Genomic DNA, 72089 nt, shown 5'->3' on the forward strand with positions numbered 1-72089 from the left:
ATAAAACTATAGTCCATCCTCTTTCTGTAACTTCTGACGAAATTTCAATCTGATGCTCAAAACAAAAGTTAGTACACAAGAAAAATGGGAAGTGGAGGATCTATGTTGACTATAGGGAACTCAAAAAGGATACAGATAAAGATAATTGTTTCTTATCTTTCATCAATCATGTTTTGGATGGTCTTATAGGGAATAAGTTCTTTTCATTCTTGGATGATTTCAGTGGGTATAATAGAATCTAGATAAGCCTTGAGGATCAGGATAGGACCACCTTCACATGTCCATGGATGATCTTTTCCCACACAGTCCTTCCATTTGGCTTGTGAATGGCCTTGCTACCTTCGAAAGAGTGGTAACTGTTTTGATTATTTTTCCTAATCTTGTCCATGACATATTTAAAATATATATGGATGACTTGAATCCTTATGGGAAGTATTTCTGGGAACCTCTTTCTAATCTTTCTAAAGTCTTAAAAAAATCATTGAAATGAATCTCCCATTGAGTCCTGAAAAGTGTGATATTTTTATGAATGTAGTGATTGTCCCAGGTAACTTCCTCTCTAAGGAAGGGATCCAAGATGACCCTAACAAGATTGACATTATCAAAAGGGTCCTTGTCCCTTCAAAACAAAGGGATGTTAGAAGTTTCCTTGGACTAGCTGGATATTATAGGAGATTCATTAAGAATTTTAGTAAGTTTGCTTCATGATTGTTTGGATTGATAACTAAGAATTCATATTTTTGTTGGATAGATAAATGTTTAGAGTTGTTTGAAGACGTGAAGGAGAAATTAACCACTCCACCAATTCTAAGGGGTCCCAATTGCACATTTCCTTTCCACATCCACACAGATGCATCTGAAAAAGTTTTAGGAGCAAATTTGGGGCAAGTGGAAGACAAATTGTCCTATGCCATATATTTTATCAGTAAGAACTTATCCAACGTTTAACCTAATTAAACAATTACTGAAAAATAACTCTTATGTGTTGTGCACTCTTCAAAAAAGTTTAGGCATTATATCACTGGGTACCAAGTCTCTGTACATAAGGAGAATACAACCATGAAATATTTGACGAATAAACTTGATGTCAATGCTAGGATCATTATATGGTTATTATTGTTGTAGCAATTTAATCTAACCATCAATGACAAGCCAGGGAAGGAAAATGTGGTTACAATTTGTTTTCTAGACTAAATTTAATTACATATAATGAGCAGATGATAAATTATCATCTTTTGGATGAATACCTATATGATATTGCATTATTGTCTCATTGGTTTTCTAACATAAAAAACTTCTCGGCATAAGGAGATTCCCTCCCAATCTATCCTCCGAGGAGAAGTGAAAGATTTTTTGAGAGAGTTCGTCTCTCACCTAGATTGGGGGAAATCTCTTTAAACTGGGAGTAAATAAGATCTTGAGGAGATGTGTAAGGGAGGATGATATTTTTCACATCCTCTTAACACGCCATGATGGACCCTGTGTGGACCATTTCACTGACAAGAGGAAAACGTTCAAAATTCTTCTAGTTCACTATTATTGGCCTAATCTACACCAAGATGCCAGTAGATACACTAGGAGATGTGATGAGTGCCAAAGAATGGGAAAACATATACCAAAGGACAAAATTACCTTTCACCCGCAAGTGACTCTTGAGCTATTTAATAATACGGGCATAGATTTCATTGGACCAATTGATCCCACATCCATTGAAAAGATATATATCACTATGTGAAATGGTTATTTCAAAAAGTGGGCAGAATTAATGGATATAAGATAAACAATAGTGAAGAAGGTGGCAGAGGTTTTAAGGAAAAACAAATTTTATAATTTTGGATTCCCAACGAATTTAGTCAATAATTAAGGGGCATGATTCACTTCCAATCATATTGACAGAATCATGGAGTAACGTCATATAAGGCATAAAAAATCCACTCCCTATTATGATCAAGCAAATGAACAAGTGGAGGTCACAAATAGAGCTTTGGAGGGCATCTTGATATTTTTCATTAATAGCAAAATGGATTGGGCAACCTAGCTTATGGATGCCACTTGAGCCTAAAACACCACCTAGAAAACCGCCACTATGTTCACTACATTTGAGCTAGTTTGTGGAAAGAAGGCACTGTTTTCTACTGAGTTTGAATACAACACCCTAAGGATGGTAGCACAACTCCACCTTGACATCACTAATGCCTAACAAGACAGACTGAAACAACTCAATTTTTTGGATGAAATTAGAATGTAGGCCCTCGTGGATACTAAGCTGGTGCAATTAGAAAGGAATATTTGGAATTACAAGAACATAAAATAAATGACCTTCAAAGATGGTGATTTCACCCTACCATATGACTCCAAATTCAAGGAATTCAACGGAAATTTGATAACAGCATGGATAGGTGCTTATCTGGTTGAAAATTTTCAGGAGAATAGGATAGTCCAAAACAAAACAATTGAGGAAGAATGAATCCCACACTTAGTCAGTGGTTACCGATTAAAGGTCTCCAAGAGCGCCCTGTCAAAGGATGATTTTACTAATTTAATAAGTAAGGAGATGAATGTGATTTGGAGTCTCCAAACTTCTGGTCCATCTATCCTCTAATCAACAAAAAAGTAAAAAAAATGAAAGAAAAAAGGAAAAAAATGAAGAAAGAAAAAAGAAATAATGAAAGGCCTGGTGAAAACCTCCATGATGAACTTGAGACAAACACTAGGATTGAAAACATCTATGAGGCAATCCAAGATTCAAAAAAATGAAAAATAAGAAAATTAAAGTCCCCTAGGTGAAAACCTCCTTTGAAGTGACTCAGAAATTATTGTAGGTTTAAAAGCTCCCTTGGGGCAGCCCATATGTCTAAAAAAAGGAAGAAGAAGAAGAACGGAAAAGAAAGAATAGAAAAAAAAGGAAAAGCAAGGGGTCCCATACATCAATGTTGCTAACACATTTTTTTTAGGTTTCCAATCACATCCTAAAAAGGATGACAAGAAAGTAGACAACTTCAAAACTCCACTTTTCCATCCACCAAGCTAGCTCTTTGCATGTACTCCATCATTTCATTAATTTTCCCAAATTCCTCCGTCACTAGGTCACCCATCTCATTTAATTCTACTTTACTCGTGAAATGTTGTAGGATTATCCTATCTTGCTGCAGGATTGTGCAGATTTTCCACAGGTTTGTGATCGATAAATAAAAGGGTTTGAATATTTTATTTTTCATAAAGGAATATGAGGAGGAGTCAACCACACCCTCATTATTCATTCTCCACGCTACTTGAATTATCCTCCTCCAAAAATTTTACTTTTTTCCATACGAAATACTCATATTAAGCCCTTCATCCATAATTTCCACCACATGAAAGACCTCTCACCCTTGTCAACATATTGATGATGAATTATCAATTGTTTTGGAGCCATTATTTATAGGATATTGTGATCATAAGGGCTTTGTGTGACTGCTACAGGAAGACACATAGTCATCTAGCAGTCTGCATAAACCCTACAAGACCACCACTAAGAGCACCAGAATGAAGGTCGAACCATCATGAAGGAATAACATAGTCATTCTCTTGTTTTTGGGAAGATATAGGACCCTCTGAAAGATACTACTTGATCATTGTTCACCATAAAAATCAACATGTGATCCACCTCCTAAAAAGCCTATATTGTCAAGCTTCAAAATCTCAAGAAAAAATAGAAGAGAAAAAAAATGAAGCAAAGTAGAGATAATGCATGGATCAACGAACATGAGAAGGTGACACCTCTAGAAGCAAGTAGATCAGCGATTACTCCTATTCTGAAACAACATGTAGACAACAAGTGTTCAACACACAAGGAAATACTACCAAGTAGGCACAACATCGAGAGACTCCCCACTTCTTCCTTTAAGCACATAATAGCGTGAAAAGGTTTCACATCCATGAGGGACAAGGTTTTTGTATGCTGAAGGTGGCTAATAGTCTTGAGCACCCTCAAAAAGTTAATTGAGGTTAACTTTCTCTCTCATCCAACATGAAGAAAAAGACAAAAGTTGAAGGGTGATAGTTCAAGGAGTGGGTCTACGAGTCTATGAAGAAGTGTGAAGGTGGTAGGTAGGGGTAGGTAACATAGTGTGCTGAGCCCACAACCAAACCACAAAATGAGTAAAGAGAGGAATCGAGCCTCATTTCTACCAAGAGTCTCATTCCAAAAATAGTAAGAAAGTCCCACTCCATTGTTGAGAGTCAAGCTAGATATCATTAAGGGTCTCATAGGCTGCCACAAAGGGGATATGATGCCAAAAACTATCTACTATATCATTCATGTTGAGTGGTACATGATACATAATAGGTTATAGAAGATCATGACTCATTGTTATAGGATTAGCCAGGGAGGTGGAAAATGAGTTAATTTTCTGTGATTTTTCCTCCACCACCCCAGAGCCATGAAAGATTATAAAAGGAAGGGGCAATTAGTAAAATTTTCTCACCTATCATGTAGAAAAATCCTATGAAATTGGTCTTATTTTTCTATAGATATATCATGTAGCAAACTTGTGAAAGATAAAAAAAAATAAAACTAAACTCGAACTTGCTTATGTGATAAGCATGCTAGCGAGAGGATGAATTTGATTCTAATTGGTAATACTAATTTTCTCCTAATAATCAACAAAATAATAACCATTCCTCTCATCTCTGCTTTGAAACCTCATCCTATTCAAAAAAAATAGAATTGAGAGTAAAATTTCTTGTAAAAACATTGAAGGATTTATAATAGTGATCATGCGATGAGGCTTCAATAGAAGATATCCCATAAACTTAAAAAGAATAGACCAACATTGTCCTATCAAGGACATATTCCCAAAACACTAGTGGATGGCGTTATTTGACAAAATCAAGAGGTATAATGATGAAATAACCCACGAATTTGTAGTGGCCCTCCAACATAAAGGCAAGATAGTGCCACCATCATTGTCAGGGGAATTGTCATCCATTTAAATAAAAAAATAATTAGCATGGTGACCACATATGTTGTAGGATTTAGGTGGGGAGAGAGGATATGATAGAAGCCATCACAACCGAAAATAACTTCTTCCCTCCAGGAAGAGAAACCAATTCAAGATATGAATGTGGTTAAAAGGGAGAGCCTACTCTACCCATGGGATGAAGTAGCCTATCATGTCTCAAAATACATATACTATGAGGGGAGGCTCAATTTTGTTTATGCCTATCATTTTAGCCACATTAATAGATAATATTTCAAACATGATTACCACCCCCAAGCATACCAAGTATTCCGCACTTCCTTCTTCAGTTCATAGTGGAAATTAGCCAAATGGTGAGAGAAGGGTAACATGAATACATTTCTCATGATCAAATCATAACGCTGATTTCATGGATCCTCTAGAGCACATAAAGAATGATGTGTCATGATAAAATTTTATACATATGGATAGGGAAAAAAAATTAGAAACACAAGGCAAGATCCTATTGGAACTTGAAGGGATATTCAAAGATGGTGTTGCAGAAAAATAACTGAAATGAAAGAAGTAGTAGGGGATAAAGAGGAAAAATCATAGATATAAGTAGAAGACATTAGGGAACCTTCTAGGCCTCAACAAAGGATGAGAGAAGAAATGAAAGAAATCGTTTCAGAGGGAAACACTAAAGAAGAAATTCCTTTCACATTGGCAGCCCCAAGTACATCTGTCAAGGTTAAAATGAGGTAGGTAAAGCAATTTCCTTTTTATTTCGAAAGGAGTAGGAGTAGTAGACTCAAGCAAGGGAACTATTTTCCTTCCACAACTACCATGATCGCCATTAAGGGATCATCTAGTCACAAAGAAAGGGAATTAAAGAAGGGTAAGAAGCAAAGTGAAAAAATGAGATCCCTCAAAACTAAAGGAAGGCAACCCCAACTGTCACAAAGGCAGCCAAATTATATTGTATCTAAGATGAGATAGCTGGAAGAAGAAATGCTCACATTATATGAAGGCAGGTAAATACTACAAGAAGAGGGAAGGTTGTTACATGAAAGTAAGGCGATCCTAGAGGAAAGTGTTGCAACACCTCAAGAGGGAGGGTAATGACCACAAGAGGTATAGGAGCCTGACCCTTAGCAAGATATTGGGTCCTACTACAAGTTTTTTGAAAGTGGATAAATAATACCCACAAAAATCGTACTACCAAGCCTCCTTCAGCTAGAAAGAGAAAGAGTTTGAACCCACAGATTGTTGTAAACTACAAAATATAACGGAGTAGATGTTGTGGGCCTACGAAAGACAAAATGAAGAAGATGGGCAAAGAAATGTTTGATTTGAGGCTGATAGAGACAACCATGAGGGAAAAACTACAAATGGAAGGCAAGATATTTAAAGAGAAGTTGCATGAGAAAGAAGGGAAGCTTGCCACCTTTCCAAGCTTAGATATGGAGGTTACCCGATGCAAAAATTCCTCAAAAGCATATGAATTTTTCCTTAAAGAGTAGTGGATTTGGTTTCAAATAAATGCTCTAGCACAATATGGTTCACTTCCGTTCCAAAACTAAAAAATGATTATTGAATTTTGTCATAAATCTAATGTGGAGGATAGAGCTAAGATAAAAAACTTCTACATGCACAACCTCATTTTGACATATATGACCTCATGGGATCCAAATTTAAGGACCACAGATGTACAAATGATGGAATTGGACTCTTGGATGACTCACGAGGAGGAAAAAGATGAAGAGGGAAAAAAGGTTCATATTGAGAGAAGTTAATGGGAATCTATGGGCCAGAGTAGAGTTGAGGGCCGCACACCTTGTCATAGATAGCCATACGCTCATCTTTCAGGATCCAAAATTTGCACCGCAAGACATAGAGAAATAGGAGCAACCCATCTTGCACTTTGATCAATTTTTCATATTGTTAGGGATCCAGTGCTTCTACGGTTGTCGGAAGAGAAGGCACTCCTTACTTAAGCAACTTAAAAATCAGAGACTATCATTCTCTAGAGAGATTGAGGAATTATTTGGGGAAGACACCAATGTATAAGAGAATAGGTCAAATACTAAAGATAAGATAGATTCAGCTTATGCTAAACCCTCATTTATTTCTAGTGCTCCAACAAAGAAGAGAGTGGATGTAAGAGTATAGAGAGTTGGACGAGATAGAGAAAAATGTAGGTTTTGACTCTCAACATGGCGCTACTTTTGAGATACCTTGGGATGTTAGGGTAGCCACTAGGGCTAGGAATGAGATGGAATTAACTGGTTGAGTTACTCCAAGGGTGAGGCACACCATCAATAGATGTTGATGACGGACCTCATTAATAGGTAGATAACAAGGCCCATCTGGCCATCCTTCAATATATATTTGCTTCTTTCCTCACATTTGACAACATTTTTTTATTACAATATATTTATTAGGAATTCTAAAGGATGTTCATTATATATTGTGGCCTAACATGATTAATGTGTAGGAAAGGAGTACATTCACTATGAAAAAATACATTGGAGGATGTCACAGAGGATGGAGGAGGCTTGTCCCCTACTTTTACTCACCTACAGCTAGACTTTCTCCCTATATTTAATCACCCATCATTCAAGGATCTACTAATAGTTGATGCACTGAATGATTGTGAGGATTTTAGGGAGATATATCCACCTTTTAAGGGATTTTGGAGGGAAGCAATCCTCTTTCCAAGGATTCCACTCCTCAGTAATTTTTGTATAAATGAGGACACCCAAGGGCTCATTAGGATTCGACATTTTGGAGAAAACAGAGAGTACTAAGGGAAAGGATATTGTAAGTGTCATTTTCATTCTTTTCTTCATGTATTTGAGCATTGTTTTCTATTAGTGAGAATCCTTTTTTTGTCTCAAATCTAAGTTTTACTAGAGGGCTGGGTTCCCTTGGGTTAGGTCCCAACCCAAAGGCTCTAGTCTCTCTCCTTGTGTATTTTGTTCATGCACTTACATTCCTAAAATTATTTCCTTTCCTTTCTTGGATTATTCATTTATGAGAAAAAATTCTTATGTAGGTCTGTCAATCACCTCTCTTCTAGGAGGTATAGTTGGAAATGTTGTGTCAGCAAGCCAAAAATAATTTTTTATTCTCCTTCTTCAATAGTCAGATCTTTCATTAGCCTTCTTTTGACATCTCTATTTTGTACAAATTGATAGTTTGTGTAGAAATTTTTTCATTAATAGGAAGCATAATATACTGCAGTGGTAGGTTTGGTGTGACTATAAGATAAATTTACTTTTAATGCAGTAGTCAAATCTCAAATAAATTTCAACTCATTCTTTCCTTGTTATTTGAATTTTAATCGATTTGCAATATTAGCATGCTCTAGATGTTGGACAACATTGAGTAACTATTGTGGTGTGTAGGTCCTATTGTTGGATTCTAGGGTGTAGAACAATCATTTATTCTTCTCATCATACTACCAACTCCTTCCATTCTCCATAATCAACTACTTCAAAACATTGTTCACCAATAGTTCATTTCGCCTTTGTTGAAGGCCATCGTGAGCATTTCCCTTTTTACATGATGACCCCATGAGGGGTAATATAATTGTAAAAGACTTAGCACAACCTTCCTCAGCCCACCATTACCCATTCCTACATCCATACCAGTCTTGTAGACCTCATAATTCTCACAAATTCACTCTTGTAGCAAAATAGGGAAATCTTGTAGCAATAATGTAGCCTTGTTGTAGCGCCATGTAGAAGCTCTCCAAACATGACTATAATTATCCTTAAATCTTCATTTTTTACTACTAACCCTTAATTATGCTCATTAATATTTGAAACCAAGATTAAGGAAGACTATAGACCACTTAGGAATTTCCTTTCCACCACTACAATTCATTAATTTTATGCAAAATTGGTTAGTAAACAAGTTCATGAATTTCATAAGACAGTGATCATTTACATAATTACTTTATGAAGAACTTAACGAAAACTATTGATGTGATATAATCTCTCTTGAATAGAATGATAGAAGTTTATTTTAATTATATTTAGTTCATTCAATTTATATTAGGTTTGATTTCTTTTTTTTGTACATCTTAAGCTAGGGTTTCCATTTCAACCATTGTTATTTCTTATGCATACATCAAGTTTCTAGTTGATGAAATATTTACATTTTATAATTATATTAAGGTTTACATTTTGTAGGTAGAATAGCATTTAAATTTATGAAAGTAGTTTGTCACTTAAATTTATGTAGAATAGATAAAATTTTCATTCCTATAACTAGATTAACATTTTCATTCATGTAACTAGATTAGAACTTATTTTTATGCAACCTTCTTTTTCCTATAAATCTAGATTCTATTGGTAGGGTGCTATTTGCATACCTTAGCATGGCCTATTGTGTCATAGTAACTTAAGTAGAGCTTATCCCACTGTGCATACAATACTTCCACCTCTTATGTTTGTAGAAACTGCAGGTTGATAATTAATGTTGCTAGCCTTGGGAGTTGCAACATTCTTGTTGCAATGATGGCGTATATAACTTGTGATGCAAGGCAAAGGTGGGACTCCATGATAGGAAAGGAAAGAATCCATGACAAAAAAGGAAAGACTCAAGGTTTTTGAGGTTTTGAGATCAAGAAGTAGTGATGCTATAAAATAGATATATGACTTTGGAGAGTGATGCACTACGTTCATATGTTACATGAATATTTCTTGCATTGGAGAGTAAATGTTTTATTTGTGATATGATGTTATAATGTGTTGGTTTCTTGCATATGTTGGAATTATCTGGGTGTATTTAGTCATCATAGGAGGATGAAAATAATATTTGAGCACTTATTTTTGTTCTATTATTCAAAATATGAAGTGTTTCGAAACAAGTGAGTGGAAGGAAAAGAGTCAACCATGTTCATTTCATATTGTTATATGGAATACAAAAAACCAACAAACTATCTTCATAAAAGATGTGATTTTGGATGGAAAAAAATATGTTATAGGTTAGAGAGTTAGGGAGCATGTGAGAATTGATTTTTCATAAGTTACTTGGCACATATGAAGATGATGTGAGGCATATTTGAAGGGAACAAGAGGCAACATTAAAATGGGTGTTTGTAGAGCTGATGATTAGGTAAACCAACATGTTTTTTCTTGTTTGTATTAGGGAATTGTAGTCTCCCTTAAAGTTGGAGCTTGATAAAGAACATGTTGTAGCCTATCAAGGTAGGAGCCTCCTATGGGTTATAGCTTGTAGAAATGTTAGGGGAGTTGGAGCATCCTTTCATGTTGTAGCTTGTCAAAAAATTGAGGTAGTAACATCCTATAGGTTGGAGCCTATAAAAAATTATATGTAATAAGGGAGTAGGGAATTTCCTTTGCATAACAACAATATAATAGTTTTCGTTTTCTCCCTTTATGGGTTTCCACTTATATATGGTGTCCACATAGATGATTTTGCTTATTAATTATATGCTTGCATGAAAGTTTTTATGTTATAGTTCACATATTACATATTCTTCATATATTAAATTTGCATTTTATATGGCGTTAAACTTCTCAATGAATAGTTCAGATAAGAATTAAGAGGAAAATAAAAAGCTTTCTATGACTATACTAAACTAATTGATCCCCTTCTAAGTTTAATCATGTTACTATGAATTGGTGTCACATTCCATTCCTTCAATGTAAGCCTAACAACTTGAAGGTAGACTCTGTTAATTCATGGAATATTAAAGTGTTTATGTGGTAAGTGCTAAAAACCTTAGTGAATAAATATATAAGGTAAAATTTGAACTAATAACTTATGGACCTTGTGTATGGAATCTATTATGCAACGGTTATTATAACGACTCGCCCTCTATATAAGAACAACAGTGGAATGGTCAAGAAAAGCATGCAATCTATAATAGCCTTCACAACAAAGATATTGGTACTTTTATAGATTGGATATCATGAAAGGAAATATCGAATAGATTACAACTCATGCATGAACAATATACTAGTGGTAGTAGTATAAAAAAAGTGAATAGAAGATGAAGAAGAAAAACCCCTTTGAAAATAAATGTTCTCAGTGAAATGAGACCACTACATGTGTTAATGAAGATAAAGAAAATTTAGTTGAAAAACTAGTCAAGCGTGACTTGGGCCTAAATGAAATAGAAAGATTCATGAATGAAAAAAAAAGGATCTCAAGAACCTAGGGAAAATATGTGATGAGAGAGTGAGTACAAGGAATAAATTATTAGTCTAAGGACACAATTAAAAGAGTGAGGGAAAAATTAAGAAATTATCAGTAGTTGGCTAAAGCAGAGAGAAGAACAGTGTGAAATATTAGAAGATGATATCGGAAATGAACTAGATGAAAATAATAGACTATGTGAAAAGCTACAAGATGAGATTGTTTCCATGAAGAAATCAGGTAAGGAAACCATTAAGGAGAAGGGACAAACACCATGAATAACAAGGAAACAAAAAAAATACAAACAAAAAAATGAAAAATGAAAAGAACGATTCAAAGATAATGTTCTTTGAAAAAAGCCTAATGTCTACTAGATATGAAGTGAGCAAATTTAGAAGATTCCAAAGGAGAATATTTTCTCCTTCAAAAGATACCATTTTTTTCTTTTCGTGAACCTAGACAAGTTGTGTCACAATATAAGATAAAGGAAACCATGTTTAATTAGAAATATATGAAACAAATAAGAAGGTTCCATCAATCAAATAATTAGAGAAGAGAATAATCTACCAGATAAAAAAAATCATTTTTATGTTTAGTTTCATTTGTGCAATTAATTTGGACATATAGTTGTTGAATGAAAAATGTATATAAATAAGACCTTCAATACAATAAGATACACATCATTTCCTCTATTTTTCGGCCACACAAGATGTTTTATATGTCATAGCCTTGGAAATAACAAGGATTGCAAGTTACAATATAATGTAAAGAGCTCTAGACAAAAAACGAAAACAACTCTAAGTAGACCAAAGAATGAAGAAAATGCAAACAAAAGAAGGGATCCATCTAAGATATGGAAGACAAAGAAAAATGAGCATTGTGATATTTGAATACCAAAATGAAGTCATCCTAGCTTCAAGGGGAGCTACTTCAGAAATAAAATCAAGAATTCAATCATTTTTAGAGGACCAACAACATCTCAAGGGGAGAGAAACCCAAAAATATCTTGAAAAATATCTAATTTAAACTTAATGTGTGGAGGGGACTTGGTATATTACTTATTGTAGTTTGATAAAACCATAATAAAAGTACTAAAATAATATGTAGGATTACCAATGTAGAGTGAAAGATCTTATGTGATTGATGTAGGTACATATTTCATGTACATGAAAAAAAAATATTATTTGATTTAATGAGAACAATGTTTTGCAATAATAATAATAATATGATATTTTTAGGACCAGCTACCATATTATTGCAATTCCTCCAATTTTCAGAGCTTGTGCAAATCTTATCCATGATGTGCTACTAATTGATCTAACAAAGAATTTACCTTCAAATATGGAGTACATGTCAAGAGATGAATAAAGAAACTATTGATTATGAAATATGGATTGAATGAGCGAATATATACAATATAACGTGTTTAACATATTACCATGTTATTGAGAAATTAAAAATCATTGTGAGAAGAAAGACTAGTTGGGGAGTTCTTTTCAAGTTTTAGTCTTTGACTACAAATTTATCGTGTGAGATAATTAGTGCCGAGAATAATAGAAATAACACCCAAAATAAAATCAGTGAAATAAATTGAGGGAAATATTAGAGAACTCCATCAAATCCAAAAGATTCAACTCATCCTTGAATAATTATAATAAAATGAAATAAATAAGTAATATTACTCAAATATCTTCTATAGATATAGGGTTTAACATGAAGAAGAGGAAGGCAATTATTTTAGATTATCATGTCAAAAGACATAGGATAAGTATGCATACATGTCAACAAAGAAATCATGGTAGAAAAGGAAAATAATTTACTAAGAATAATTAATTCTAATGATGTGATTGATTCAAAGGATGAGAGAAGCTCCTCAGACTGAAATTAAACCATATTTCTACATCCAATTGGTTTCTATCCATAGTTGTAGATCCAATGATATTGAATTTAGATACTATGACATCTAAAGATTTGTGGGAAGTTTCATCATCAATTAGTTATTAACATTGTAGTAGAATTATCAAATGACACTTCAATTAAAAATGATGCACAAATAACAACTAGAAGAGGAGGAGATCATAACCTATGGAAATGAAAATAATGCAAACCCTAGAATTCAAGAATTGATTGAGATCCACCTTCTGTGAATCAATCATAAGAGAAAAATATGAGAGTAAGTAAACGTTTTGACAAAGAAAAATGGTAGCCCATAGATAATTGAGCACTCAAAACAATACCTATCTGTAATGCGAATGAATAAATGGTGACATGGAAGGTAACAGGTAGAAGAGTAACATCTATGTGAACATCAATAGAAATATGGCTATTCAGAATTGACAGGAACATAAACGGGAGAAGAGATTGCAAGAGGTAGAAAGTCAAATAATGAATATTGAAAATCCCATACATAGTATGTACAAACTAAATATATTATTTCAGATGGTCAATTATAATATAGTGAATTGTCCCATATTATGTGTTTACATCATGATTTATATTTGAATATATAATGTGTTATATTATAATTATGGTTTTGTGGCCTAATTCTATGGGTCGTTTTTCCATACCACGTTGTATGCCGAAGAGGTTTCTCTCCATGTGAGGGAAAGTGAAACATAAAGGAAGGAATCATGTTCATTATCCCTAACATAATGATGTTCAATAATATTCCACATTCCTTCGAGCTTCGAAAATAGGATTTGGGGCAACATTCAATACATTCAAGTAACATTTGTTATTATGCACTATCTAAAATTTCTAATAGCATTCAAAACATAACAATCATTCAACAATATATGGGAATTGTAATATATTTCGTTTGTGGATTAACATTAAAATGGAGAGAATTAATATTATGATGTCAAGAATGGGAGAGAAAGTGTTCAATGCAATGTGTTAATTTCAAATTTCATGGGTAGGGTATTGTAAATTTCTTTGGAGCATGGTTAAATACATGTGTTAATTGACTTTGGTTTAATACATGTGTTAATCGTCTTTAGAGCAGTGTTCAACATTTTATTTCTAGATATACCAATCCTGAGTAACACTTCCCATCTATTAAATATCTCTTTACTATGAGATAGAACTTGTGTGGTATATTTTACACAAATGGAATCCAATGAGAAAGGAATTTGGGAAAAAGACCGCGATGTCTCTCTGCTACTTGGTCAATTTTCCAAAACCATATAATTATAGTTTGAATCATGCACATGGTCTGTAGTGTGTCTGGTGGGCTCCAGTATTGCATCAATAATGCTACAACTCCTGGGACTCCCTTCTTTACTTTTATCAACCTGGTAGTTCGTAACAAACTTGGAAGCGATGGTGCTATATGCACAAGTACTAGCACTTGGCGTAGGCTGTCACTTGATCAGCTGGCACAAGTATGCTAGGAGCTTAAGCCAACTTCTATGAGCTATTAGAAGAAGCTTTTAACTGTGATGGATGAAAACTAACTCAACCAGAGGCTAATCTACTTGTAGAAAGAAGTTGAAAGCTAGAAAGGAATGTAAACCCTAACAAACCCTAGTTTTGCCGATTAACCCTACTAGTGCAAGTAAAAGGATGAAAGCTACAGAAATGGATACCATTGACTTCTAGAAAAGTAAAATGCATGTGACTAAGATACTTCTAAAGAGAAATATGAAGAAAACATCTTTTTGTATTTTTGAATAATATTTGTGGAATCACTTTGCAGCTGTTTTGACTATTTAATTGTGTAGAGGTTGATTGGCGAAAGGAAATGGAGAGGACGCTTGAAGGAGGTTAGAAAGGTGAGAAGAGGGCCTAAGGGGGTCCCTAGCACCCTTTCAGAGAGGTCCACATTGATCGGATCTAAAGAAACCGCTTTCGTGAGCTTCTACAAGAAGTTTGCAGGGGTTCTACAAGATGTTGTGTGGCTTCTATAGGATGTTTCGAAAGGGGATTTTGGAGGGTTGATTGTGGAAGAAACGTGAAGAAGTGGGTACAGAGGTTGGATGATGATGTGGAGGGGTCCAGGACCTGGCGAATGAAGCGGGTGAGTGATAAGGATGGTTGGATTTGTTTAAAGAGGGGTAGAGCAATGTTGCACAAAAATATGGAAATTAGGTCAAAGGGAGGGAACGTAGCAAATGTGAGGCAAGAATCAGAGTTAGAGGATGGAGCAGGTGGTATTGATAGAGTAGGGTTAGGCGAAGAAGTATCACGGGTTCTCTACAAGTTATTTTCCAAACTATTCGAACAAAGACTCGGAAAACCAAAGACCTAGCTACTTTAACCTAATCTGACCTAAATATCAGCAAAGAAAATGAATAGAAGTTTATTGGAAACAAAATCATGTGAAATACCTATGCAAACTAAGCAATCATGGACCTAAGCATGTAACTGCAACTGGTATGAACCTCCACAAATGAGAATCTAACACTAACAAATGCATGATGAAGCAAAGACAATGTTTTCGGTGGTGGCAAGGACGCCTTGGTTCCAGCTCATGGTCCCACGGAGGGAGAGGTGAGAACAGGGGTGGCTGATAGCCTTTTTCTGAAGATCTTCTCTATTATCAACCTATCAAACCAATCTAAACATGAAAAGCCTTTTTAACCATGAACAATGATCTAGGTCACCAAGCAAGACTTTAATCTACTTAACAGAAACTATTTGATAAAGACATCAACAACACATAATAGTACACAAAAGAAGCCTTGGCACTCAGGTTGGGCCCAACCCCCAAGAGCTGCAGGCTACTAAGAATAAGCTCAGAACTAGTGCCAAATGAAACTGCTTTCCATTAGTAAAAAATAACCATGTCACAAAAGAAGCTGTACAATAGAAGCTACAAAATGAGCTGAGAAACTAGCAACACTATAGTGCAGAATACAATTGTTCAAAAAGTAACCTATGAAGGCTGGAAGCATTCCTATTTGTGCATCATGAGGACCTCCAAAAGTCCTCCTTGATTCGAGGGGCTTGGCTGCCCAAACTGCTAGTACTCAATCACTTCATAAAAGCTGCTCGGCTGCCCTTAGGAGTCAACGTTCGTGGGCTGCTGAACTCCAAGCTGATGGTGGAGAACTCGAGGAAGAGGCCATTTAGTGCGGGAGGTACCCTTCCTACGAATCCTCAGCCTTGTCCCCTTGCATTTGGCTGTCAAATGGCTCATAAATGCTTTACCTTTGTCCAAAAGTTGTCCAAAAATCTGCAATAAACACATATTAATCTTCATGGTCAAGTGACTATCCTCATTCTTTCAATCAACATAAATATACTCAAAAGCATGCATAAACTATGAAGAATGGTGGATTAATGGAGAACAATAGGAAAAATTAGCCCAATAAGTTACCCATTTTTGGTGCTTATCATCACCCCCCTACTAAATGGGTTGCTCATCCTCTGAGCAACTAATCTAGCTCATCATCCTTGATAGCTTTGACTACCTCTCTCACATCCCAAGCCTTCGAGGTGATGTCTTCTTCCCGGTCATGAAATCCTGCTTTTCTTTCCACTTCCTCCCACTTCCTGTTTTCCTCTTCTTCCTTAACTCCTTCCAGCAATCCCAAAAGCAAGGGAGGACTAAACTTTAGGCCGATCCAATTGGCCTGCAGATTTTGCATTGACTGTTTATAGAGGGGTACCCTTGCCAAGGCCTTCCTCATCCTGGTTGGAGAGTGGTATTCTCTTATCTTCAAACTGTGGGGCAGTGTGTTCCACCTCCTTGTGCAAGCATGAAGGCAGTTATCCCCCAATAGTCTCTCCATGTCCTCAAAGTGGGCAATAGCTTGAGCTTGTCGTTCAATGTAATCTGGTAAATCCTAAGGGTTGTTGGCCAAGTGCTAGTGTGTGCTTACCAATGCTGAGGGATCCTCCGGGTCTACTCTGATCATTAGTGGTTTACTGAGTTCCATGTTCATAATATCTTGGACCTCTGCTGCCCTTTTTTCCTCATGATTCAACCAAGAGGCCATGGCCATAAGTTGCACATCTCCTACCTCAGCATTGGGATCCCACGTATTCATGTTTGTAAGGGCCAAGTCGTGTAAATAAAAATCTGATAATTTAGCCTTGTCCTCTGATGAGCTAGTGTCACATAAAACCATGAATTGATGGTAGTTTTGAAATGGAGTAGTGCCCCTTTGGGCCAAGGTGTTAATCTGGAACTACAACCATTGATCTTTAAGGTACAAAGCATATGACTTGGGAGGCTGCCTACACTGTATGGCCCCTATTGCCCAGCTGGCCATGCAGGCCAGTTGGGCTTCCTTCTCATGTACATGTTGCCTTAGAGACTATATCTCCTCTGCTGCGTACAACTCCTTCTCCTGTAGTTGTTTTGTTAGTGCCTCTATCTCAGCCTGCAGCACATCCTTTATTTATTGTTCATCCAAGGTTTCTTTATCTATTGGAGGCTTTTCCCGTTGCTGTTGTTCTCCTAGAATGGAGGGCCTATCTTCCTTATGGATTCCCTGTAGCTGTAGCTGCCATTTTAGCAGCTCTTTCTCTTCCTGTAGTTTGGCCCTCTGACTGCTTTCCAGATGCTTCATCATGGCCAATTATTTCCTTGATTCCTTGAGTTATTCTTCTAGGGGGGCTATGTCTGCCACATCCTTGGACTTCGTAATCCTCATCCAAGTATGAGTCCTAGTTCTTTCTTCCTCCAGTGCAAAGAATAGTGGCACCGCAAATTTTTGGGGAATTGTTTTCCCAGCTTCTAGCAAGTAATAGTATGAGCCCAATCTAGGCTGAGGGCTTGGTTCCAATATTTCCTTTGTCCTTTCTTCTTCATGTGGTTGTTTGGTTGCCTTTTCCTCCAATTTCTCGGTCTCTTTTAGCTTAGCCCGAGTTTCCTGTAGAGATTTCTCAGCTTCCTGTAGAACTGTCTTTGAGTCCATTGTCTTCAGTCTTTCTCTCCAGGTGGAAGTTTTTGGGCTTCCTCGTTCATAGGTGATGGATATCTTTAAAGGAGACCCTTCCTTTGGTTTAGGGGTTGTGTCCTCAATGATAATTGACTCCTTTAACTGCGCCTGGGGTCTGCCTACTTTGATTCGTGTGCTCCTTCTTGCTTTAAAGTACATGGAGGTTTGCCTCTTTCGCTTCCCTTTTTGTTTTGGAGGTGTTTTTAAGGCGGAAAGCACAGCTGCTGCCTCCCTCGCCAATATTTATGGTGATTTCCCCCTTTGTTGTTCTGTTTCCATGCTTCCTATAGAAGTCTCTGTGTCAATTGTTTCTGCCTGTATTGTGGCCATTTCAGGATCTATCTTTACCTTTTGTTTTGGTGAGACTGTTGTGGCTGTGCTAGCCTTTACTTCGGATGTTTCTACCTTCTCTGCTCTCCTCTGCAGTCTCTTTTCCCTTGGTGTTTGTGATGTTGTTCCTTGCTCTGTTTTAGGCTCAACCATTTGGCCCTTTCCCTCTTTCTCTTTTTTTCCTGCTTGTGCTTGTTTTTCTTGTGTTTCTTTACCACTGGTTTTCTCTCCTGCTTCAGTGTGTCCCCTTCTTCACTACTGGATGAGGTGAGCTCCTCGGCTAAAATTCTAATATCGTCATCTTTGGACATGTTTCAAAAAATTTCCCAAGAGAGGGGGACAGCGTAGGTGTGGAGGGAATCTTCCACTAAAAATTTGATGAGCCCATGATGGGCTAACTCATCCGGTGTCCTTCATTCAATTTTGTGCCACATTCACTTAATGACTGTAGAGGAAAATAGGGGATGCTCAACTTCATTTCCGGAGGTAAATCCATTCCATGTCTTAGTTCACTCAACAACTTGATATGATAGCCATAGACAATGCTGAACGTCCCTTCACAGGTAATGTATTTCATGATTTGGAAACTGACTTCACTACAGAGAGGAGGTAATCTAGTTCTTCGGACCCCATTCTTGTCTTCTACAGGATGTTCCTCAAACAGGAAGAATGTTTTCTTCACTTCCTGGCCCAATGGCCTTTCTTCTTTACTCCAAGGGAGACCTAATGGGAGACCAGTAACACGACTGATGAGCTCAGGGGTAACTTCTGGGGTCAAACCCCTAAAATTCACTGTGGCCTGTGTCTTTGATTCAGGTTTTAGGGACATTAAGAATTCCTCCATTATCTCATTGTCATGACCCTAAACTTTGTCACAAAATGACATCCAATTGGTGCAGGTGAAGAGGTCCACCACCTCCAGATGCTCACGCAGCTTGCTAGGATTCGAAGGTTATTTCCTGATAAACCCCCCTTGAATGGTGAGAGTGCCCTGTTTTATGCTCTGACCAGAAAAGGGAATGTTGATTATGGATTTCTCCCCTGAACTTTGAGAAGGGATTTCAACTATCAATTACCACCAATTCCCTAGCTTTAAGGCTGTTGCTGCCCAGAACTCGGTTGTCCGTTTATGAAGGAAGAAATTGGGTTTCCACAGACAGAGTACAAAGCTCAATGTTTATTCTCAGCATACACACAAACATGCAAATTCAAATTCTTCATACACAAGCTAGCCCTCAAGTTGCTATCTTTCCTACAGGAGAGTTTTATTTTTTAATAGGAACTATGGAGTAGAATTTTGACGCAAAAACAACTGAGAAATATTGTGCAACACACAGGCAAGCTGCTATTTCCAACTCACCCGCAGATTTTTCTCAGACCCCCCAATTTTAGAAAATTCAATTCATCACCTTTTCGAAACATACCATGCATGGAAGAGTGTTTTCGAGCCTACCTCTCTCGGAACTCCAACTTCGACAAAGAAAAGTCTAGGCTTCCCTGCTCCAGAAATCTGTTACGTACTTCCTGTAGAGCTTCTTCTAGTTGAACTCTTGCCGTCTTCTGTAGGATGTTACTGCGCGTCTGAACGAGCCCGGTACGCGGGAGGTTTTTTGAAATAGGCTGAAAAACTCGGTGGAGGATGATGGGTTAACAGATTTTGGAAGCAGGGGATGCATACTTCGATCGAGGACGTTGCAAGTGCGAATGAACAGAGGGTCGTGAGAGTCTTCAGCTGAGTATATTTTAACTGTGGCACAATTCGTGGTGAGGGGATGAGGTGGCCGGACCGAACCGTTGATCCGATGTGACGGCCATCATTTCTCTGTGTGTCTCTAACCACAATCACCTTCCCTTCTGCCATTAACTGCCACCACCACTGCCAGTCCCGACGATTTTCCCGAATGGACACTCCACACGTGTCGGCTGCATGTCTCGTCAGTAAATTTGAATGTAACTAAGCTTGTTCAGATCCCACGAAGCTATGTAACTGGCTGACGACCCATTAAATCCGAACCATTTTCATAGGCATGCAACTTTCGAAATATAGTTTATGAAATTGACGAATGGGTTTAGACACTTACTTGCGTGGCCATGGATGCATTATGTAGACTTCGAGTCTTGGGACCATTCCTTTGCTTGCTGCTACCTCGTACATGGGTGTTAGAACCCATTACTTCATTCTTTGATGTTGTATGCACAGCTTTTGGAACCTGATCCTTCGGTTGTTAACGTTGCATGTACAGGCTCTGTTTGGTTTCAGCTACCGAGGATGTTTTCACATCCAAGAGGAGCCTTTTGCATATTCCCTTTGTTGGTTTCGACTGTTTCTGCTTCCATAATATGTCTCCCAGAGGGATCAGCAGCTACAAGATTCCTGTAGGATGTCCCGTAGCTGCTTATCCTCCTGGAATGCAAGCTAAATGAGCATGGTTATATTGCCGATGGGAGATTTGGTTGATGAAGAGTCAAGATGGAGATCGACAGGTAGGGTGAGCTAGACATCATTGCTTTATTTGTCCCTGAAAAATTCTTGCTGGCAATCTGAGGAAAACAGGGTTTCTTGTGTGACTGTGCAGGAACACATAACTAGGTGGGTGATGGAGGTGTAAAGAGATGGGACAGGGTGCCATGTGGTGATGGGTGGACACAGGGGTGGCTACAGGTCTAAAAAACAGATTCCAACCTTCAGATTCCCCTCCAATATCGATTTTGGCTTTCCCGAAGGTTCTACATGATGTTTCCTGTAGAAGACATAAACTGCTTGTAGAATAGGCAGAACTTCCTGTAGAAGGTGAAATCTACCCCTGAATATGATCAAATCCTAGGAGAGGTGAGTGGTCATGGAGAAAGTGTCTATGAGGGTGTCCTGTAGCCTCGTGTGGACCCCTGTCCTTGTTTTGCGTGACTTTCCTAACCTGCAATATATTCCCTGCAACCTGCAATTATTCCATAGATATTATGCCTATTTTTCTTTTTCTTTTTCTTTTTTTCAGAGACAGCCAGGGCGCCTCCATGAGGTTTCCACCCTCACTGTATGCCCCGGGCGCCTCTAAGAAGTTTTCACCCAGGGATCTTTTTATTTCATTTCTCTATTTTTCCTTTCTTCTCTCTGTTTTTTTTTTTTTGATGCTCAAGGTGTGGGTGGAGTAGAGATAGGGCCCTGCTCCACTACCAGCACTGATTTGTCCAAAGTTTCAATGAACTCCTGCCTCGAAAGGGGTTTCCTATAGATTTTCAATCGATGCCCATTGACGAGCATGGGGATGGCTTCTTCATCAATGGTCCTGATAAGAACTAAACCATTGTCGTTGCATTTCTCCATCGTATATGGTCCTAACCACCTTGTCCTCAGTTTCCCTTCGAAATCCTTGTATCTTGAGTCATACAGAAGCGCCCAATCTCTTGGCTGGAATTTATTTTTATTAAGGTGTCAATCATGCCATAGCTTCCTCTGGAGTTGAACTACTTCTGAGTGGAGGAGGGCCTACATTCTCTGTTCATCTAATTCATTCAGCTACAGTAATCTTTCCTGTTGTGCATGGTTGAGCTCTAGGTCTAGCTGAGCTGCCACCCTCAATGTGTTGTACTCGAATTGTATGGACAACAGAGCCTTCTTCTCGTAGACCAGCTCATAAGGTGTGAAACCTGTTGTAGTTTTCCAAGTGGTGTTGTAGGCCCAGGTGGCCTCAACCAAGCGATCTACCCAATCCTTCCTACTGCTGCTCTCCACTTTAGTCAAAATCTCTTCCAACGATCTATTAGTAACTTCCACCTGCCCATTAGCTTGCTGATGATAAGGGGTGGAAGTTATGTGCTTGATCATGTGATGAGCGAGCAGGTCTTCAATCAGGTTAGAGGTGAACTGACTTCCTTGATCAGTGACTAGCTCTCTTGGGTAGCCAAATTTGTAGAAGATATTTTCCCTTAAAAACTCAGCCACTTTTGCTTTTGTCGCTGCCTTGATTGCCTTGGTTTCTGCCCACTTTGTAACATAGTCTATGCACACAATGATGTAAGACATTTTCTTTGAAGGAGGGTTGATAGGACCCACAAAATCCATGCCCCACTTCTCAAATGGCTCGAAGGTCACTTGAGGTTGGGGGGGAATTTCATCCCTTGGAGTCGGTTTCCCCATCCTTTGACATCGGTCACATTGGATGATGTATCTTCTAACATCTTGATGAAGAATGGGCCAATAGTAGCCTACATGTAGAATTTTGAACGCAGTCCTTTTCGCTGCAAAGTGACCTCCACAGGGCCCATCGTGACAGGTCAGGAGGATGTTGAAAACTTCCTCATCCCTAACACAATGCCTCAAGATCTGATCTGGGCCAAGTTTAAATAGGTTGCCCCCAATCCAAGTTAATGGGGCACTTTTCCTCACAATTTTCCTCTTCTCTCTTGAGGATAGGTGTGGAGGCAACTGTGCTGAGACCAAGTAATTTGCTATATCAACAAACCATGGAGAGAGTACTAAAATAGAAAACAGGTGTTTGTCTGGCATCTGGTCATCCACTATCCCTTCTTCACCTGCAGGCAAATGAAATCTAGACAGAAAGTCAACAACAAAATTTTCCTTACCTGGCTTGTCCACAATGGTCAAATCAAATTGTTGCAACAAGAGTAACCATCTAATGATACGAGCATTTACATCAGGCTTATTCATTAAATATCTAATTGCAACATGGTTAGTGTGTACGAATGTTTTTTAACCAATGAGGTAGTGTCTGAACTTGTTTAGGGAATGGACTATAGCTAGGAACCCTTTTTCGGTTACGATATAGTTCATCTCTGCCTTGGACAGGTTTTTTCTTACAAAGTATATGGCATATGGTAGTTTCTCCTCAACTTGTCCTAAAGCTAGCCCTATGGCTTTGTTCGAGGCATCGGTGTGGATGTGGAAAGGTAGGGCCCAGTTTGGACCTCTCAAGATCGGGGCAGACACCAGCTTATCTTTCAACTCATCCAGAGCCCCTTGAAAGTCGTTAGTCCATTTAAACTCAACATCTTTCCCTAAGAGGCCAAACAATGGTGAGGCTAGCTTACTGAAATCTTTAATGAATCTTCTATAATATCCTGCTAAGCCTAGAAGACTCTGAACATCTCCTACCTTTTGAGGAGGTGGAACCTTTTGGATGATAGCAATTTTGTTAGGATATACCTGTAATCCTTGCTGAGAAATGGTATGACCTAACATAGTCCCTTCAGTCATCAGGAATTCACATTTTATAGGACTGAGGGACAAGTTCATCTCAATGCACTTGGTTAAAACTTTTCCCAAGTTAGACAATGCTTCTTGGAAGTTAGACCCATAAGGAGTAAAGTCATCCATATAGATTTCCACCGAATCGTGAACCAACTTAGCAAATATGCTCAATACTGCTCTCTAGAAAGTGGCAGGAGTGTTGCAAAGCACAAAGGGAAGGACCCGGTAGGCGAAGGTACCCCAAGAGCAAGTGAAGGTGGTCTTATCTTGGTCTTTCGGGCTAATTTGGAACTAATTATACCCGCTGAACCCATCTAGGAAAGAGAAGAACTTCTTCCCTGCCAGCCCATCCAACACTTGATCTATGAAAGGCAAATGGAAATGGTCCTTCTTGGTGGCTTTGCTAAGTTCTCGGTAATCTACACAGATTCTCCACTTCACGTTTTTCTTGGGCACAAGCATCAGAGGTGAGACCCACTCGCTGTTAGATATGGGGTAGATGAACCTTGCATCCAACAACTTTTGAAATTATTCTTTGACAACGTCTTTAAGTGTTGTGTTCATTCTCCTCTGAGGCTACCTGACTGGTTTGCAATCCTCTTTGGTGTAGATGTGATGGGTACGGACCGAAGGGTGGACTCCTTTCATTTCCTTATAGCTCCAGGCAAAAGCATCGAAATGGTGGCTCAATAAGCTACACAGCTCCTTCTCCTAGGAGGGAGATAGGGATGAGCTGATCTTTAAGGTTCTTTCAGGGCCAAATTCCACATTATTAACTCTGGGTGAGGTCGGATCAGCCACACAAAGGTCCACTAAAGCGCTGGCTTGGGTACCTTCCACTAACTCCTCTAACGATAGTGCACTAGGAGCTGGATTTTGAATCAAATTCTCGATAAAGTAATCATCGGTCAGAGGACCTCCCCTGGAGGCTTCTACTGTGCACAATGGTGTAGAGTAGACTTCACCCTCATCTCCCTCCTCCAACCAGAGTGGTAAGTCATGTCCTAATAGAGGTTGTGCAGGAGGGTATAGGGCTAGTTGTTTGGACATAGGCCAATTCTTGATGGTCATGCTTCCAGCTCGACAACTGATGCAAGCATCCAGTAGCTAACCAAGGCCTTCCCAAAATGGGGGGGTATCCAGTGAGTTTTGCCTTTGGTTGAAGGACCAAGAAGTCCGCAGGGTACTCCCAGGAATCAAAAGAGACCAGGACATCCTCCATAATCCCTTCAGGAGTCACGGTGGAGCGGTCTGCCAACAACAGTACTGTCGAGGTCTTTCTTAAGGAACTCTGAAGGTTGAGTTTGAGCATAGTGTCCTTGGTCATCACATTGATGGAAGCCCCTAGATTGATCAGGGTTTGGGGGATTATGGTGCCATTGATGTGGACATCTACTACAGGACTCCCAGGATCCAAATATTTTGGATAGATTATTTGTCCCAACATTAGATCGCACAGTTGTCCTATGACATTGATAGTTGGGGCATCTCTCTTGCGCCTGCCTGGGTGCCTGAAACACTTCTCCTTGATCAATTTGTTGTAGATTGGTACATCTTTTATGGCCTGGAGAAATGGGATTTTCACACACTACTGTTTAAGTTCTCCCAGAAGTTCAGTCTCCTCTAGCTTTGGTTGTGGAGCTACTGTTAGTCTCTCAGGAAAGGGTGGAATGGCTTTGGGTTCACTTTCCTGTTTCTCTTCCTCTTCCTCCGGGGGAGGAGGTTGGCGATCTGGAAGGACCTTTCCAGATCGAAGGTTGATCTCTTGAATCTCCATATCATAGGTAGGGCACGTTGTCTCTCCAGTGTATACCTATTGGGCCTGTCTATTGTTGGGGTTCGGGTTCAGTTGAGCGGCATCTGGGGTTGTCTTGGAGGAGCAGCAGATAATTGTTGTGGTTGAGTAGGAGGTGGAGGCAAAATAGTGGGAGGAGAGTTGTATTAGGGCCTCCACCCCAGTTGAGGTGCATTCCACTGAGGTTGTGGCTGGACATGAGAGTGAAACAAATGAGCAACGGGTTGAGTATGGTATTGAGATGGATAAGACCAAGGAGGAGGTGTGGACCAGGAAGGATGAGCAAGGGGCCCCCAAGAAGGCATGTGAGTACATTGGTTGGGGTTGTAATAAGTTTGGGATGTTACTTGCATCTTGTGGCGGTAAGGTCTAGACCCATGCGGCCCCATTTGGTTAAGGAAGTAGAGTGGCTCAGTGGCCCCTTCAGCCCCTTGGTACATGGCTTTAAGTCTAGGTAAGGTTGGGCACTGGTTTGTGGGGTGGTATTCCTCACAAACGAAACATACCTCCACTGAGTGCAATGGACACTCGTTCTTAGGATGCTTCCTTGTACATCTGCAACAAAAAATGGCCAAAGCCCTCTCAGCTTCCTCTTTCTTCTGTTGGATTCAAAAAGTATCCAGTTGCATGGCAATGGTCTGTCTCATCTCACTTTTGAGGTCTTCCATCTGATTAGCAAACTCATGCTTGGAGAAGGTGGTACTAGCTGAGAGTGGATTCCCCCTACCTCATTTCCGGGCTGCCCTAGAGTGGTTTCTAAACACGGTCTTTATGTCCTCATAAGGTAGTTGGTAGATGTCTCCTCCAGCTAGCAGATGGAGGGTATCTAGAAGGTCTTCGGGGACTCCTTGGAGCAGAACCAGCTTCATAGATTCAGGGTCAAGCGTGCACCTAGCCCGTTTATAGATAATTTGGAACCTTTCCTTGTAGTCTTCTAAAGACTCATCACTTCCCATGGTCATCCGAAAGATCTCTCCCTTTGTTTCATTTGACCTACAGTAGTCCCGATATTCGTTGTTAAAGGCTTGTTGCATCTGAGCCCAAGTTGTGATATTGTTTCCAGGTAACCCCATGAACCAGCATAGTACCGCATCCTTGAGGGTAGAGGGAAAGAGTTTCAACTTTTTCTCATCTTCTGCATAGTCATAAGTTCAACAAAGGACAACAAACTGAAACAGGAAGGTATCAGGGTCTTCAGTGGTCAATCCATGGAAATGAGGTAAGGCTAAGGGACTTATGTTTTTCATCTTCATGTCCCTGTTGGTCTCTCGGATGGGAAAGGCACCTTCTATTCTATCCTCATCTTCTCTACCATTTCTGTTTTCAGCCATGGTGTCAAAAGGAATGTTTTCTTGCTCTTCTTCTGTTATAGGATCTTCGCATATCTATGGAGGTTCACCTATAGGTTCCTCTGGATCACTGCCACCAAAGAAGAGAGAAGGGTGACTCAGTGATGTGGTGGGGGTGTTGGGTAGGAATTTTCTGGTATTGTCTCTATTCCTAAGAGGCATGAAATGAAATATTTATGTTTTCTTTTGTTTTCTTTTTTCTTCTTGTACCTGCAAAACTGAAATAAATTGAATTGCAACTAACCAAAATCTATCTTACTGAAATGAAAATGCGGAACTGAAATGAAAGCAGGAATGAAATGCTAGGCTACGCTTGCAAAATTGAAATTGTGGAATTGAAATGCTAATCTATGCTTGCAGAATTGAAATGCTAATCCATGAAAGCAGGAAAGGTCTAATCTATTTTTGCAGAAATGAAATTATAGAATGGAAATGAAATAAACTACTTAGCAGAAGGTTGTAGTAGAAAATAGAAGAAAAGAAGCAATCACAAATACTCTGACGCTTCCCCGAGAATGGTGGGATCTAGTATTACAGCAATAATGCTGCAACTCCTGGAACTCCCTACTTTACTTTTATCAACCCGGTAGTTCGTAACAAACTTGGAAGCGACGATGCTATATGCACAAGTACTAGCTATTGCTGCAGGCTGTCACTTGATCAACTGGCACAAGTCCGCTAGGAGCTTAAGCCAACTTCTATGAGATCTTAGAAGAATATTTTAACTGTTATGAATGAAAACTAACTCAACTATAGGGTAATCTACTTGCAGAAAGAAGTTGAAAGCTAGAAAGTAATGTAAACCCTAACAAACCCTAGTTTTGCCGATTAACCCTACTGGTGCAAGTAAAAGGATGAAAGCTACAGAAATGGATGCCATTGACTTCTAGAAAAGTAAAATGCATGTGACTAAGCTACTTCTAAAGAGAAATATGAAGAAAACATCTTTTTTTATTTTCAAATAATATTTGTGGAATCACTTTGCAAGTGTTTTGACCTTTTGACTGTGCAAAGGTTGATTGGCGAAAGGAAATGGGGTGGAGCCTTGTAGGAGGTTAGGAAGGTGAGAAGAGGGCCTAAGGGGGTCCCTAGCATCCTTCTAAAGAGGTTCATAGTGATCAAATCTCAAGAAACCACTTTCGTGAGCTTCTACAGGAAGTCTGCAGGGGTTCTACAGGATGTTCTGTGGCTTCTACAGGATGTCTCTATAGGATGTTCCGAAAGGGGATTTTGGAGGGTTGATGGTGGAAGAAAGGTGAAGAAGTGGGTACGGAGATTGGATGATGATGTGGAGGTGTCCAAGACCTGGTGAACGAAGCGGGTGAGTGATAAGGATGGTTGGATTTGTTCAAGGAGGGGTAGAGTAATGTTGCACAAAAATATGGACATTAGGTCAAAGGGAGGGAACGTAGCAAATGTGAGGCAAGAATCAGAGTGAGAGGATGGAGTAGGTGGTATTGATGGAGTAGGGGTAGGCAAAGAAGTATCACAGGTGCTCTGCAAGTTATTTTCCAAACTATTCAAACAAAGACTCGGAAAACCAAAGACCTAGCAACTTTAACCAAATCTGACCTAAATATCAGCAAAGAAAATGAACAGAAGTTTATTGGCAACAAAATAACGTCAAATAGCTATGAAAACTAAGCAATAATGGACCTAAGCATGTAACCGCAACTGGAATCAACCTCCACAAATGAGAATGTAACACTAACAATTACATGATGAAGCAAAGACAGTCACAGAACATTTTAGGGGCGAATGTTCGCCCTTTGGCGAAATTAAGGGGTTTTAAATTTTTAGTGGGCGAATAATTTGTATCATAGTACATTTTTACAGATCACTTCAAATAGCCCACGTTATTTTAAGGGAGAGGGTAAAAAATGTAAATTTAGCCCTTGAAATTAGGAGTTACAACCTTCCATTCGCCCATTTTCAAGAATAGGTTTTATTTAAGTGAATCCTATGGGCCAAAGGCCCAAATACGATATTTATAAAAGAGGTATGGTAAATTAATAAAAATATAAATAAATGAGAGTTATGGTAAATAAATAAAACCTCTTTTTACATTTAGTCCATAACCCTCGTTCTATTTATGAAGGCTCAAGAAAGAGGTTTTATTTAAGTGAATCCTATGGACCAAATACCATATTTGTAAAAGAGGTATGGTAAATTAATAAAAATATAAATAAACGAGAGGTATGGTAAAAAAATATTTTTTTTTTTATATATTTACTCTATAAGTCACCTTATATTTACGAACACTCAAAAAATGCGTTATATTTAGGTGAAACCTATGGGCAAAATACTATGGGACAAATACCATGGACTAGGTTGTTATTAATATCATGCAAAAAAACATTATTAACCCTAATATTAGTATTAATAAAAATAAAAATGGCACATGGTATTGGCCCATGGTATTCACCAAAATGGCACATGGTATTGACCCATGGTAATACCATGGTATTCATGTGAGCATAGACTATTTGAAGGGGAAATTCTATCATCTTAGATCCATCTTAATTTTGGGTCTATGAAGTGCTCATAGGGATAAATAGATTTCATCCCCCTAAGAGTGGTAGATGTGGAGTTAAGATGGATATAGGTTGGTTTTTATGACTATGAAGATATTAAATAGACTTAGGAAATTATATTGTAAAAACATCTTAAGGTGAATGGTTAAAGCATAGACATTGGACAAGTATATTTGTATACTTCTGTTTTAAACTGAAACAAATCCAGGGCTAAAAGGAATGGTTTGATTGCACTAGTCATCCTTTATAACTTTCCAACATATGCTGGAGTAAACAAATTGTAATTTGGGTAATTTTTCTAAATGCAAATAGGAATATAGTTGTGTATTGGCAGGGTAGTTACGAGGTCCCTAGAAGTGATGAATTTGAATTTTTCTTGGTTTTATATATAGTATTAGGTTTTTCCTCATGCTTTTTGTGAATGGCACAGGTGAATTTTATCCTACACCCACTAGGTTATCGATATGTAATTTCGGTAATTTTGATTTCAAAAGATATTTTAAAGAAATGCAATGATTTCATTTGTGTATTCAATAAACACAAGATTTTATAATTGAGTAAAATATTCACCATGCCTGGTGAGAGATTCGCCAAAAAATTATATATACATATCATATTATTGATAAAATCGCCTTCCATTTTTCCTATATACCATGGAGATTCGCCCATTTATTATACATGTAAATTTAAGGGTGGTTCTTAAAATTTTCCCTGAAGACAGTGTATTTTGTGGTGGCAAGGACGCCTTGGTCCCAACTCATGGTCCCACGGAGGGAGAGGTGGGATCAGGGGTGCTTGATAGCCTTTTTCTGAAGATCATCTTTGTTATCAACATATCAAACCAATCTGAACATGAAAAGCCTTTTTAATCATCAACAATGATCCAGGTAACCAAGCAAGACTTTAATCTACTTAACAGAACTATTTGATAAAGACATCAACAACACATAACAGTACAAAAGGGAAGTCTTGGCACTTGGGTTGGGCCCAACCCTCAAGAGATATAGGCTCCTAAGAAGAAGCTCAGAGCTAGTGGCAAATGAAACTGCTTTCCATTACTAAAAAATAACCATGTCACAAAAGAAGTTGTACAACAGTAGCTACAAAATGACTTGAGAAACTAGCAGCACTATAGTGCAGAATACAAGTGCTCAAGAGGTAACCTATAAAGGCTGGAGGCCTTCCTATTTTGTGCACCATGAGGACCTCGAATAGTCCTCCTTGATTTGAGGGGCTTGGCTGCCCAAACTGCTAGTACTCAATCACTTCATAAAAGCTGCTCGGCTGCCCTTGGGAATCAACGTTGGTGGGTTGCTGAACTCCAAGCTGATGGTGGAGAACTCGAGGAAGAGGCCATTTAGTGCAAGAGGCACCCTTCCTACGAATCCTCAACCTTGTCCCCTTGCATTCGGCTGTCAAATGGCTCATAAATGCTTGACATTGGTCCAAAAATTGTCCAAAAATCTGCAATAAACACGTATTAGTCTTCATGGTCAAGTGACTATCCTCATTCATTCAATCAACATAGATATATTTAAAAGCATGCATAAACTATCAAGAATGGTGGATTAATGGAGAAAAATAGGCAAAATGAGCCCAATAAGTAACCCATTTTCGAGGCTCATCAGTGTCAGATAAACATTATGACCACCAATATAAAAGTCGAAAATATTTATAAGAATTATGGTCTTCATGCTAAAGTACAAACGGTGTACAAATTATAGCTTCAATTCATGGAGTTTCGATGGCAAAGCCTTAATTTATGCGTTATTACAAATCATTTTTATAGTAGTATAATTTGAAAGATGAACGTTCTTATAGTTGTATTGTTGGCACAATCAACATTCTTATAGTGGTCTCATTCTTACAATGGTATTGGTGTGATGTTCTTATAGTGATATTCGTGTGGTGAGAATTCAACATAGCGTTGGTGCAGTGATCATTCCACAATGTAATGTGCTCAATGCATTAGTTGTAGTGTCCCTTCTTAGTGAGATAAATTTGATGACACTTGCAAAGGGTGATTTTGATGCAGTGATTCGAAGATTTTCCATGTCAGAATTATGCATTGATTTTATACTATAGACCTGGTTTAGGTCACATGATTGCTACATGCTTATGATAAATACTGATTTTGGTAAGAGTGGTTTTGTTTAAGTGTATATTATCGATGTTTTCCTCTTTTGGTATCATAGTTTTGACATAGGTGTATGACATGGATGGTGATCCAACATTGAGACACATATAGTGATGGATGATTGTGGTTATCTAGAACATATGATTGATTATTATTTATGGATGATAAATGATTTTTATGATTATATATGCCTAATGGTGTAGTCAGAAAGATGTGGCAGGGGGTCAGTTTATTTGCAAGTAGGGATGCTAAAATTATAAATGATTGTGGAAACCATCTCGAAGTCGTGATATATTATTTTTGTGATTATATATGCTTAATCTTGTACTGAGAAAGATGTGGTAGGGGATGTGATTATTTGAAAACACGAATGTTCAAATTATAAATGGTTGTGGAAGTCATTCCTTCAAAATAAACATTACTTTGGAGTTCATGCACACTTCTTGGTCTTGAAACAAGCTCTTAGCAATGAACCATCAGATAGGTATGAGCTCACAATCAATGACTTAAGTTGAAGCATGAACTTTAAAAGAAGAGTAGATGGGAATCCATGGGAATTATGTCATGGAGTCATAAATCCATGAAAGATAAAGACGTGGAGTCTAGGATCTATAATAAAAGGATTAGGGTGCAATGTCCAGAGTATTTAAAAGATCAAGATGTTGACTCTTGGATCCTTGGCTTAGATCAAGGCGTGAATTCATCAATCTACTAAGGCACGAAGATGCATGTGATAGGCATGTGGAATACCTATTCTCTAGAGGAAAAATACCACTCATGGGTAGCTCGAGGATGAATTTCCTTAGTAAAATCTCACTTCTGGCAATTCTGAACTGAATTCCTAAAAATAGAAAGCCATTTCCAGCATCTCAAGTACAACTTTCCAAAAATAGAAAATCACCTTGCATCAATTTATAATCAAGTACAACATAAGAAAAATCACTTGACTTATCACTAATAAATCCTAATAGTTCAAGTTTGACTTAATCATCAATGTTATTAATATTATTAATATTGTTATTATCTTTTATGAGACAATGATATTATTATTAAAAGGAATTACAAGGGACCATAATCACCTCAATCAACTCACACCTATCTCTCTTAATGATACATTACACTCTCTCCTAGAAACTTATCAAAGACATCACATATTCCTCTTACGCTCCCTTTAATGAATATGTTACACTCTCCTTAACTAAGGCATGCATGCCTCTCCTTAATGGCATGAGTTACAATCATTTAAATATAATATATTACTTTTTTGCAAGACATGAATATTACTCCCCCTTTATGAAATTATTTTGTTGCTCCTCCTATATATGTGTCTCATTTCATATCACTTGGGGGCAGAAATGGGTGCATTGTGATACAAAGAGTTGGAGAGATTTGAAGAATATTGTGAGAGGCATCTTGGTTCAATTTACTAGGTAAATTAAAACATGTATTTTAGTTAACAATTTAGGTTGGTACACTTGGAAGAAAAACCAAATTTTATGGAAGATTATATTAAACTATTGTAGCAAGGAATTGTTTAAATGCAAATAGTAGAAATTCATATCAGAAATATAAATTACTTAAAAAATATATATATTAAAATTTAATCCAGAAGAAAGAGTGCAATGAGTCATTGTGGACCATAGGAAATGAATAAGAGGCTCTAACTTAGAGGTATTGTTTGTCCTTTCTCATCATCCTTATTCCAACAATATCAGTTCACCATAAAGCATATCAAAACCAAAGAAGTAAGGATCAAATGCATAAACACAATTTCCAATTTCATTCTTGATCTAGAAGGAAGATGATCTAACTTAGGTGCCTTTGTTGACCTTTCCTTATTAAATCAATTGTTGAAATGAAATCATTCCAAAATCATAAATGATAACTAATTCAAGAAAACAATGAAGCTTAAATTCACAATTTCTATTTCAATTCCTAATCTAGAAGGAGGACGATCTAAATTGGGTGCCTTGGTTGACCTTCCTTTCTTCAACAAATTACTAAAATAAAATCATTCAAAAACATAAATGAACATGGCATATAATAAATCTATAAGAAAATAGTCACAAGAAACTATAAATAAAACAACAGTCTAAAATTCTCACAATATACATAAAATTACACTGCAATGTACTTAGCTAAGAATGGCAGACCTCCACCCTTTCTTGGTACACTTTAAACCTTCACCTATTTTAGATAAAAAATCAAATTCCATAGCAAGAACAACATGAAAATATAGAACAAGTTCCTCAAATTGTATTCAGAAATAAAGAAGTCTCAATAGTCATAATGCATGTTCATAAGTGTTGAATATTGTGCTTAAATAAGACAAAAATATAACAAACATAGCAAGAATAACTACAAAAAGCTATAGGATTCCTAATCCATCTACTCAGGTAGAACTCATCCTTTTGGTTGCACAAAATATGGTAAAATCCCACTAAATCACAAAACTGCCTCTTTTAGTTAGGGATTTATGGGTGACTGGTCAAATTTGACCAACGCTGACCAATCTTGTTCTGACTCATTTCAATATGCCAATAGGAGTCCATCAATCATTAGTTCCCAAGAGTCTCAAATATAGCTTCATCTTCCACCTAGGTGTCCTGAACATATGACTTCAAAGGAGCCATTATGGGAAATTATGTTCTAGTCAAAATAATTTTTAATACCAAATTTTTACTTAAAATTCTAAAATTTAAAAGGAAACTATTTTTACCCTAATGTGAAATAAGAGGAAAAAATGTGGGAAAATGACCATGATATGATAGAAAGGGATGATGGATAGATGGAAAACATATGTGGAAAAATACCAAAATTGGAGAGCCAACATCTCCCGATTGCTATGACTTAAGCATGTCCTCATGGTTGCATTTGTCTCTTTGACCATCTACCTCTATATGATGATTGTCTTTTTGATGTACCTAGGGCTCTTCTCCTGATGTTGAGCTTCCTGCAAAAGGAGATCAATGCCCTCATGTCTTTTTTCCTCTTCCTTGTAGATGGAATTCTTCACTTTTTGTTTCTCATATTTATATTGCCAAAGTTTATTTTCTCTCATCCACGTGCATGCTTGTTTTAAAATCAACATATTCCATGTCTCTAACTTCTTCATTTTCTTTGTCAGTCTTTTGTTTTCTTTCACTACCTTACTATTTTGTTCTTTTCACATCTTCTTTCCTCCTTAAGGTGTTTTTCCATTATTTCATTGACTTGAAGTTGGGTGGTTAATTCTTTTACCTTATTGGCATATTCTTCATTGTCACCATCCCTGGAACCTTCTATGATCTCTTTTTGATATGGTGATGATGATCCTCCAACCCACATGTTTCTGTAGCAAGAATCCTTCTCCAACTCTCTAGGTTTTTTCTTGTGCCTCCCTTTCTAGCTTTTCAATGAATTCCTTAGGTGATTGTTCATGTGTACTAAGAGGAATTTCTTTTAGGATATCTACTTCAACATCTTGGAATTTTTCACATGGTTCTTCTATTGTTTTCCTTTCTGACTTCTTTGGAATGGATATGAAGGATATTTTCTTCTCGATGGCTATATCCTCTTGTTTCTTCTTAGATATTGTTCTTGGATACAAGGGTGGCTACATAATATTTGTTGAAGGATGAAATCTTTCAGGTGTTTCCTCATTTCCAGTTGATTGTGCTTCATTTTTGACTTCTAGAAAATAATTTTTGTTCAAAAATGTCTCGCATGTTTCTTCCTTGTTTTTCAATTCAAACTCAATCAAAATTTTAATTATTCCTTCATGATATTAGCTATATTCTTTGTTCTTTGTTTTAGCTCTCATCCCTTCAATCATCTTTATCATTTTTTTTGCAAAGAAATAGGGAAGGTTTATTGTGCCATCACCTTTAATATGTTGGAGAAATTTTATGTGATATAAGTGTACAACATTATATCCCTTGTCAAATGTATAGTATTTTTGGGTAATAATGGCCAATTTTCTTAAGGTTCTCTTATCCAATCCCTATGAATTCCTTTAGTTTTATCAAGTGTTCCTTTTATGTATTTTTCTAAGAATAAATTCCACCCTTTCTCTCTAAAATGTTGCCCTTGTGAGTGGGAAATTTGCGGACTGGGCAATATATTCTAAAGTAATGGCAACAAGAATGTATCATAGTCTAGATTTTAATTGTCAAAGATAGCTAAAAAATCCTCTGTGACTTTTCCACTGTGCCTATTAAACTTTCTTAGAAATTATAGTAGCCCTGCCTAGTAGATTTTTTCTATGGTTTCTTTGTTTAGTTTTCCAATTGAAATCCAGTGGGTTCAATCCTACTCCCCATACTAAAGTTTGGGTGCCTTTTTTCCTTTTAGTCTTTGTACCAATGTAAATAACCCTCCACTATAAATAATCTCATGACATAATAAGAACTCTGCATTTTTTAATAAAAGAATTATTTGCAAGTTAATAAAACAAATATATTATATTTATGGCGAGAGGAGAAATAATTTTCTTGGTGGAGGTATTGAAAAAGAAATTTTTCTTTCAAATGACACAAGAGTGTTACTTACAAAGGCTTGATATCAATTATTGGACACTTTCTCTGATGAGAGAAAAGGAACACACTCTATGTCTTCACCTATGTTTTTGACGATTGTGGAGAGAAGGCTTTAAAAACACCCTTTTCTCTAAAATACTCTGTGAAAGTTCCTTTGAGAACAATCTTTTTATCACTATTATTATTTATAACTGAGTTATGGACACCCACAAGTTTTATTTTAACCTTCTCTTCTTTCCACTTTTCAAATCAAAACCATACTTGTTTGAGAATCAAATTTTTGTAACCGTCTCTGCCTTCAACACCATACTGGAAATTAATAATTTTTAACCCTCTCCGTTTCCTTTTGTTATGATACTATACCAATAGGTGTCATATTTCATGATTGACTTGATGAGATATGAATATGTTCATACCTTTTCTTGTTGCAAAGGTTTTCCATATTTTCAAAAAATCAAAAAATTTAAAAAATGTAAAGAGGGTATACCCTAAAAGAAAAATCAAAGGGTGAAAAGAAATAAAATGGTCAAAAAAGTGAAGAAAAATGAACCCCACCAAAAGAAAGACTAAGGAAAGTGTGCAAGTCTAAATGCCACTACTATTTCATTTTCTGTAATAAGAAATTGTGTGCATCTTGTTAAACTTATGCCACAATTGATGAATAGTCAAACTGTTTGAACTTGGCTCGTTCATTTTTCAATTCCATGCTGTAGAGATGGAGAATAAAATCTGACCAAACTGTTTAATCTTGGCAGATAAGTAGATAGGTAGAGTAAATAAAAGGATCTCAACAGTTTAAAATGAGCCCTTGGATGTAATAAGGTTAGATTTAGATAGGCTTCCCTATGCAAAAGAAAAAGTGTGATAAGGGTTTGCCAGTCCAAGTGCACCCAAATAAAGAAGAAAAAATGCTAGGTTAAAGTAGGTAGTGTAGGTAGATGGTGTTGCAGAATTACTTGTGATGGATAATGTCTCTGAAATGTGTCAATTTTCACTTTTATCACAAGTGCAAGGCATACATTTTACTTGATACAGTACAAGCAAAACAAGGTTAAATAATAAACTTCCCTTCACATTTTTCCCTAAAGATTTCACTAATTCCCCCTAAAGTATTAAGGTCTTTGAAAATCAAAGGGGCTTAGAGCATTTCTCTAACTTTTGGAGGGACCAGACCCTCGACCCAATAATTTAAAATCCTAAGTACTTAGACTCATCCATAAACCATTCATTTCATTTCATAAAATTTTTCCCTAAGTAAAATCCTATTTTACTTAGGAATAATTCACAATATCACCTAAAAAACCCCTTTTTATCTTTAGCCTAAGATCAAATATATTCATGAAATGTTTTGACTTGGTGCTTTTACACTTCATAGTCATATTAACTATTAACATACATAATATGTAAAACCTGCTTTATTTCCCCTTCCCGTATTATGTAATTATATACAAAAACCTGACATTTTATATACCCCGCCCCAGTTGAATACAACCATGGGCATCACTCAAAAGGGATTAATGAATTTATTTTAAATTCATTAACATCCTAACCACTCCTCGACCAATTGCCTTAGCCCCAATACAATTAAAGTATTATTAAATACATCGGGCCCATAGAAAATTAAGTTCCGCCAATCTCCACTCCCGTTCGCTGTCCGATCGCTCCCCTTTCATCCGATGGTCGACGCTAATATCGCAGCCCCCATAGTGATTGCGCCTTAATGTGTGATCACCAGGTGGTTTTCCGCCCATACCCCCGCCACGCGTCATGCAGCGTATATGCTCACTCGTCCTCGGTCCAAAACTGCCCAGCTCCAAAAGCATTGCGAGCACATACTGCTTACCGCCCCTCCATAAAATGACAAAACGTCCCATCTCCACTTGCATCATTTGCCCGATAAACCAAAAAAACCCTGCCAAACTCAGTTTTGTTAAATAAACAAACAAAGAGTCATTTTCATTGTTATACATTGCGACCAGTGCTCCCATGTAAAATGACGTCCAAGTCAACTGTTCCAGTTTCCCAGCCGCCACCTGACTAGAAAATCTACAGCGATGGACTCCACATCCTGTCATCTGACCTGCCATTGTACTTTTTACTTCCTTAATACATGTATTTATCCAGTCTAACCTGAAACTGTATAATTTCAGTTTTCTACTAAAAAATCTATAAGAAAGGGCCAAATTCAGTTCTAAGACAGTTTGGAGTTGCCATAAAAAGTTCCCAAACCTACTATTTGGTCTATTTTCTCACAGAAAGTCTAAATTACATTTTGAATCCACAAGAACCAAAATGGAAACCCCTATAGCCCTGAATGTAGCACCCATGAACGTGCCTCACAAAGACTTGGATTATCTACCTTTGGTCGATAAAGATTTTCAGATAAAAGACCTATCTGGTGTTAAAAACCATCTTTAGGCCTTCTACCAAGCCAGAGATAGTTATCTGAAAAATTCTGAAATTTTTGGACTGTAGGAATCTAACCTTCCCAAGTATTTTCTCCCCTCAGTCCATGTTTTCCCAGACATAATTCATCAATGCTGTGCTAATTATTATCCTAACCATAGAGCTATCATGTCCCCAAGCCAGACAGTCCTTTTTCCCATAACTGCTCAACCCATCAATGAAATGTTGCAGTTCAACTCCAATCAGCCCCTCACTCCTATTTCCATGGCATATTTACTTGAAAAAGCATCTCAGTTATCCAAATCAGAAGTGACTCATATTTCTCAAACCTTCATGTTGCCAAAGCACCATCCCAAAGGTCCACCTCCTTATCTGTAGGCTTTCTTCACTGAAACTGGAAGACTCATTGTTGAAATGATATCCCTGATTATGGGATTTAACTCTAGTGAATATGTTGATGACATCACCCTAGTGTTAGCATCAATATTTACTCCATGACAACCCCTTGCTATCAGATATGACTATGCCTCCCATATAGCCAACATAATGCATGACCAATTCTTGAATTTGGAAGGGGAAGGAGTTTTCAAATACACCTCTTTCATATACCATGTTATGCTATATTATCAATCAGATAACTTTCCTTTCCCTATCAAGAAACTGGACACCAAAGGAAATCCTACATCTATTATCTTTTGGAATCCAATCTTTCATAATACCAGTGAGTCCCCTTACACTTATAGTGAGCTTACTGACCTGTTTCTACATCCAGAAACCACCCTGTTGACAGGAGTGTCCCCTACTAGGATCAATGGTGACATGAGGAAAATTCTCCAGCTCTCTAAGCAGTACAAGATAGGTGACTGGTACCTATATAAAGATCACATGGAAATCAAGATGTATGGGTGTGAACTTTGCCCTCTTAAGTTACCCAAGTATGTTCCCATGAGATTATTTGCATTGGAATATTTCAGGCAGATCATAAATGCAGATTTAGTCCACTTTTGTGGTGCCAAGAAGAAAGCTCAGCTAAGAATTAGGAACCAGCTATGCCTTTTTGTCATCAACAATAGGGATGCATGGAAAGAAGCTGAAAAAATATTAGAAGACCACTTTAGATTACAAAAGATTTTTAGGTGGGTGCCATATGACCCCTACAATTTTATTTGTGACAGAAGGATGAAGAACAGGTTATCCCCTTATATACATCATAGGATCCCATAAATTGAACAATTTGCAAACCTAGATGAATGGATAGAGGGGAGCTTAGTAGAAGAGGTTAATGAGCAGGTCAATATGGAAAATGCTATGAGAGATCTTAAGAAAACCCTTGACTTGGATTCTTTTGAGCAGGTACCATTCAAGTTGTCTCAAAAATCAGCAATTCGTACATCCACTACTGGAACTTCTCAACAGCCTCCATAGGAAGTCAACATACCAGCCATAGGAACATCCAAAGGAAAGGAAGTAGAGACCATAGAACAACCTACAATGGCAGATCAACCTAGAATTTCTGAAGAACAAGGTCAAGTACCAACTCCTCCAACTCAAAATAAAGTAGCAGAAAGTCCAATTTTGCAGACTCCTCTAAATGAGGAAAGAAATAAAAAGAGGTACAGGGAAACCACTACCCACAACAGTGGACCTATAGGATAACCTGGGACAAAGAGGCAAATACTGAATCCTCTTTCATAAGAGTAAATTATTGAAGAAACTACAGACAGTCAAAGACTAGAAAGGGTAGTTAGTCAGCAAACTTCCCCGTTGGGAGAAACATCCACTAGCTCACAGAGGCAGGAGCTAGAAAGACAACACAGTGCAGAAGTATCATCCACGAAGCCACAAAGTATAGAGGCCTTAGATATCAAGAAGACATTTGCAGAAATAAAAGCCAAAAATGATCCAGTAAGACTTCAAATTTACAATCAGTATTTGAAAATGGCCCCCACAAACCAGAAGAGATTGATGTCAACCTATGACATTCAAGAGGGCAAGATGATAATGAGATACTTCAAGCCAAAGGTTCAGCAACCTCAAAAAGCAGCAAATTATATCAGGACAAATATGGAAGTCTTGGCTAAGGATATTAATCCTTTGGATCAGATTGAACTTCACAAGCAAACTGGAGAAATGGTCTATTCGACCTTAACCAGTAAAGCATTGATGGCTCATAGGCTACAAAATTTTTTGGATAATACAACTACCCAGTTGAACTTAGAAAAAGCCTCCCCCCTGGCTAAGGATAACAGAATAAAATCATTAGAAAGAAATCATCATTGGAATGGGACATGATCCCAAAGATGTAAAAGGTGTAGAAGCACTAATCAAGAAGAATGAAGAAGACATTGCTGCCTTGAGGAAGCAGCTAAAGCTGCCTCCTTCAAGGCATCCACAGACTGATAAGGTTATAAAGCAGAAATCTGAAGAAGAGATGATGGGTGTCCTCTTGAAACTCAATGAAAGATTGAATGAAATAGGGCAGGAATTAGAAAAATCACTGAAGGAAAAGCAGGGAGATTCGACCTCTCAGCCTCCTGATGTAATCCCCATAGTCTCAACAACAGTCCCTTCTACACTTGGAACCACATTAGCTCCAAACATCCCAGCAACCACAACAGATGTGGTCACAAGTACAACAATAATAGGAACAGGACAAGGTGGCAGTGCTAATTTGAGCACTTTAGAGTTGATAAAGGCATTGGAAGAAATGAGACTACAAGTTTTAGAATTAAAACAAGTAAAAGAGAAGTTGGCTAAGGTAGAAAGAAATTATGATATCTCCAAAATAAATGTTGTGGAAAAAACAAGGGAGATCAAAGCAATAGAAAATAAAGTGAAAACATTAGAAAAAGATCTCATTTTTGACAAGCCTCTTGCAGAGATCAAGAACATTCTTTGGGCCAACATCACCCAGTCCATAGATGATGTATGGCCATCCATCCAAGTAGTCTATGAACAGACTGATCTAGTGAAAGCAGCATAGGGAGAAATTCAAAAGACAAAAGCTCTGTTAGGACAAATGCCTGCTCAAGCCAACTAGCTCATACATCTTTTGAATAACAGAAATAAGGAACAACTAGAAGAACTTGGCATCGCAGATAGGACGGAAACTATTTTCGAAATCAAAAGGGTGCTACCCAAGAAAAATTTGATGCAGAATTTGGAGAGAAGATGTCAATATATTCAGGTAGAAATTAATTCTTTTATGGATAAGTTCACTATTTTGTAGAATAAAGGGCTATCAAGTCCTTTGGTGATTAATGACAGATTAATGAAGCATATAGATTATGTAAGAAAATTGAAAAAGTATGCTGGCAATCAAGCTAGTTCATCAACAAGTGCATCAGGAATAAAAGCACTCTCAACAGGCCGAGTTCTCTATGACAGCTTAGAGAACTTATTCTATGTTGAGCATGAGATAAAACACTTATTCCCAATCCAGCCTACCTTTTTCACATATACAGAGACTGATGAAACTCCGAGGAAACTTCAGAAACAAATATTGCCAGAGCAAAAATGGTGGGAAGACATGTTGGAAATTTTGTAAATTTATCCCTGGTAAAATGTAAATTTTGAGCTATTTACTGTGATAAGATGAATAAAGGTGAGCAGAGATGAACAAAGGTCAAATAGGTCAAAATGTATCAGAACAGGTAAAGAGTACTAGTCAAAACAAGGTAGCCAGCACAGAGTTACTAAAGAAGACAACAACAAGCCAAATCATAGGGCCTGCCTCCAGCACATCTAGCAAGAAAAGGAAGAGCACAACATCAGCTTACCTTTATCCCATCTTCAAGATTAGTTGGCTCTATTCTCGTGTAACCTACTCTTAGTCACCCTAGAATATATCTCACTCTGTTATGAGATATTTTTTGTAAAGATTTTTTGTATAAATACCCCCTCAATTGGAGTATTGAGGGTGGATTCTTAGACATTGCTGTAGTATTGACTATTTTGGAATAAAGTGCTATTGGACCGACTTTTGTATGGCTTGCTAGAAAAAGAATTGAAGCAAATTACTTTTCACAGATTTCTTGAAGCAAACACCGGATCAATAAGTCTTCTATACCTTATTTTTTAATGTTTTCCTTGTTTATTATATCATCCATGTTTCACATCTGAATGATAAATGAAAAAGAATAATTTAGAATATTCTTGATTGCACTATGTTTTCAATCGTTATTATTCTCCATGTTTTCTTCTGAATTAGTATAAACAGCGAAATCTTGATTGCTCCTGTTTTCTAGTTCTTTCATTTTGATTATTTATTAAAGAATACTTAACTTCTCTTTAGTAGTAATCATTAAAGTTCCCTATTTAAATATTTTGAAGGATTCTTAACTGCCCTTCACCCATTTTAAACCCATTCCATTTATCTCAAGTTTCCATTTGTTCCCTATTTGACAATCTTGCCCTATGAAACCATCTTTTGTTAAGAAACCAAATCCAGTTAAGCCATCGTCTTTGACTCCATTAGCCCAATGGCCTGAACTACTCAGCTTTACCCCTCTGCTATTTTATCTCACCACCCAAACTCAAACAAATCTCCTAAACTTCACAACTAGCCTAATATCTTTCAAAACCAAGCTAAATCATTAAGAGAGAGCCCTCTCTGAGTATATATTGGCTAGATTCTGTACTTAAAAGTAGGTTTGTGGTTACCTCAGACCCCTTTCCTCTTCCAACAACTTCAAGGAAAATCTGACTGATAACATAATGGCGACCCCACTAGGGACCTGAATAATTTGTTTGTTACTATTGTTTACTTTATAAGCTACAGATGGAGCCTAAAGTTAGCCAGGTAGCCTTTAAACTGCTCTTGCTTTGGAATTGCATAAGTAAATGAATGCTACTTCAGTCTATCTCCGGTCTAGCTTATGGATTGAACATTTGGTTTCAAATTCTTGATCAGTTCCTCTTATCAAATAAGTCTTTAAGAAATTTCAAATCCCATTACTTAAGCCTCTTAAAGAAATTGTAAGAAGTTGTACTGTCCAATCCATTTAGAGAAAAACCCAAAACATACCTAGAAATGTGGTTTCAGAAAGGACTCATTACACCAGAGCTAACCTTGATCCAAATCCACCACCTGTGTTCGAAAACCCTAATTTTTTTACTCGGATTCTTGGGAGACAAGATAGCCAAGAGAGTTCTACTAGTTCTTGGCCTTTATACAGATCAAGATCTTGTCCAGTGAAGTGGATTTACCTTAAGGATGAACCTTTTGATGAGTATTTTGACACCTCTTTATTTGTAACTTTTTCTGAATCTGGGTTAGCCCACATAGTTCATGACCCACTATTTATTGAAGATTTACAACTTGAGATTGTCACTTCACATCTTGACAGACATTTGGAGAATTCCATTTAATCTGAACTTACCTCTATAGGAACACCAAGCCTTTCCATAATCACTTCAGCCTCTCCAAGTTCATCAACAACACCTCAAACATCTCAACCCCAAACCACCCCTTCCACCCCTCCATCCACCACTCCAAGAACAACCCTAACTGTTGTTTCAACCCAACCTACTGCAGTGGCAAATAGGTATACTCCCCTCCATTTACCTGCCAATCCAGGGGCTATGCCCCAAGACTATCAAATTATGATCACTCCTTTCGATGGCTTTGGTACTTACACTACACAAAAACATACTAAAAAGATGACAAACTACTTTGAGATATATGAGGTTGATACTGATGATGTTAGAATGAGGTATTTGTTCAAAGTCTAACTGGTTATGTTAGAACATGGTTTAGAGCCCTCCCTGCAAATCGTATCAATGACCTACAAGCCCTTTATACAACATTTTTGAACAGATGGGAAAAGAAAAAAGATCCTCTCCATATTTTGTATGAATATGAAAACTTGAAGAGGGGAACACAAGAAACTATACAAGATTACTGTACTAGGTTCAATAATGTTTACAATGCTATCCCTCAAAACCTTAGACCTCTTCCAGATTTGGCATTAATCAAATTACCTAATGGATTTGATTCTGATATGGCATACCAACTTATTGAAAGAGCTCCTCGAACCTTAGAAGAGATGCAAAGTATAGCTGTCAGCGTTGAAGCCAACCTAATATCCAAACGAGCTAGAGCTAGTGCTGAAAGGAAGATACCTTTTAAAGAAGAACCCTCAGCCTTTGAACAAAAGCTGGATGTTATTATTAAAGGTATGGAGAGGTTAGGAGATAGAGTAGAAACAATTGAAAGGAAATCCCCTTGGGATGGTCAACCAAGCAACACTGGGAGAAATCCAAATTTTAGAAAGAACCAAAACCAGAACACTAGAAAGATCATCCCGGATCAAAACCTCAGGCCCCCATTACAGGAAGATTATGTTTAAGCCTCAACTTCTGATGAACCAACAGAAGACACCCAAATCAATTTGATGGGACTCAATAATGAGCGACAAGTTTTCTTGACCCAAGAGGATCAGGAAGCTCACAATCTAAAACAATTCCAAACTCAATGAGGTGAATCATTTGACTTTAGGGGGGGATATGATACAACCATTTTTGAAGTCCACAAATAATATAACCTGAGGAGCAAAAGAATAGATATTCCTAAAACCAATAAATAGAAAGCTACAAAGCAGCCTACCAAAGGTAAGACCAATACCACCCCTGTACATATTCTTTCCAGAACAGATCATAATCTAGCTAACCCAATTATTGAAGATGTATCCGATAATCAACCAAATAATAGACAACTTTCCACTTCTATTCCCTCCAAAGGAAATGTGGAAGAACCTCTAGAAGTTGATTTGGAAACAACTTCAGCCCATAATTCCACTCCTTAAAAGGAGAGAAACACAGAAAATATAGAAGAAAAAGAGAATCCAACTGTCCGAAATGCAAGAACTCAGACTGAAAAGCCTTTTAATCTGGAAGCTGAAGTAGGCAAAGTAAAAATAGTTGTTCCATTGTCTGAACTAGCTAAACATGATGTCTACATAACCCAAATCAACAAGTCACATAAAATCTTGGTTAATGAAGATTCAGTAAATGTTTTTGATGATCAGCCTGAATTAATTTTTGGCCTTGAAGTGAATGGGAAATCAGTAAATGGAGAAATCCCTCCTTTCTATGTAAGTTTGAACATACATGATAAAATACTTCATAATGCCATGTTTGATTTTGGTGCATCTCATAACCTAATTCCTAAATCTGTAATGGAGAAATTGGACCTAGACATCACTAGGCCATATAAGGACCTCTTCTCTTTCGATTCAAGTCAGGTCAGATGTTTAGGATTAATCAAAGACTTCTGTGTATCATTAGTTCAATATCCTGCCAAAACAATCTTAATGTACATAGTAGTAGCTGATATTCCACCGAAGTACGACATGTTATTGTCCAGGTCTTGGGGTGCAAAACTTCAAGGATCTCTACAATTGGACATGTCTTATGCTACTATTTCAGTATTTGGTCAACCCAAGAAACTATATAGAGAAACCTTAATGAAATATGTTGTAAGTAGTTAGGAGAAACCCCAAAATTTCCCTATCTACTCAGTACACTCTGATATGGATTCTTTCATTCTTTATAATGCTGAAAGTGATTCCTCAAATTAATTGGAAGTTTTAGCAGCAGAACCAAAAGAAATTACCAATGAAAAATCTAGTTTTCAAATACAAAAAATTTCTGAGAACAATGACACATTAGACACCCAAGAGAAACCAAAAGAAACTAAAAATCCAGATCTCCCTATTAAATAGATTCCTGAGACTCCTGACACCAATTATGAACATGAAATTCTCTGGCACTTAGAATTTGATGGTTCAGTTTGTGTTTACAATCTTGAAAATGATCATGCTGAAGGCCATGCCTACAGATTAAATTTTAGATGCACCAATAATATGGCAGTGTATGAAGCTCTATTGCTAGGTCTTAAATTTGTTAAGAAATTAGGAGTAATTAGGGTGTCTATCTTAGCAGATTCTGAGTTAATAGTTCAACAGATTAAAGGACAATATTCAACAAATGATCCAAGACTGAAGTATTACAGAGATATAGTGATAGAGATTCTCAACACGTTTTTGGAAACTAAGCTCGCCAAAATCCCAAGAAAACATACCTTGCAAGCTCATAGTCTGGCAATGTTTGCCAGCCCTTGCAAATTACCATTCGAACCTAATCATCAATTCACAGCTGAGATTGGACATAGGCCAACTGTACCTAACAATTTGAAGAACTGAAAAGTGTTTGATAGTGATAAGCAGATTAACAATTTCTTGACCTTAGATGAAGAATTTTGTGACATGAACATATATGTAGATACAGTTAGTGAGTTTGAATAGAAAAATAAGATAGAAACAGACATTTCAGCAGAAAGTGCAACTCAAATGCTTCACCCAACAAAAGTTACCAACAAAGAAATGCAGGATCTTAAAGAAATGGATATTGATGAAATTATTGAAGGAGAATTTAAATTAATCAATTTAAAAGACAATCATTTGCCTCAGGGATTAACTCCTTTGGAAGATATTTTTGATTTCAATGATATTACAAAGAAACCTAAAATGGAACCCTTGAAAGTAGATATTGAGGACTATAATTTGGGAAATGAGGATGATCCTAAATTGATAAAGTTATCTAAATCTATGCCCCCTGACCAAAAGCTCAAATATGTTGAACTAATGAGAGAGTTCCAGGATGTCTTTGCCTGGAGTTATGAAGACCTGAAATCTTATGACACCTCCTTAATTAAACATATAATACCTCTGAAGGAAAATCAGAAGCCATTCAAGAAAAACCTCTGGAGAATTAACCCTATATTACTTCCTTTAATTGAAAAAGAAATCAAATGAATGTATGAAGCAGGGATAATCGCTCCTATTAGGTTTTCAGAGTGGGTATCTAATTTAGTACCTACTAGGAAGAAAACTGGAGAAATCAGATTATGTGTTGAGTTAAGGAATATTAATAAGGTTTCTCTGAAGAACAATTACCCTTTGCCCAAGATGGATCACATTTTACAGAGGGTGGTAGGCGCTTCTAGGATTTCACTCTTGGATGGTTTCTGAGGCTATAACCAGGTTTTGGTTCATCCTGATGACTAGGAAAAGACTGCTTTTACAACGCCATGGGGCACATTCAAATATATTAAAATGCCATTTGGACTTAAAAATGCAGGGGCAACCTTCCAAAGAGCCATGTACATAGCATTTGCCAAAGAAATTCATGATTTTCTGGTTATTTCTCTAGATGACATGACTATTTTTTCTCAATTAGATCAGCAACATTTGGATCATCTGAGACAAGTATTCTTGAAATGTAGAAAATATGGTATTTCTTTAAATCCTAAAAAGTCCTTATTTGGTCTAGAGGAAGGAAAACTTTTAGGCCACGTTATCTCCAAAGAGGGTATCAGGATTGACCCTGCTAGAATAGAAGCCATTCTACAAATACCCCACCCTAGAAATGTCAAAGAACTTCAATATTTCCTAGGAAAGATCAATTTTTTGAGAAGATTTATATCTAATATAGCTGAATTAATTAGATTGCTTAATAAAATGTTGAAAAAGCATGCTAGTGTTAGATGGACAGTTGAAGCCAAGCAAGCCTTTGAAGAAATTAGAATGGCTTTGACCAGAACACCGGTCCTTACAAGTCCCAAGTTTGATAGAGACTTTATAATATTTTCCTTTGCATTAGAACACACCATAGCTATTGTTTTACTACAAAAGGACAATCGAGGATGTGAAAAAACCATAGCCTTTTTTAGCAAAGCACTGAGGGATGCACCACTAAAAGAAAAAATCATGGAAAAACAAGCTTTTGCACTTGTAAAAGCTATTAAAGACTTTAGAGTCTGCATATTGTATTCCCATGTAATAGCCTATGTACCAGATGCTGTTGTCAAAGACATCCTAACTCAGGATGGAATTGAGAGAAAAAGAGGTAAATGAATCACTATTATATTGGAGAATGATATTGAAATAAAACCCACAAAGCTTATAAAAGGATAGGGATTGGCCAAACTTATGACTGAAACAAATTGTCAAGCCCTAGACATTAATGAACTGGATAATGAACAGGAGATGGCGACTCCACAAATCAGCCAGGCCTTCTTAGATTCACCTTGGTATGCTAATATAACTTATGTATTATTAAACTTGCAGGCTCCTTCAGGGTTATCCAGAACAAATAAAAGGTTTTTAAAGATGAAAGCTTCAAAATTTTGTATTTTAGATAATGCTATTTTTTGGAAAAATCATGAAGGTATTCTATTGAATTGTTTATTAAAAGAAGAAGCTGACAAGGTTTTCAAAGAATTTCATGCAGGAGACTGTGGTGGGCACCTTTACTGGAAGGAAACTACAAACAAGATGTTGGCGGCTGGATTTTATTGGCCAAACTTGTTCACTGATGTAAAGAAATTTGTCATTGCTTGCCATAAATGTCAAATTTTTGAAGGCAAGAGAAAACTATTACCTTTACCCCTGAGACCAATTTCTACTGAAAAACCCTTCCAACAATGGGGTCTGGACTTCATTGGAGAAATCCATTCTCCCTCTTCTGGACAACATAAATGGATTCTCATTGCCACAAATTATTTCACGAAATGGATAGAATCCATTCCTTCTAGCCAAGCCAATGACACATTAATTATAGGATTCTTAGAAACCAACATCCTATCTAGATTTGGCTCTCCTGAAAGGATCATAACTGATAATGTTGCTACCTTTAAATCCAAGAAAATGATAAGTTTCTGTAATAAGTAACATATCACTTTAGGCCATTCCACAGCCTATTACCCTCAAGGTAATGGTCTAGCCGAGTCCTCCAATAAAATCCTAATTAATATTATTCAGAAATTATTGGAAGAGAGCAAGAAAAATTGGCACAAGAAACTTACCAATGCACTATGGGTAGACAGACTCACTACAAAGAAATCTATTGGAACTATTCCTTATGAATTAGTCTATGGCATGGGGGCTATATTTCCTTCATATTTAGGAGTTCCTGTAATGAAATTACTTCAAGAAGCTCAAGTGGAACCCAATGATATTCAAAGGAGAATAAGTCAGACCATCCATCTGCACCAAACCAAAGAGGAAGTATATCAGAGATCCCAAGTGGTACAAGAGAAACTTAAGAAAATATTTGATAAAAGAACCAAGGCAGAAGACTTCTACATTGGAGACAAAGTTTTAAGATGGGATTCTAGGAGAGGGGATAAGGGAAAACATGGGAAGTTTGACTTCCTATGGAAAGGACCTTTTTTTATCCATGCTTTACAAGGGAACAATACCTACTATCTCAAAAACTTGGATGACACAGAAACAAAAGAAGGGCCAATTAATGGTCGGATGCTGAAGCATTACTATGATCCTACTTTTTAATGTATTCTGATTTTAACATGTAAATACTATATCCTTGGTAATGTCACAATTTGGATTGGATAGTAACTTGCTGGAGTTAAAGCCCGGAGAGAATGCCCTAAGCTTCAGAAGGATTACTGTCATACATAAAATAAAGCAACCAGCAGAAGGAGATTTCAGAACACAATCAATGTCATTCAGAAGGCCATCTAACCTATTGTTCTTGAATTTCCAAAGTTTCTTTACTCTCAGCCACCTATATGTTTGTCTTAAAAACAACATATTTCATGTCTCTAACTTCTTCATTTTCTTTGTCAGTCTTTTGTTTTCTTTCACTACCTTACTATTTTGTTCTTTTTACATCTTCTTTTCCTCCTTAAGGTGTTTTTCCATTATTTCATTGACTTGAAGCTGGGTGGTTAATTCTTTTACCTTATGGCATATTCTTCATTTTCATTGTCCTTGGAAGCTTCTATGATCTCTTTTTCATATGATGATGATGATCCTCCAACCCATGTGTTTCTGTAGCAAGAATCCTTCTCCAACTCTCTAGGTTTTTCTTGTGCCTCCCTTTCAAGATTTTCAATGAATTCCTTGGGTGATTGTTCATGTGTACACAAAGGCATTTCTTTTAGGATATCTACTTCAACATCTTGGAATTTTTCACATGGTTCTTCTATTGTTTTCCTTACTGGCTTCTTTGGAATGGATATGAAGGATATTTTCTCCTCAATGGCTATATCCTCTTGTTTCTTCTTATATCTTGTTCTTGGATACAAGGGTGGCTACATAATATTTGTTGAAGGATGAAATCCTCCAAGTTTTTCCTCATTTCCAGTTGATTGTGCTTCATTTTTGACTTCTAGAAAATGATTTTTGTTCAAAAATGTCTCGCATGTTTCTTCCATGTTTTTCAATTCAAACTCAATCAAAATTTTAATTATTCCTTCATGATATTAGCTATATTATTTGTTCTTTGTTTTAACTCTCATCCCTTCAATCATATTTATCGTTTTTTTTGCAAAGAAATAGGGAAGGTTTACTGTGCCATCACCTTTAATATGTTGGAGAAATTTTATGTGGTATAAGTGTACAACATTATATCCCTTGTCACATATATAGTATTTCTGAGTAACAATGGCCAATTTTTCCCAAGGTTCTCTTATCCAATCCCTAGGAATTCCTTTAGTTTTATCAACTGTTCCTATTATCTATTTTTTTAAGAATAAATTCCACCCTTTCTCTCTAAGATGTTGTCCCTGTGAGTGGAAAATTTGTGGGCTGGCCAATATATTCTAGAGTAATGGCAATAAGAATGTACCATACTCTAGTTTTTCATTATCAAAGTTAGCTAAAAACTCCTCTGTGACTTTTCCACTGTGCCTATTAAGCTTTCTTAGAAGTCATAGTAGCCCTGCCTAGTATAGTTTTTCTATGGTTTCTTTGTTCTAGTTTTCCAATTGAAATCCATTGGGTTCAATCCTACTCTCCGTACTGAAGTTTGGGTGCTTTTTTTCCTTTTAGTTTTTGTACCAATGTAAATAGCCCTCCACTATAAATAATCTCATGGCATAATAATAACTCTGCGTTTTTTAATAAAATTATTTGCATGTTAATAAAACAGAGATATTATATTTATGGTGAGAGGAGAAATAATTTTCTTGGTGTAGGTATTGAAAAAGAAATTTTTCTTCCAAATAACACAAGAGTGTTAATTACAAAGGCTTGATATTGATTGTTGGACACATTCTCTGATGAGAGAAAAGGAACACACTCTATGTTTTCACCTATGTTTTTGCTGATTGCGGAGAGAAGGATTTAAAAACACCCTCTTCTGTAAAATACTCTGTGAAAGTTCCTTTGAGAACAATATTTTTATGACTATTATTATTTATAACTGAGTTACGGACACCTACAAGTTTGATTTAACCTTCTCTTCTTTCCACTTTTAAAATCAAAACCATCCTTGTTTGAGAATCGAATTTTTGTAACCGTCTCTGCCTTCAATACCATATTGGAAATTAATAATTTTTAACCCTCTCTGTTTCCTCGTGTTATGCTCCTATACCAATAGGTGTCATATTTCATGATTAACTTGATGAGCTAGGAATATGTTAATAGCTTTTCTTGTTGCAAAGGTTTTCCATATTTCCAAAAAATAAAAAAATTTAAAAAATGTAAAGAGGCTATACCCTAAAAGAAAAATCAAAGGGTGAAAAGAAATAAAATGGTCAAGAAAGTGAAGAAAAATGAACTCCACCAAAAGAAAGACCAAGGAAAGTGTGCAAGTCTAAATGCCACTACTATTTCATTTTCTGTAATAAGAAATTGTGTGCAGCTTATTAAACTTATGCCACAATCGATGAAGAGACAAACTGTTTAAACTTTGTACATTCATTTTTCAATTCCATGCTATAGAGATAGAGAATAAAATCTGACCAAATTGTTTAATCTTGGTAGATAAGTAGATAGGTAGAGTAAATAAAAGGAGCTCAACAGTTTAAAATGAGCCCTTGGATGTAATAAGGTTAGATTTAGATAGGCTTCCATATGTAAAAGAAAAAGTGTGATAAGGGTTTGCCAGTCCAAGTGCACCCAAATAAAGAAGAAAAGATGCTAGGTTAAAGTAGGTAGCGTAGGTAGATGGTGTTGCAGAATTACTTGTGATGGATAATGTCTTCGAAATGTGTCAATTTTCACTTTTATCACATGTCCGAGGCAGACATTTTACTTGATGTAGTACAAGGAAAAAAAGGTTAAATAATTAACTTCCATTCAAGGTTTTCCCTAAGGATTTCACTAATTCCCCCTAAAGTATTAAGATCTTTGAAAATCAAAGGGGCTCAGAGCATTTCTCTGACTTCTGGAGGGACCAAACCCTCGGCCCAATGATTTAAAAGTCTAAGTACTTAGACTCATCCATGAACCGTTCATTTCATTTCATAAAGTTTTTCCCTAAGTAAAATCCTATTTTACTTACGAATAATGCACAATATCACCTAAAAGACCCCTTTTTATCTTTAGCCTAAGTTCAAATATATTCGTGAAATGTTTTAACTTGGCACTTTTACACTTCATAGTCATATTAACTATTAACATACATAATATATAAAAGCCACTTTATTTCCCCTTCCCGTATTATGTAATTAGATACAAAAACCCGAAATTTTATATACTCCGCCCCAGTTGAATACAAGCATAGTCATCACTCAAAAGGGATTAATGAATTTATTTGAAATTCATTAACAGCCTAACCACCCCTTGACCAATCGCCTTGGCCCCAATACGATTAAAATATTATTAAATACATCAGGCCCACTACAAATAAAGTTCTGCCAATATCCACTCTCGTTCGCCATCCGATCGCCCCCCTTTCATCCAACGGTCGATGCTAATATCGTAGCCCCCCTAGTGACCGTGCTTTAACGCGCGATCACCAGGCGGTTTTCTGCCCATACCGACACCACGCGTCATGCAGTGTATATGCTCACTCGACCTCAGTCCAAAACCACCGAGCACCAAAAGCAGTGCGAGCACATACTGCTTACCACACCTCCATAAAATGACAAAATGTCCCATCTTCGCTTGCATCATCCGCCCAATAAGCCGAAAAAACCCCACCAACCTTCGTTTTATTAAGTAAACAAACAAAGATTCATTTTCACTGTTATACGCCACGACCAGTGTTCCCATGCAAAACGATGTCCAAGTCAACTGTTCCAGTTTCCCAGCAGCCACCTGACCAAAAAATCTACAACGATGCACTCTACAGCCTGTCATCCGACCTGCCATTGTACTTTTTACTTCCTTAATATAGGTATTTATCCATTCTACCCTGAAACCCTGTGATTTTGGTTGTCTACTGAAAAATCTACAAGAAAGGGCCAAATTCAGTTTTAGGAAAGTCTGTGGTTTCCATAAAAAGTTCCCAAACCTGCTGTTTGGTCTATTTTCTCACAAAAAGTCTAAATTCCATTTTGAATCCACAAGAACCAAAATGGAAACCCCTATAGCCCTGAATGTAGCACCCATGTACGCACCTCACAAGGACTTAGATTATGTACCTCTGGCTGATAAATTTTTTTCATATAAAAGACCCATCTGGTGTTAAAATCCATCTTCAGGCCTTGTGCCAAGCTAGAGGCAGTTATCTGAATAAGTCTGACATTTTTGGACTGTGGGAATCTAACCTTCCCATGTATTTCCTCCCCTCAGTCCATGTTTTCCTAGACATAATTTGTCAATGCTGTGCTAATTATGATCCCAACCATAGAGCTGTCATGTCCCCAAGCCAGACAATCCCTTTTTCCATAACTGCTCAATCCATCAATGAAATGTTGCGGTTCAACTCCGGTCAGCCCCTCACTCCTATTCCCATGGAATATTTACTTGAAAAAGCATCTCAGTTATCCAAATCAGAAGTGACTCGTATTGCTCAAACCTTCATGTTGCCAAAGCACCAGCCCAAATGTCCACCTCCTTATCTATACACTTTCTTCACTAAAACTGGAAGACTCATTGTTGATACGATATCCCTGATTATGGGATTTAACTCTAGTGAATATGTTGATGATATCACCCTAGTGTTACTATCAATATTTACTCCACGACAGCTCCCTACTATCATATATGACTATGCCTCCTATATTTCCAACAGAATGCATGACCAATTCCTGAATTTGGAAAGGGGAGGAATTTTCAAATACACCTCTTTCATATACCATCTTATGTTATATTATCAATCAGATAACTTTCCTTTCCCTATCAAGAAACTGGACACCAAAGGAAATCGTACATCTATTATCTTTTGGAATCCAATCTTTCATACTACCAGTGAGTCCCCTTACACTTATAGTGAGTTATTTGACCTGTTTGTACATCCAGTAACCACTCTGTTGATAGGACTGCCCCCTCCTAGGATCAATCGTGACATGAAGAAAATTCTCCATCTCTCTAAGCAGTACAAGATAGATGACTGGTACCTATATAAAGATCACACGGAAATTAGTATGTATGGGTGTGAACTTTGCCATTTTAAGTTACCCAAGTATGTTCCCATGAGATTATTTGCATTAGAATATTTCAGGCAGATCATAAATGTAGATTTAGTCCATTTTTGTGGTGCCAAGAAGAAAGCTCAGCTAAGAATTAGGAACCAGCTAGGCCCTTTTGTCATCAAGAATAGGGATGCATGGAAAGAAGCTGAAAAAATATTAGAATACCACCTTATATTAAAAAAGAGTTTTAGGTGGGTGCCATATGACCCCTGTAGTTTTATATGTTATAGAAAGATGAAGAACAAGTTATCCCCTTATATACATCGTAGGATCCCAGAAATTGAACAATTTGCAAACCTGGATGAATGGATAGAGGGGAGATTAGTAGAAGAGGTTAATGAGCAGGTCAATATGGAAAATGCTATGAGAGATCTTAAGAAAACCCTTGACTTGGATTCTTTTGGGTAGGTACCATTCAAGTTGTCTCAAAAATCAGCAATTAGTACATCCATTGCTGGAACTTCTCAACAGCCTCCATAAGAAGTCAACATACCAGCCATACGAACATCCAAAGGAAAGGAAGTAGATACCACAGAACAACCTACAATGGAAGATCGGCCTGGAATTTCCAAAGAACAGGGTCAAGTACCAACTGCTCCAACTCAAACTAAAGTAGTAGAAAGTCCAATTTTGCAGACTCCTTTAAATGAGGAAAGAAATAAAAAGAGGGACAGGGAAACCACTACCCCCAGCAGTGGACCTACAGGACAGTCTGGGAAAAAGAGGCAAAGACTGAATCCTCTTTCATAAGATGAAATTATTGAAGAAACTACAGACAATCAAAGAGTAGAAAGGGTAGTTAGTCAGAAAACTTCCCCATTGGGAGAAACATCCACTAGCTCACAGAGGCAGGAGCTAGAAAGACAACACAGTGCAGAAGTGTCATCCACCAGGCCAAAAAGTAAAGAGGCCTTAGATATCAAAAAGACATTCACAGAAATAAAAGCCAAAAATGATCCAGTAAGTCTTGAAATTTACAATCAGTATTTGTAAATGGCCCCCACAAACCAGCAGAGATTGATGTCAGCCTATGACATTCAAGAGGGCAAGATGACAATGAGCTACTTCAAGCCAAAGGTTCAACAACCTCAAAAAGCAGCAGATTATATCAGGACAAATCTAGAAGTGTTGGCTAAGGATATTAATCCTTTGGATCAGATTGGACTTCACAAGTAAACTAGAGAATGGTCTATTCGGCCTTAACAAGTAAAGCATTGATGGCTCATAGGCTACAAAATTCTTTGGATAATACAACTGCCCAATTCAACTTAGAAAAAGCCTCATCCCTAGCTAAGGATAACAGAATAAAATCATTAGAAGAAATCATCATTTGATTGGGACATCATCCCGAAGATGTAAAAGGTGTAGAAGCACTAATCAAGAAAAAAGAAGAAGACATTGCTTCCTTGAGGAAGCAACTAAAGCTGCCTCCTTCAAGGCATCGACAGACTGCTGAGGTTATAAATCAGAAATCTGAAGAAGAGATGATGGATATCCTCTTGAAACTCTATGAAAGATTGAATGACACAGAGCAGGCGTTAGAGAAAGCATTGAACAACAAGTAGGGAGAGTCGACCTCTCAGCCTCCTGATGTAATCCCCATAGTCTCAATAGCAGACCCTTCTACACTTGGAACAACAATAGCTCCAAACATCCCAGTAGCCACAGTAGAGGTGGTCACAGGTACAACAACAGTAGGAACAAGACAAGGTGGCAGTGCTAATTTGAGCACTGAACAGTTGATAAAGGCAATGGAAGAAATGAGACCACAAGTTTCAGAATCAAAACAAGTAAAAGAGCAGTTGGCTAAGGTAGAAAGGAATTATGATATCTCCAAAATAAATGTTGTGGAAAAAACCAGGGAGATCAAGGCATTAGAAAATAAAGTGAAAACATTAGAAAAGGATCTCACTTTTTAGAAGCCTCTTGCAGAGATCAAGAAAATTCTTTGGGCCAACATCACCCAGTACATAAATGATGTATGGTCATCCATCTAGGTAATCTATGAACAGATTCATCTAGTGAAAGCAGCACGGGGAGAAATTCAAAAGACAAAAGCTTTGTTAGAAAAAATGCCTGATCAAGCCAACCGACTCATACAACTTTTGAATAACAGAAATCATGAACAAATGGAAGAACTTGGCATCACAGACAGGATAGACACTAATTTCGAAATCAAAAGGGTGCTAACCAAGAAAACTTTGATGCAGAATTTGGAGAGAAGATGTCAAGATATGCAGGTAGAAATTAATTCTTTTTTGGAGAAGTTCACTATTTTGCAGAATAAACGGATACCAAGTCCTTTGGTGATTAATGACAGATTAATGAAGCATATAGATTATGTAAGAAAATTGAATAAGTATGCTGGAAATCAAGCTAGTTCAACAACAAGTGCATCAGGAATAAAAGCACTCCCCACAGTCCGAGTTCTCTATGACAGCTTACAAAATTTATTCTATGTTGAGCATGAGATAAAACACTTATTCCCAATCTAGCCTACCTTTTTCAGATATATAGAGACTGATGAAACTCTGTGGAAACTTCAAAAACACAGATTGCCAGAGCAAAAATGGTGAGAAGACATGTTGGAAATTTTTTAAATTTATTCCTGGTAAAATGTAAAATTTGAGCTATTTACTGTGATAAGATGAATAAAGGTGAGCAGAGATGAAGAAAGGTCAAACAGGTCGAAATGTATCAGAATAGGTAAAGAGTACCAGTGAAAACATGGCAGCTAGCACATAGTTACTAAAGAAGACAGTAGCATAGGGCCTCCCTCCAGCACATCCAGCAAGAAAAGGAACAACACAACATCAGCTTACCTTTCTCCTATCTTCGATATTAGTTGGCTCTATTCTGATGTAACCTACTCTTAGTCACCCTAGAATATATATCACTCTGTTATGATATATTTTTTGTATAAATACCCCCTCAATTGGAGTATTGAGGGTGGATTCTTAGACATTGCTGTAATATTTACTATTTTGGAATAAAGTGCTATTGGACCAACTTTTGTATGGCTTGCTGGATAAAGGATTGAAGCAAAGGACTTTTCACAGATTTCTTGAAGCAAACACCGGATCAATAAGTCTTCTATACCTTATGTTTTAAAGTTTTCCTTGTTTATTATATCATCCATGTTTCACATATGAATGATAAACGAAAAATAATAATTCAAAATATGCTTGATTGCACTCTATTTTCAATTGTTATTATTCTCCATGTTTTCTTCTGAATTACTATAAATAGTGAGATCTTGATTGCTCCTGTTTTCTAGTTCTTTCATTTTGATTATTTATTAAAGAATACTTAACTTCTCTTTAGTAGTAATCGTTCAAGTTCCCTATTTAAATATGCTAAAGGATTCTTAACTGCCCTTCACACATTTTAAACCCATTCCATTTATCTGAAGTTGCCATTTGTTCCCTGTTTGACCATCTTGCCCTGTGAAACCATCTTTTGTTAAGAAACCAAATCTAGTTAAGCCATCTTCTTTGAATCCATTAGTGCAATGGCCTGAACTACTCAATTTTACCCCATTGCTATTCAATCTCACCACCCAAACTCAAACAAAACTCCTAAACTTCACAACTAGCCTAATATCCTTCAAAACCAAGCTAAATCATAAAGAGAGAGCCCTCTCTGAGTACAGATTGGCTAGATTTTGTACTTAAAAGTAGGTTTCTGGTTACCTCGGATGACTTTCCTCTTCCAACAACTTCAAGGAGAATTTGAGTGATAACAACTTGAAAATCATCAAATCCTAAAAATAAGAAATCCCCCTTGTCTCTTTAGAAATTTTCAAATTATGGAAATGAACAATCCTCTCTATCTCCTTAGAAATTGAAATCGTTAGACCTCTCGATATTATGGAAATGAACACTCCTCTCGATATTCTCAATAATCGAAATCGATTTCTAGAAATGAACATTCCTCTTTGTCTCCTCAAAATTTGAACTCAATTTCTGGAAATGAACATTTCTTTCTGTCTCTTCAGGAATCATAATATAATTATTTTCTTATTATGGAGAAATTGGATACTGAAAATTGCTTTAAACTAAGCATTGCATGCATTTATTCATTTACTATTTGTTTGGAAGTCGAATTCTGAAAATGAAAACCATTCTACACGTCTTTGTCAACTGTAATTTCGAACACTACTTTTAATAACACCACCACTCACTACTTCTTTCAAAAAAAATGTAATTATAGAAGAGAAACAATCATCATGCATTTATAAGTTGTCTCAGAAAAACAGTCATCATGCATTTCACACACTTGTAGCTTTAACGCAATCTTTTATTGGCACTCTGCAATTGAGAACTTAGACTTGCCACCATGTTTGATGCAAGAGAATTCAGCCCAAGGAAAATCATTGTAAATAGTAGACATAGGGGGTCATGCATTTTAGGAAATAGTTTTCCTAAGTCTCAAGTCAGTGTAATATTTAGGCTTTTAAGTGATTTAATTAGATAATGGAAGAATATGTAAATTCTCTCAAAATAAATAAATTAGAACATGAGTGGTAGAAGTCAAATCCAACTCTTAAACAGTTCCATGATTCTAGGGACAAGAAAGAGCTTTTAGGCATTAAATGGGAAGCTGATAAGAAGACTTTTCGGTTTTAAAGTAGAGGAAAAGATGGAATGGATAAAGTCTTAAGGAGACTTATCTTCCACATATGTATGCATGTAGAGAGCTTTAGGGATTTTGTTAGAAGAGAAATAGGTTCCTTCAATGATCCAATCCAATGCATTCTTATAAATAAGTGAACCTACGCATTTAATAAGATGAGGCCATGAATGTTGAGAGTCAGGCCTGTGTGAGAGACTGAGAGTTTCAATTGTAATCAATTATTTTTATGTTCCTATACAGAGGAGGAATTCGATGTTGAGTGTGCATATGCATGAATCGAGTATTTATGATTGATTATTGTATCAACTCATAGGTTCTATAATAGTGGTTACAGGCAGAGCTCAGAGGACATGTAGAGGAAGAAGAACGATTCAGAGAAATCGTTAATGGTTCTTTGAATCCAATTGAGTTAGCAAAGTGAAGCTCTACAGAGGTAGCAGAGTGAGGATTCACTAAGGAGTGAAGCTCAAATAATTTGAGCAACAGAGACAGAAGAATAAACCCTTTGAAGAAACAAGAAGGAAAAGAACCGAACCATGGAGAAACACTGAATAAATCAGCATAAAAATCTGAGCAAAGAGATAGCCAGAGAACTGAATAATGATGCTTAGCAAACATTAGATCCTATATATCAATGACTGAGATAAAATCGCATCGGCGAGGATCCTTTTAAGTTATCAGAACTAGCCTTATAACAATGTGATCGCGGTCCTACAATTAATCGTCAACTGTCGGATCAAGAGCCAAGATCGACAGCTATGATTAAATCGTTGATCGCAAATCGAAGAATCCAATTGATAGTGGACAGTGGAATGCCAAACACCGATACTGATAAAGCTAATCAGCAATAAGTGTTTGGGCCTATCGGAGGAGTGGCGACTAAAGAGTAGACCAGACAGGGTTATAGTGGAAATTGTATACTCTTTGAAATCTGATATATATATATTTGGAGTGGGGTTCCTTTGTAAACTTATGTTGCGTTAAATTTGTATGTTAACGCTTCGATAGTCACATATATAAAGAGGAGGGGGATACAAGCATATATGTGTGACCATTGAATAAGCTAACAACCAATTGCGATTGAGGTATAACCTCACGGTCTGTGCATAACCTGTGTAGTGGCAGAGAAAGTTGTGTTTTAAGCATTTTCCCTTTATACAAGGATTTTCTAAGGTTAAGAAGGGGTTTTAGTCCCAATAAGAGAGATTTAATGGAATGCTTTGTTAAATTCTTATGTGAAGGTTATAAGAGCAGATAGAGTCATGATAGAGGGTTTTAAGCATGGTGATTGAAGTTTCGTTAAAAAAGAATTGTGCAAGAGGGCCACTTGACCATTTATGGTATGAAGATTTAACTCCATTTTAGAGTTAAATACCTAGGACATTTGTGGATGAATTATTGATAAATGCATACTGTTGGTATGTGCAGGTGTTACACATACACTGCATCATTAGTGGTATCAGAGCAGATTTGTAATCTGTAAGGAGAACTTTTGAAGTTCTCGAAGACTATAGTAGTTCCAACAGAGGCTTGGAGTAGGCAGGAATAGAGAATTCCTTAAAGGAAAGAAAAAGAAAGATTGCTTAATGGAACTTCTGAAGGAAAGTGGACTTGGGGACAAAACCAAAGGACAATTCATTCAAAGTGCAGAAGAATGTGTTAAACAAGATCATGCTGAGATCTTGAAGGTAAGGTAATGTGTTCTGTTTTAAATTAAGAATGTGTGTCTTTATACTAATGCACAGGTGACAGCAAGAGAAGCTGTGGGAGAAGAACCAGATGAGTTCTTGAAGATAGAGTAAGGAGAATAATCTAAAAGAAGAAGTGGCAGTGAACCTAAAGAATCCAACAAGAGATTGGATAGAGAGGATAGCTGAAGTGTTCTGAAGAGAGAGTGCGAGATTGTAGAAGCCTAGATGGAGCAAAGGTGTTTCTCAAGAGAAGGTTCCAGATAGAGGACCCGTGCTTACCAACACACTGAGTTAGGAGAGCTTAGTGAGGTAAGGTTGCAGCCAGGAGGACTAGCTGTTGTAGAGGCTTATTTGTTGATGGGAAAAGTATCCAATACGGAATGACCCTATCCCACTCTAAGGGTGATAGTTCCTTAGCAACAATCAAAGCAAATCTATCTGAGATTACTTCTTTATGAGATGTAAAAGAGGGGAGAAAGAGATCCACTAACCGATGTCTTTCGCTAATGATTGATCCAATCTTCTCTCCTTGCTGCTTGCCCCCAGCTCCTTGCTCTTTCACTGGCCCAGCTACACCAAGATCCTACAAAAGACAAGAGAGGGAAACTACAAGAAGCATACATTCATAATTGATTCAAGGATTAGAATAAATCAAATACACAAGTATAACAATACATCATTGAGACACATGTATATAGAAGAACCTCAAATGCTTTATTAATGGAAGAAGTAAGGTTCAGGAAGTGATACAACCATAAGAGGCCCAATCCAGCATCACCTTCCCAGCAGAAAGAAATCTCCTCTTCACCTCCTTCAAAGCAAATCACCCAATAGTTCTAAACTCAAACGAACAGCAATTCTTTACATTCACAAGATTCCAGCCCCCCTAGACCTCATGAGAGAGATCTATATATAGGAGTTTTGGAGAAAGGATGAGTCAGCTTGAGGCTGGCATGAAGCTGACTAGTGTCCTCTCTCACTTCAGTTATTCTTCAGTTCTTGAGTCCACTTGGAGATTTAGAACCTCTTACTCATCACCAGTCGAATTCCCTGATCCAAGTGTCATTTTGGAAGCTTCCTGGGCATTGACACCTTGAGGAATGACTGTGCCACATGTCCAAACTCACCCAGCGCAGGTAGCCTTCTTTGCAGTTGACATTCAACGCAGGTAGACAGTGGAGCAGTTGACATTCAGCGCAGATGCTCAGTGGAGCAGTTGACATGATCCAGAATTGCCTTGTTTTTGAGTGTTTTCAGGTGGAGAACTTTTATTCAGTGCTGTGGTTTGTTGACCTTGTTCCTCTAGGGGTAGGAACAACATGTTTACGGACTTTGGATCCCTTAGATTATGGACATTTCATGCTTCATGCTGTAAGGCACAAAAATGTCTATAACAGTTTCCCCCTAAAGTATGAGGTCGTTTATCGGGTGAAATGCTCTATCAGGAGGATCCGAAGTTCATTCAATCGCTGGGAGGTGACCTGTAATAAGATACAATACAATACATTATTTTTCATACTGCTTTCATGATCTAGATGAGGCGGGCATTCCCATGCTCAGCTTTATAAATACATTTTTCTGTACATAGAACAGACAATCGTCTGATGGTAGACTGATAATTCTCTGCTGAAATTATCATCCTTTGAGTAGGATGATCATCTGTTGCACATGTCAATGTTTTTATTTCCTGAATATATATCACAGCCTGGATGGATGAAACTAGATCCAGGGTCTTCAAACTCATCTGATCTTCAGTCTAAGTACAAGTCGATCCATGTGAGAATTTCTTGGAGTCGAACATGGACAGACATCGCTTGATTACCAGTCAATGATGTAAACTGTTAACAAGCACGAGAGGAATCACCGATAATGATGATGACCCTCAAGGTACGGCAGTACAATCCACGTGGTGCGAATAAAGGACTTGGCGTCGAACACCACGCAGAATCTTTCGGTCGAAGGTCATTGATGTATACCTGTCGTCGGAAGTGAGAAACTTGCCATTGAGGCATGCAAGCTTCAAAGTACTGAGGGGGCTGTTCCTAGATCAACTTCTTGGATAATGAGCTGAAGTCGACAAAAAGTGATCCGTCAAAGGAGGGCCTTAATGAACCCCACATCAATGACACAGAACGGAGCTAATGATTGTGATAGAGGTGAAAACGATATGTGAAATATGATTCAGGGTGGTGGTCATGAAAGGATGAAAGATGATGTATGGTAGTGGATGGGACACGGTTGACTCTTTCTAAACAGCATCTCTTGAACATATAACGACACTGATGCGATGGATCGGTAGCATTACCCCAAATGTGGATGGTTTGGCGAGACCATGGTGATGAGACCGGTGAATGAAACAACCCAACCCGATGTGGTACGGAGGAAAAGTGTCATGTTCAAGAGCGACTTGCTACCATTAAAGCTTTGAGGTTCTCCCAATTTTTCCCCTGTCATTTCTGACCAGTACCTCTTTATTTTTGTCAAGCTTGAGGAGGATAACATATGCTTGTTCTATAACCTGCCCTTCGGGCAAGCCCATCGCTATGTTTTAACGAGCCTAGCGATAGGGAAACTCGTTCTCGTCTAAAGACAAGTTTGTCGCTATTTAATCATTTTAACGAGTCTAACGACAAGGAAAACTCGGTCCTTTTCATTTTTAGAGAGTATGAAAAGGTACATAAAGTTAACTCCACAATTCCTTTTTCGTCATCTAATCCCTTAAGTCCGAAAAAGTATAAAACAATACAAAAGGGATGAGTTTTCGATATCTTTAACGAGCCGAACAAAACAAGCGCTCGATCTTTTTGTGCAATAATCCCTCAGGTCCAAAAAGATTAAAATCTAGAGGAGGGATAGCTCTTCCGGTCCTTTAACGAGCTGGAAGGCCAAAACTCGACAATCTTTTCATATTTTACGAGTCAGTTGAAAAGAGCTTAAAGAAGACTCGTCTTTTGAGGAGCGAGTGATAAACAGGGATAGCAACTGATTCCAGGTACAGGTTGGAATTTTCCAATCACGACAGTGTCATAAGGATGGCTAGGTGAAATCACTCTTCGTAGCTGTTCCTCAAAATGGGTAAACAATCATATGGAGGTGAATTATCGGCCAAATGAAAGTGGAGGTGGCAGGTGCAAACACGACCAAGGCTTTTTATGGTTGATAAAATTTACGATCACAGTGGTTATTTACCGAGATAGGTTCATTTTTTATTTAAAAATGAGCTTAAACTCTGGAGGAAACATTGCTCACTGCTTATTTTTATTTTTTAACGAACATGAAGACCGCGTTAAAACTGCTCAGATCTTGCGTTTATTTTTTAACGAGCATGAACTTTATGCTAAAACTGCTCGATTATATAGTGAAATCTCGATTTTTTACCATAAATAGCTTTTCTCTTTTCAGGGATAGTACTGCATTCTCAATTGCTGCAACAAACTTTGTTAGAAATGAATAATATTTGCATGAAAATGAGATTATAACCCTAATATTTCGCTTTGAACTACGTAAAAAGCCATTAAAAGGTGTTTTTACCTCTCATTTTACCATTTCATTTGAATCTTGTTTGTTGGAGCTCTGGAGGTGCTTCTTCCCCCTTGATTTTCACCAGCTGATTCCGGGAGATTCTGCAGACGATTTTCAGCGTCGTCTGGACCAGGTAGGAGCTAAACCCTAGCTCTTTCTTTTCATGGTTTCCTTTTTCAATTTTTTCCCGTTTCCCAGCTTTTCTGAGCCTCAGGGGTTTTGCCAGGGTGCCCTAACTTCAGCGCAGGTTTCCCATTCGAAACCTGCGTTGAATGTCAAGCTGCCTTAAGGCAACCTGACCTTCAACGCAGGTGGGACACTCTCTGCCTGCGTTGGGCTCAGAAAACTGACTTTTTAGCACATTTTTTGATGAATTTTCGCCAGTTTCTCATCAAACTCAGGAACTTACTCCTTCTCTTGTTTGTTTTGCAGGGATCTTTGAACAAAATGTCAGTTACATGGCGAGAACGAGAACATGAAGAGGAGGACATGATTACCCTCCATGACCCTGTCACGGTGAATGCGCTGCGGAACTGTGGCCTGCTGAAGTTTTTCCGTATCTCTAGCATGAGAGCATAGATCACTTTGCTGCAGTATATGCTTGATGCTTGGGATCCATTTAACCAAGTATTCCAGATTAGGGGAAAATCTATCCCCTTGACCATAGATGACATTTACTTCTTGACTGGATTGTCAAGGCGAGGTGCCCCTATTTCTTTGTCAGGTACGGAACGGGGGACCGACTCCATGAGAGATTATGTCCGCCAGTATTGCAGGGAAGGTTCCCAGCCGAGCAGAGACGGCAAGGCTCTTATCCGTGAGATTACTGATAGGTCTCTTAGGTCCATTCTGTATACCATTGGTAGGATGGCCGGTAGCGCAGCTCTACATGTTGCCAACAGATCTTATGTGCAGCACGCCTTGGAGTGTCTCCAACCGAAAGTATTCAACTGGTGTGATGCACTACTTGTTCAGATGAAAAGTCAGTTGACCAAGGTGAAGGACGGGAAGCTGAAGAACTTTGGATTTGGTTCTATTCTGACTGCCTTCGCCTTGGAGAAAATCCAACTGATGCAGCCTCAGTATATCATACTCGACTTGCCTTCTCCGACCGAGCCACGCATGCAGAGGTGGGTCGATCATATGTCTAGGCATGTTGGTCAACCTCAAATTACTTTCATTGATGCCTTCTTCAGGTGGTTCGAGCGCCAGGAGATGGTCTTTTCCGAGTATCCATATGTGGGTATGGATTTCCGAGGTGATCCGGATTTGGTGCTACCGGATGGCGAACAGTGGGGCGCTATTGGTAAACTCTTTGACCATATCACTGTTTACTGCTCTTATTCATAATGTTGCTGTGCTTTATTCTATCAAGACTTTTAATCATACTCTTGGGTGCATGCAGATGTCGGTCCTATCCATCCAACAGTTCGTCCAAGACCGCCGGTTGCTGCCCCGGCAGTGGAGCCTGCTAGGAGAGTTATTCTCTGCGACCTTGACGATACTGAGACCCTTACAGCTGTGCAGGAGCAGGTTGAGAGCCTTACTCTCGGCATTCCCGATGTGAGGATTGATGAGTTACCTTTACAGCTGCAGCGACACACTACTGGTGTGCCTAGATGATGGACTCGTCTCTTGCGCACGATTGCACAGGCCGTGACGTGCTATCATGAGCACCTCTAGGCTAGGGTGCCCCCTAGCACTTTTTGAGTTTTAGGTCATATGACCAATATTGTCTTGGTTACAGAACATTATGTATGAACTATAAACAGCTTATATATATTTTGATTTTCGAGTTTTATTCTGGTTGAGTTATACGATCCATATGTACAATCATTGATGATGTGTCTCTTTTATACATGTCGCAAATGTCTATCCAACACATAATTTGCTACACTAGTCAGCTTCATGCCAGCCTCAAGCTGACTCATCCTTTCTCCAAAACTCCTATATATAGATCTCTCTCATGAGGTCTAAGGGGGCTGGAATCTTGTGAATGTAAAGAATTGTTGTTGGTTTGAGTTTAGAACTATTGGGTGATTTGCTTTGAAGGAGGTGAAGAGGAGATTTCTTTCTGCTGGGAAGGTGATGCTGGATTGGGCCTCTTATGGTTGTATCACTTCCTGAACCTTACTTCTTCCATTAATAAAACATTTGAGGTTCTTCTATATACATGCGTCTCAATGATGTATTGTTATACTTGTGTATTTGATTTATTCTAATCCTTGAATCAATTATGAATGTATGCTTCTTGTAGTTTCCCTCTCTTGTCTTTTGCAGGAACTTGGTGTAGCTGGGCCAGTGAAAGAGCAAGGAGCTGGGGGCAAGCAGCAAGGAGAGAAGATTGGATCAATCATTAGCGAAAGACATCGGTTAGTGGATCACTTTCTCCCCTCTTTCCAGCTGGTCCAGACGGCGCTGATAATTCTCTGCTGAAATTATCATCCTTTGAGTAGGATGATCATCTACTGCACATGTCTATGTCTTTATTCCCCGAATCATATTTCACAGATTGTTTTCACCTCCATTAAAATCATTAGCTCCATTCCGTGTCACTGATGTGGGATTCATTAAGGCCCTCCTTTGACAGATCGCTCCTTGTCGACATCAGCTCATTATCCAAGGAGTTGATCTAGGAACAACCCCCTCAGTACTTTGAAACTTGCATGCCTCAATGGCAAGTTTCTCACTTCCGGCGACAGGTATACATCAATGACCTTCGACCAGAAGATTTTGCGTGGTGTTCGACGCCAAGTCCTTTATTCACACCACGTGAATTGTACTGCAGTACCTTGAGGATCATTATCATTATCGGTGATTCCTTTCGCGCTTGTTAACAGTTTACATCATTGGCCGGTAATCAAGCGATGTCTTTACATGTTCGCCTTCAGCGCAATTCTCACATGGATCGACTTGTACTTAGAGTGAAGATCGGACGAGTTTGAAGACCCCGGATCTAGTTTCATCCATCCGGGCTGCGATATATATTCAGGAAATAAAGACATTGACATGTGCAGCAGATGATCATCCTACTCAAAGGATGATAATTTCAGCAGAGAATTATCAGTCTATCATCAGACGATTGTCTGTTCTATGTATAGAAAAATGTTTTTATAAAGCTGAGCATGGGAATGCCCGCCTCAGCTAGATCATGAAAGGAGTATGAAAAATAATGTATTGTATTGTATCTTATTACAGGTCACCTCTCAGCGATTGAATGAACTTTGGATCCTCCTGATAAAGCATTTCACCCGATAAACGACCTCATACTTTAGGGGGCAACTGTTATAGACATTTTTGTGCCTTACAGCATGAAGCATGAAATGTCCATAATATAAGGGATCCAAAGTCCCTAAACATGTTGTTCCTACCCCTAGAGGAACAAGGCCAGCAAACCACAGCACTCAACAAAAGTTCTCCACCTGAAAACACTCAAAAACAAGGCAATTCTCGATCATGTCAACTGCTCCACTGAGCATCTGTGCTGAATGTCAACTGCTCCACTGTCTACCTGCGTTGAATGTCAACTGCAAAGAAGGCTACCTGCGCTGGGCGAGTTTGGACATGTGGCACAATCATTCCTCAAGGTGTCAATGCCCAGGAAGCTTCCAAAATGACACTTGGATCAAGGAATTCGACTGGTGATGAGTAAGAGGTTCTAGATCTCCAAATGGAAGCAAGAACCTCCAAGTGGACTCAGGAACTGAAGAATAACTGAAGTGAGAGAGGACACTAGTTAGCTTCATGCCAGCCTCAAGCTGACTCATTCTTTCTCCAAAACTCCTATATATAGATCTCTCTCATCAGGTCTAAGGGGGCTGGAATCTTGTGAATGTAAAGAATTGCTGTTGGTTTGAGTTTAGAACTATTGGGTGATTTTCTTTGAAGGAGGTGAAGAGGAGATTTCTTTCTGCTGGGAAGGTGATGCTGGATTGGGCCTCTTATGGTTGTATCACTTCCTGAACCTTACTTCTTCCATTAATAAAGCATTTGAGGTTCTTCTATATACATGTGTCTCAATGATGTATTGTTATACTTGTGTATTTGATTTATTCTAATCCTTGAATCAATTATGAATGTATGCTTCTTGTAGTTTCCCTCTCTTGTCTTTTGCAGGATCTTGGTGTAGCTGGGCCAGTGAAAGAGCAAGGAGCTAGGGGCAAGCAGCAAGGAGAGAAGATTGGATCAATCATTAGCGAAAGACATCGGTTAGTGGATCTCTTTCTCCCCTCTTTTACATCTCATTTTACCATTTCATTTGAATCTTGTTTATTGGAGCTCTGGAGGTGCTTCTTCCCCCTTGATTTTCACCAGCTGATTCCGGGAGATTCTGCGGACGATTTTCAGCGCCGTCTGGACCAGGTAGGAGCTAAACCCTAGCTCTTTCTTTTCATGGTTTCCTTTTTCAGTTTTGTGCCTGTTTCCCAGCTTTTCTGAGCCTCAGGGGTTTTGCCAGGGCGCCCTAACTTCAGCGCAGGTTTCCCATTCGAAACCTGCATTGAATGTCAAGCTGCCTTAAGGCAGCCTGACCTTCAACGTAGGTGGGACACTCTCTGCCTGCGTTGGGCTCAGAAAACTGACTTTTTAGCACATTTTTTGATGAATTTTCGCTAGTTTCTCATCAAACTCAGGAACTTACTCCTTCTCTTGTTTGTTTTGCAGGGATCTTTGAACAAAATGTCCGTTACATGGCGAGAACGAGAACATGAAGAGGAGGACATGATTTCCCTCCATGACCCTGTCACGGTGAACGCGCTGCGGAACTGTGGCCTGCTGAAGTTTTTCCGTATCTCTAGCATGAGAGCACAGATCACTTTGCTGCAGTATATGCTTGATGCTTGGGATCAATTTAACCAAGTATTCCAGATTAGGGGAAAATCTATCCCCTTGACCATAGAGGACATTTACTTCTTGACTGGATTGTCAAGGCGAGGTGCCCCTATTTCTTTGTCAAGTACGGCCCGGGGGACCGACTCCGTGAGAGATTATGTCTGCCAGTATTGCAGGGAAGGTTCCCAGCCGAGCAAAGATGGCAAGGTTGTTATCCGTTAGATTACTGACAGGTATCTTAGGTCCATTCTGTATACCATTGGTAGGATGGCCGGTAGCGCAGCTCTACATGTTGCCAACAGATCTTATGTGCAGCACGCCTTGGAGTGTCTCCAACCGAAAGTATTCAACTGGTGTGATGCAGTACTTGTTCAGATGAAAAGTCAGTTGACCAAGGTGAAGGACGGGAAGCTGAAGAACTTTGGATTTGGTTCTATTCTGACTACCTTCACCTTGGAGAAAATCCCACTGATGCAGCCTCAGTATATCATACTCGACTTGCCTTCTCCGACCGAGCCACGCATGCAGAGGTGGGTCGATCATATGTCTAGGCATGCTAGTCAACCTCAGATTACTTTCACTGATGCCTTCTTCAGGTGGTTCAAGCACCAGGAGATGGTCTTTTCCGAGTATCCATATGTGGGTATGCATTTCCGAGGTGATCCAGATTTGGTGCTACCAGATGGCGAACAGTGGGGCGCTATTGGTAAACTCTTTTACCATATCATTGTTTACTGCTCTTATTCATAATGTTGTTGTGCTTTATTCTATCAAGAATTTTAATCATACTCTTGGGTGCATGCAGATGTCGGTCTTGTCCGTCCAACAGTTCGTCCGAGACCACCGGTTGCTGCCCCGGCAGTGGAGCCTGCTCGGAGAGTTATTCTCTGCGAGCTTGACGATACTGAGACCCTTACAGCTGTGCGGGAGCAGGTTGAGAGCCTTACTTTCGGCATTCCCGATGTGAGGATTGATGAGTTACCTTCACAGCTGCAGCGACACACTACTGGTGTGCCTAGACGATGGACTCGTCACTTGCGCATGATTGCACAGGCCGTGACGTGCTATCATGAGCACCACTAGGCTAGGGTGCCCCCTAGCACTTTTTGAGTTTTAGGTCATATGACCAATCTTGTCTTGGTTACAGAACATTATGTATGAACTATAAACAGCTTATATATATTTTGATTTTCGAGTTTTATTCTGGTTGAGTTATACGATCCATATGTACAATCATTGATAATGTGTCTCTTTTATACATGTCGCAAATCTCTATCCAATACATAATTTACTAATGAGTCGGTTAATGTGTTTAAGTTTCTGGAAATATGTTGATATTGAATTGAATCAAATTGTCTTTCCAAAATCTTAACCCTTAGGAACATGCGATAAATAGCTGGATTGCGAACGGAATATATACCATTGAGTTGTAGTATTACGAGCTGTGAGTCTAGCCTGACAATTAGTCAGCGTATGCCACGTGTGATGGCATCAGAGAGTAGTTCTATCAACGCGCTATACTCAGCGATGTTATTCGTTGATTGCCCAATACACACTCCTCTGAAACTTACTAACTCGCCACTTGGATCAAAAATGGCCTAGGCTGCGGAGGATAGGTTCCGCGAACTACGACTCGCTCCGTCGGCATATCCAACACATGTCTCTATAAGGTTTGACATCTGCAACAAATGAAAAAGGTGGATCACCCGACCAGAACAAATACTTTTAGCGAAAACAAAACACAACAAAAGCATGCAGGTTACTATTTAAGCATAGTAACGCTTGAGGTACAGCCCGTTGCGGGGCTGCGCCAGTGGAATTCCGTCATAATCCATTAACTCGTAGGCTCCTTTTGCTAACATGCTTTTAACAATATAGGGGCCCATCCACAAGGGATTAAATTTACCTGCTCCCAATTTATCGGATTCTTGGTCATAAAGCAAGACCAAATCACCTTCTGAGAAGATACGGGGTTTGACATTTTTGTCGAACTGAGCCTTGACTTGTTTCTTATGGGCTTCGTTAGCCAAAGCGGCATCACGACGGGTTTCATCCAACTGGATTAATTCCAAGAAATGAGCCTCTTCCTCTGAAGTTTTGGGGAGGAGATCAATTGCGAGTTTAAGCGACGAAATTTCGCACTGGATTGGCAAGACTGCTTCCAGGCCATACACCAGTTGAAAAGGTGTGAACCCGGTCGCGTTCTTTACCGACGTTCGGTAAGCCCACAAGGCTGAGTACAGGATTAGGTGCCACCTTCTTTTATGAACCCCGATCATCCTTTGCAACATATGCTTCAGGACCTTGTTGATTGCTTCAACTTGTCCATTGGCCTGTGGATAATACGGGGTAGAGCTATCGTGAGATAGCCCTAGCTTGGCAGCTAATTCGACCATCATGTGATTGTGAAAATGCGACCCATGATCTGTCACTATAGCCTGCGGTACGCCGAACCTGGCGACTACATGATTGAAAAAGAAAAGGGCAGCTGTTTCACCAGTGTTATCCAATGTAGGCATCGCCTCGACCCATTTGGTAAAATAGTCAACAGCGACTATAATATACCCATGCTCCCCGGTCGAGGTGGGGTTACATTGCATGAAATCGATGCCCCACTTGGCGAAGGGCCCAACAGCAACTATCGGCCGTAAAGGTGCGGGTGGTCTTTTGGTTTTGCTATCAAAAATTTGACAAGCATGGCAACTTCTGACTGCGGTTATGCAATCTTTGAACATGGTTGGCC

Source organism: Pinus tabuliformis, chromosome 3_2 (genome assembly GCF_031772625.1).
Source record: "Pinus tabuliformis cultivar Carrire ecotype Pingquan chromosome 3_2, CPIR1, whole genome shotgun sequence".
Classification (NCBI taxonomy): Eukaryota; Viridiplantae; Streptophyta; class Pinopsida; order Pinales; family Pinaceae; genus Pinus; species Pinus tabuliformis.